Source organism: Taudactylus pleione, unplaced genomic scaffold (assembly GCF_031769625.1).
Source record: "Taudactylus pleione unplaced genomic scaffold, aTauple2 ptg000372l, whole genome shotgun sequence".
In the NCBI taxonomy this organism is placed as follows: domain Eukaryota; kingdom Metazoa; phylum Chordata; class Amphibia; order Anura; family Myobatrachidae; genus Taudactylus; species Taudactylus pleione.
The window spans coordinates 12,831,714-12,903,802 of record NW_028284773.1 but is presented as its reverse complement, the minus strand read 5'-3'; positions in this window follow the sequence as shown (position 1 = coordinate 12,903,802).

The following is a 72,089-nucleotide window of genomic DNA, read 5'->3' as shown; positions in this document are numbered from 1 at the left end:
AATAGGCTTTGTGTGATATAAACTGTAGAGTTACATGAATAAGGGTCACTACTGTGTGACATAATGTGATATCAATGATTAACCACTGATGGTCGATGATTTTGCATGGTAGGTGGTAAACCAATTTTTCACCACCATCAATGGCACAGAGCCAAATGATGTAGGGATGGTCATCGACCATCGATGATTTGAAAACATCGATGGTTGTTGGCCGATGTTAACTAGTTTTGCATGACCTGCTGCACACCCAGTATTAAAACAGGGATGATCATTGGTGGATAAAACCATCTATGGTTCCATGTAATTGATATTATCCACCAATGGTAGCATCGATCGATGGTCATCCCTAAGGGCCAATACTGTGTGACATAACGTGAATAAAAGGCACTACTATGTGAAAAAGGAGTATTATAGCGGTACAGAGCAGGACTACCGATGAGATCCCTGCCTGAGTACACAGCGCATCAGCACTAGGCTGATGCCCTGTGTCTCACCTACTAGCCAGCTCCACTGGGCATGCGCGGGATGTCGCAATCATCACAACAGTGGCGGGCTGGGTCGGGGGGCAGGGTGCCATGTGCCCCCCGGGCCGCAGCGCCATGCGGGCCGCGGGCAGTCTGTGTCACTGTGATCTTCCGGCTCCCGCAGTGGGTAATGGGAGAGACGACATGACGTCATGACGCCTCTCCCATAATGCAAAGCGGCCCGGGAGGACTGACAGAGGAGCTGATAGCAGCGGCGGGACCACGTGTCTCTCTACTGGGGGGGGGCTACTACTGGGGGCACTACAAGGGGGATTACTACTGGGGGCACTACAAGGGGGATTACTACTGGGGACATTACAAGGGGGAGGACTACTACTGGGCTCACAACAAGGGGGGATTACTACTGGGGGCATTACAAGGGGGAGGACTACTACTGGGGGCACAACAAGGGGGGGATTACTGCTGGGGGCATGACAAGGGGGGACTACTACTGGGGGCACAACAAGGGGGGGGATTACTGTTGGTGGCATTACAAGGGGGGACTACTACTGGGGTCACAACAAGGGGGGGATCACTGCTGGGGGCATTACAAGGGGGGACTACTACTGGGGATATTACAAGGGAGGGACTACTACAGGGGGCATTACAAGGGGGGACTACTACTGGGGGCACTACAAGGGGGGACTACTACTGGGGGCACTACAAGGGGGAGAGCACTACTGGGGGCACTGTAAGGGGGACTACTACTGGGGGCACAACAAGGGGGGCTACTACTGGGGGAGATTACTACTGGGGGCACTACAAGGGGGGGACTACTACTGGGGGCACTACAAGCTACAAGGGGGGGACTACTACTGGGGTCACTGCATAGGAGGTACCACTACTGGGGTCACTATATAAGGGGCTTACTACTGGGGGCACAAGGGGCACTGCACGGGGGGACCACTACTGGGGGCACTATATAAGAGGAACTGCATAGGAGGATCACTACTAGGGGCACTACTGGTGGCCTGCATAAGGGGGTCCTCTCCTGGGGCACAGGGGGCACTGCATATGGGCACCTCTACAGGGGCCTGCCCCATATCTTTATTTTTACTTTACATTAATTCCTGCTGGGAGCATTACAAGGGGGAGGACTACTACTGGGGGCACAACAAGGGAGGGACTACTACTGGGAGCATTACAAGGGGGGACTACTACTGGGGGCACTACAAGGGGGAGAGCACTACTGGGGGCACTACAAGGGGGGACTACTACTGGGGGCACTACAAGGGGGAGAGCACTACTGGGGGCACGGCAAGGGGGGGACTACTACTGGGGGCACTACAAGGGGGAGAGCACTACTGGGGGCACTGTAAGGGGGGGACTACTACTGGGGGCACAACAAGGGGGGCTACTACTGGGGGAACTACAAGGGAGATTACTACTGGGGGCACTACAAGGGGGGGACTACTACTAGGGACATTACAAGGGGGGGACTACTACTGGGGGCACTATAAGCTACAAGGGGGATTACTACTGGGGTCACTGCATAGGGGGTACCACTACTGGGGGCACTATATAAGGGGCTTACTACTGGGGGCACAAGGGGCACTGCACAGAGGGGACCACTACTGGGGGCACTACTGGTGGCCTGCATAAGGGGGTCCTCTCCTGGGGCACTGCATAAGGGCACCTCTACAGGGGTCTGCCCCATATCTTTATTTTTACTTTACATTAATTCCATATGGAGCCTCCTCCTCTCTGGAACACTTGAGGGGGGAGGGCGCCTAAGCGCGCATGTGCTCCGGGCACCCTGGCTACACGCTACTCCTCTGCCAGGGCCACCTGCATGCATTTGCCCCCCAGGCTAAAAGTTGCCAGCCAGCCCCTGCATCACAAGATGCCGTGTGCAGCCAGCAGTCGCCGCAGCAGGGACAGTGCTGTCCCTGTTGTGGTGATAGGGCAAAGACAGTTCTAGTTGTCAGAACCAGGGGCACTACTAATGGTGTAAAGATTTGTAGTACAGTAGGGGTTTATTTTTATTCAAATTGACTTCAGGCAAACGTTAGTATACATTGCACTGTTTTTTTTATACAGTACATCAGTGCCAGAGGAGACAGCAGCAGGCAGAGGAGGGGGAGGCAGCAGGGCCTGCACAGCCAAGTAAGTTCTGTACAGTACATTAAATTGTGTTTACAAGATGGGCCAATGTTTTGGATTTTAGTGCGAATTTTGATTTTTTTTTTCTATGTCTATGCCAATGTGTTTTTTTCCATGAGTTTTTTATTTTAAATTGTGTTGAGTCAAAATTACATTATAATAATTTGTTTAACAACATTACATCGACAGTGCATCTACCGTCTGAGGAGTCAGAGGACGAGCGGCGGGGCCCGACAACTCTCCCTAACCAAGTAAGTACTGGCTGTACTCTACCTCCTTTACTCTAAAGGCTCCACTGCTCCCTACATCTCCACCCTAATTTCCCTCCCGCCCTCCCTGGTTGGCGAATGACCAGTAGTCCAGAATTCCCCTCACTCATGGACGTTTGTCTCTCCCAGTGGCTCTACATCTGCTCCTTGTGCCATCACTATCGGAGTCAGGTCCACGCTTCTCTGATTACTTCCTCGCTTACTGCACTGTTCCTTGCTGTACCTTGCCCTGCCGTATTCTGTCCTGAGAATTATGGTACTAATTGATCATTCTTTTTCTGTTTTGGTAAAGCTGGGCATCCACTATACAATTTTCTGTCAGATATCTGTCCAATCTGGCTGGTTAATATGAAAACCTGGTAATGTATGGGAGCAAATGACAGTCGATCATATGGTGTAAACACTGAAAAAAGGACAAAAAAATTTGTTCAAATTGGTTACATTTGTGTGTTTTAACCAATTTGTCTGAACAACCATTTTTGTCTGTTTTCCAGTGTTTGTGAGCAAATGGACGATTGTCGTTTGTGAGCAAATGGACGATTGTCATTTGCTCCCATACATTACCAGGTTTTCATTCCAACCAGCCAGATTGGACAGATATCTGACAGAAAATTGTATAGAGAATGGCCAGCTTTACTGTTATGTACACTTGTGGTGTCTTATGTACATGTTTTAAATTGTTTTGAGACAAATTATATATTTTTTTGTTTTCACAGGCCCAGAAACCACGCCACCGCCATGAGGAGGAGGAGACGGAGGTTTAGGACGGGACAGACATCTCCAGCCAAGTAAGTACTGTACAGTATATACTTTTCTTCCTTTTAGGAATATCTCTGTTCCTCCTGCACTGTATCATTTAGACTTAGGTAGGTACTCATTTTATAAACCGTTAAATGTATGTCCCTGCCCCATGGGAAATCTGAATGCATATTCGCATTTAGAAAGAAAAATACACTTAGGTTCAGTTTATTTAGTTCTTGTGAAAGGGAAAAAGTTTATTTTTGTAGACCAGTCGAATGATCTGCAACTGATGCTGCGTCTATATACTCAGATGCTTGGATTTGCTATGCCACAGGTGGGCATTTGCATAGTTTCGCACAGCAGCTGAGTACGGGATAGCAGCTGTGATGACATTAGTGTACATATCTGAATCAGGCCCCAAGTCATACAACATGTTAATACAGCATGAATATCATCCCCAGTAATAAAAGATACTTGTACAGAAAGTGACGCTTCACAATTGAGGTATCCTCCAATGTTGATAGCTTTGGTTCAAACTTCGGTATTCATAGCTGTTAGGATCCCCTTGGCTATAATATCATAATAGCTTTTCAAAATGAGTGTGTAGCTTGTAATATCCTCGTAGTTAGGAGGAAACCAGGAACAATCAGCACAACAGCAAAATGTTTCAGCAGGGGTGTATCTATAATGGGTGCAGGGTGTGAGGGGCACACGGGCCCCTGGGTCCAGGGAGTCCCACACCGCAAACCCTGCACCAGTATTTTTAATACTTACCTTCCAAAGTCCCACATTGGCGCTATCAGCGCTGTAAAAATTGCCTGGAAAATGGCCACCGCTGCCATTTTCCCAGAGTTTTGCACATACGCAGTAAGGAAATGGCCGGGAAAATGGCTGCTGCGGCATGCGCAGTAGACTTTGGGCACAGACTAGTGCCCAGAGTGTACTGCTGCGGCACTGCGCTCAGTGCGCTGCCAGCCACCGGAGAGAGAGAGGAGGGGTCCCCAGACGGCGATTGCACACAGTCCCCCTAATGTCTTAATACGCCCCTGCTTTCCAGACTTGATTATAAATTAAACTGTCAACTTAATCTAAACTATTATAAATATAATATTGGACAAAGCTGATGCTTCCATCTTTAGTATCAGTGGCTGTCTTTTAAACCCTCTGGACACTTGCATGATATTTTCATTATGCCTGTGACAACTATTATACTGCTACAGTATGTGAGTATTTTATGTATACAATGGACAAATGGACTGGTCTCCTTTTGTGAACAGTTGTGCTATTTTGAACTGTTAAAGGATGGGCTAGAGTACAGCTTTAATATGTCTTGTTTATTTTAAGGTTATTGCATTGGGGTGATTATTATAATAATTTTTCTTTACCTGTATTCATAATGTAAAAAATGACCAGCGATGCGTGCTGATCGTTCAGTGTAGGCACAGCACAGTGTAGGCACAACACTGAACGACTGCACGATTACAATGTCGTAATCGTGCAGTCGTTTCACAGTATGCTAGTGGACGCCTTAATGGATGTGTTCCTTGCGCAACACAGATATGGTATGCCATCACACCCTGTGGTTAACTGCAGATGCAGCACTCTCACAGAGTGAAATTGCTGTCACTCACAAAATTAAGGAGCTGCTAATTCACAGAATTGTGTGCTCATTGGAATACACACATACAGGGATCCCCTTGTATTAACCAGAACTAAACTTTTTCTAGCGCGGGGGGTAATGCCACAGCCAGGGGAGCCCATTCACCAGGTCCCCCTGCCGAAGCATCACCCCTGACTGCTAGTCAGCCCAAGCCTGGACTGTATCCCCGGTGCCGGTGCGTGCCAGGTTGATAGTGTAGTTTGGTGCATATGACAGTTAAAATATTTTTATTTTGCACTAGGACTACAGGTCCCAGCAAACCTCCCCTGCATGCTGGTACTTGGAGAACCACAAGTACCAGCATTCGGGTGATTAAGGGTCCTCTGGTACCTATAGTACCCCTGTAAAAGAAATATTAAAATAAAACAAGAACACCAATTGTTTTAATAGTTTATTTTCCGGCACCTTCACCTGGAGGGCGGCAGCCGTTAAGCTCTTTTTCATGGCTACCGCCTCCCCCAGAACTTCACGTGTAGGGCACTGCCCATCCATTACTTCACAGACCGTCTTCTTTCTTCGGCAGCTCTTCTATGCTGCTTCCCCGCCAACGGACTGCCGTGCACTACTGTGTGTTGTACCATGAATAAGGGACACTACTATGTGGTGTAATGTGAATCAGGGTCACTATGGAGCTCATTCAGACCCACTCGCTAGATGCGTTCGCTCGCACCCAGCGACTGCAAATCCAGCGCATGCCCAGCAAGGCAGGCTATCACACGGCAAGGCATTAGCAAGCCCATTATGTCTTGGTGTGCAATCACTTTGTGTATGCAGACACCCACCAGCTATTCTTAAAACGCCGTCATCTCCAGGAACTGTATGCAACCATCGGGTACCATCGGAAGCGAACGCAGTGCTTGAGGTGTACTATGATGCTCCGTCTTAATTATGCACACCTCTGAAACGGCGTTAAGATGCTCAGGCACGCCTGCATTCGCACCTCCACTCGCCCGTTTCTAGTGACCTGCCCCTGTTACCATCCACAAACGGCCTCTCCTGTCACTCACTCTGCTGGGCTGTCTATGCGCAGCGAGTGAACGCTTCCTGAGCTTTTGCACTGGTTCGCGCACTGCGATGCATATGCATGCGCAGAATGCAAACATCGGCCAGCTATGAGCAAACGCATCCTAGTGAGCAGGTCTGAATTAGGGATGAGCGGGTTCGGTTCCCTGAGAACCGAACCCACCCGAACTTCGGGGATCCGGGGCGATCCGAGCCCAAGCTCGGATCTCCCTGTCTGCCCCGGATCCCTCTCCCGAGGCAAAACCTCGAGATCTGCTGTCGGATCTCGAGGTTTTGCCTCGAGCGCCCATTTAAAAAAAAATGCCTTTGCCTTTAATGGGCAAAGTGCTGAATGGCTGACAGAGCCGTCTGTCACGGCTCTCAGCCAATCAGCATTATGGTGCTCATTTGCATGTAGCACGGACTCGTGAGATCCGTGCTACATGCATCTGTGTGATTGACAGTGACACAGAGCACAGATGGGTCAGTGAGACCCGTCTGTGCTGCTGTGTATTTCAATGACAAAGATGCACGCACGGACCAGGAGATCCGTGCTACTTGCATCTGTGTCATTGACACAGAGCACTGACGGGTCCGTGAGACCCGTCTGTGCTGCTGTGGTAAAAAAAAAAAAAAAAACCTGTGTAAAAAAAGAAAAAAATGGCGTGCACCCCCCCAAAAAAGAGCAACCAGCCCCGGGCATTAGTAACCCAGTGCTGGGTGTGCTTAAATACAGGGGACAAACGACGTAGGGGTCCCCTGTACTTAAGCACAACCAGCACCGGGCTAGTCAGAACCAGCGCTGGTTGCCAAAATACGGGGGACAAACGACGTAGGGGTCCCCCGTATTCTGCGCAACCAGCTCTGGGCTCTGATCCGGTCCTGGTTGTGGAAATACAGGGGAATAAAATTAGTAGGGTTCCCCTGTATGTTCCAGAACCAGCACTGGACTTTTTCTAGCGGGGGGCTGATGCCACAGCCAGGGGAGCCCTTTCACTGGGCCCCCCAGCCGCAGCATCAGCCCTGACCGCTGGTCAGCCCAGGCCGGGGATCCCTGGAGAGCTGGACACCCCCAATAAAGGGGTCACACTGTCCAGGGCACCCCAGGCCCAGGCTGATAGCCCGGGGCTATCCCCGCCACCCCGGGGCTATCCCCGCCACCCCTGGTGGCGGTGGGTGGCGGGTTGATTGTGTGGTGTGGTGTAAATAAAGAATATCACACATTGTCTTTACAAGTAGAACTGCAAGTCCCAGCTAGCCTGCCCCGCATGCTGGTACTTGGAGAACCACAAGTACCAGCATGCAGGGCATTAAGGGCCCACTAGTACCTGTAGTTCACCTGTAAAAAAAATGTTTAAAAAAACACAGGACACACACACCGTGACAGTATAAGTTTATTAAACATACATACACACACACACACACATGTACACATACTCACCTATGTAACATCGTCCACTTGTCCGGTAAAGTATCCATAGGGGACCTGTCAAAAAAAACATACTCACCATCTCCTATGCGAGGTTCTGTCCTCTTCGTTCCAAAGTAGGCATCCCCGGACTTGGCAAAAAAACAAAACGAAAACACGATCCACGAACTTAGTACCGTTCTATAGAACGGTACTTCCCGAATGAGAGATTAGCGGCGGGGTATCACCATGGAAACCCCGCTGCTAAGCGTTCATTGGCTGAGAGAGGTCATCTCCCGTCTCTCAGCCAATGAACGGCTCCCTCCATTGTAGTCAATGGTGGGAACCGCAGGGTAAACTTTAATAACCTTGCGGCTCCCACCATTGACTACAATGGAGGGAGCCGTTCATTGGCTGAGAGACGGGAGATGACATCTCTCAGCCAATGAACGCTTAGCAGCGGGGTTTCCATGGTGATACCCCGCCGCTAAGCTCTCATTCGGGAAGTACCGTTCTATAGAACAGTACTAAGTTCGTGGATCGCGTTTTCGTTTTGTTTTTTTGCCAAGTCCGGGGATGCCTACTTTGGAACGAAGAGGACAGAACCTCGCATAGGAAATGGTGAGTATGTTTTTTTTCACAGGTCCCCTATGGATACTTTACCGGACAAGTGGACGATGTTACATAGGTGAGTATGTGTACATGTGTGTGTGTGTGTATGTATGTTTAATAAACTTATACTGTCACGGTGTGTGTGTCCTGTATTTTTTTAAACATTTTTTTTTACAGGTGAACTACAGGTACTAGTGGGCCCTTAATGCCCTGCATGCTGGTACTTGTGGTTCTCCAAGTACCAGCATGCGGGGCAGGCTAGCTGGGACTTGCAGTTCTACTTGTAAAGACAATGTGTGATATTCTTTATTTACACCACACCACACAATCAACCCGCCACCCACCGCCACCAGGGGTGGCGGGGATAGCCCCGGGCTATCAGCCTGGGCCTGGGGTGCCCTGGAGAGGGTGACCCCTTTATTGGGGGGGTCCCCAGCTCTCCAGGGATCCCCGGCCTGGGCTGACTAGCGGTCAGGGCTGATGCTGCGGCTGGGGGGCCCGGTGAAAGGGCTCCCCTGGCTGTGGCATCAGCCCCCCGCTAGAAAAAGTCCAGTGCTGGTTCTGGAACATACAGGGGAACCCTACAAATTTTTTCCCCTGTATTTCCAGAACCAGGACCGGATCAGAGCCCAGAGCTGGTTGCGCAGAATACGGGGGACCCCTACGTCGTTTGTCCCCCGTATTTTGGCAACCAGCGCTGGTTCTGACTAGCCCGGTGCTGGTTGTGCTTAAGTACAGGGGACCCCTACGTCGTTTGTCCCCTGTATTTAAGCACACCCAGCACTGGGTTACTAATGCCCGGGGCTGGTTGCTCTTTTTTGGGGGGGTGCACGCCATTTTTTTCTTTTTTTACACAGGTTTTTTTTTTTTTTTTTACCACAGCAGCACAGACGGGTCTCACGGACCAGTCATTGCTCTGTGCCAATCACACAGATGCATGTAGCACGGATCTCCCGGGTTCGTGCTACATGCAAATGGGCACCATAACGCTGATTGGCTTCCTGTCTGCCACTGCAGTGCCACTCCTAGATGGGCCACGTGTTTGTGCCGCCCACTTGTGTCGCTTAGCATAGTCATCCAGCTACCTCGGTGCAACCTTTTGGCCTAAAAACAATATTGTGAGGTGTAAGGTGTTCAGAATAGAGTGGAAATGAGTGGAAATTAATGTTATTGGGGTTATTAATAGCGTAGGAACAAAAAAAGGCCCATTTTATGTGATTTTAGCGTTTTTTTAAATTTTTTAAGAAAAAATCCAGATCCAAAACACAAAACCCAGAACCCAAAACACGGAAGGGTGGTTTTGGCAAAACCAATCCAGATCCAAAACACAAAGAAAGATCCAGATCCAAAACCAAAACACAAAACACGAAAAGTGGCCGGTGCACACCCCTAGTCTGAATCAGGTCCTATGTGCAGTGTAGTATGAATAAGATTGTGCTACTGTGTAGCATAATTTGAAATTGGGGTACTATTACGTGGCCACGGCCCTTCCTTGAGAGACCATGCCCCAAATGGGAGGGTACAGATTTATAGTTTGCAGGGGCATGCAGGACATCTGAGCACCTGCCCTGCTCAGATATAGGGCCTGATTCAGAGCCACTCGTAAGCGGCCGCTCGTTCGCTCCAAGCGATGTTTGCCCAACTGCGCATGCGCACGGATCGTTATACGCATGCGCGAACCAGTCAGTGCGGCCGAAAATCGTGTGCTCGCAAATTAGAAAATGCCTGCTATTTTGAGTGACAGAATGAGGCGTATGTGGGTGGTAACACGGGAAGGTGCTTGAAAACGGGGAGTGGGGATCCGATCGCAGGCGTGCTTAAAGGTCAACACGGGCATTTTATGGGTGTGCATAATTAAAACATCAGCGTCATTGACAACGTCACTGGGTTTTTTTTTAGCCAGAACTGCTCGCAAAATTGTGGTAGCAAAAACCAACCACAAGAATAGCGAGCAGCTCATACCCTGTTCGATGTACTCGATTAATCTAATAAATAGCGGACATGACGTAGGATGCGGGCGGCCAGGGGGCGTAGTTTCCCAAAAAACGACCGCAAGTTTTGTTCGCTCGTTCAGACCTAAAGGCGTGAACAGACCGCAAACAGCGAACGGTTAATTTGAATAGCCACCCCTATTTTCAGGACGAGCGAGCGCTAATTGCGTCCGGCTCTGAATCAGGCCCATAATTTGTAGGTAATTGTGGTGAGCATTGAGCACACTAGTGATGAGATGCTGGGGGTCACAGATACAGTTGTGTCCTCATACATCTAGCCTCCTTCAGCATTAAACAGCCCTTCTAGTCACAATCTAAAAGGATTCGAATCTAAAAACCGGATTTCATTTAAGTCCCTCACTCCTGATTTCCGGTGCTGTGAGGTGGTCAAAATTGACTGGAAATGTCTGGAAATTAATGTTATTGATATTAGGGGTGAGCGGGTTCGGATTTCTGAAATCCGAGCCCCCCCGATCCGAGTCAGGCTCGACTTTTCCCGCCTGACTCGGATCTGAAATCGAGGCAAAACGTCATCATCCCGCCTTCCGGGTCTCGCGGGTTTTGGATCCTATATAAGGTACCCGCGTCGGCACCATTTTCTCACTCGGCTGTGGACAGTGAAGAGGGAGGGTGGGAGTTAGGGCTGGCAGGGCTGTGTAGTGTAGTGTAGTGCAGTGTAGTATTGTGCTGCGCTGTGCTGCTGTTGTCCATAGGGGCTGTGTCCACTCCTTCAATGTCCATAGGGGCTGGCTGGACTGTGTTGTGCAGTCAGTTGTCCATAGGGGCTGTGTCCACTCCAAAGTCCTGTGCAGTGTCCCAGTTCTAAAGGGGTGCTGTAGTGTTGTCCAGGGGCTGCTCTGTCCATCAGGGGTGCTCCCCCCAAGTGCAAAAAAAATATATATTTTTTCTGTGTTTGTGAATTGTGCACTGTGGCTGCACGTGCATCAACAAAGGAGCAGCGCCAAGCGTGCGCCTGTGTCCCATAAGTAAAAGGCCGGCTGGCTTGTCCGTTAGAGGGTGCTGTAACCCCCAAAGGGCACTCCAAACAAAATAAAAATATATATTTTTTTGTGTTTGTGAATTGTGTGCGCAGTAGCCACACGTGCATCAACAAAGTAGTGCCAAGCGTGCGCCTGTGTCCCATAAATAAAGGGCCGGCTAAATTGACCGCTAAAGGGTGCTGTAACCTCCAAAGGGCACTCCAAACAATATAAAAAAATTTTTTCTGTGTTTGTGAATTGTGTGCACTGTGGCTGCACGTGCATCAACAAAGGAGCAGCGCCAAGTGTGCGCCTGTGTCCCATAAGTAAAAGGCCAGCTGGCTTGTCCATTAAAGGGTGCTGTAACCCCCAAAGGGGACTCCAAACAAAATAAAAAAAAATATTTTTTGTGTTTGTGAATTGTGTGCGCAGTAGCCGCACGTGCATCAACAAAGTAGTGCCAAGCGTGCGCCTGTGTCCCATAAATAAAGGGCCAGATGGATTGACTGCTAAAGGGTGCTGTAACCCCCAAAGGGCACTCCAAACAAAATAAAAAAAATTTTTCTGTGTTTGTGAATTGTGTGCACTGTGGCTGCACGTGCATCAACAAAGGAGTAGCGCCAAGTGTGCGCCTGTGTCCCATAAGTAAAAGGCCGGCTGGCTTGTCTGTTAAAGGGTGCTGTAACCCCCAAAGGGCACTCCAAACAAAATAAAAAAATATATTTTTTTGTGTTTGTGAATTGTGTGCGCAGTAGCCACACGTGCATCAACAAAGTAGTGCCAAGCGTGCGCCTGTGTCCCATAAATAAAGGGCCAGCTGGATTAACTGCTAAAGGGTGCTGTAACCCCCAAAGGGCACTCCAAACAAAATAAAACATTTTTTTCTGTGTTTGTGAATTGTGTGCACTGTGGCTGCACGTGCATCAACAAAGGAGCAGCGCCAAGCGTGCGCTTGTGTCCCATAAGTAAAAGGCCAGCTGGCTTGTCCCTTAGAGGGTGCTGTAACCCCCAAAGGGCACTCCAAACAAAATAAAAATATATCTTTTTTTGTGTTTGTGAATTGTGTGGGCTGTAGCTGCACGTGCATCAACAAAGGAGCAGCGCCAAGCGTGCGCCTGTGTCCCATAAGTAAAGAGCCAGCTGGCTCATTTCTTAAAGGGTGCTGTAACCCACAAAGTGCACTAGTCTCCAACAAAAATGAAAAATTATTTTCTGTGTTTGTGTGCGCCTTAGCCGCACGTATATATCAATATAACATAAATGGAGGACCAAACTTTCTCCGATAAAAATAAAATAGGGAAAGATCAAGAACCACTTCCTCCTAGTGCTGAAGCTGCTGCCACTAGTCATGACATAGACGATAACATGCCATCAACGTCGTCTGCCAAGGCCGATGCCCAATGTCATAGTAGAGGGCACATACAACCCAAGATGACAAAGTTCAGGAAAATTACTTTGAAGAAAACATTTAAATCATCTGAAGAGAAGTGTAAACTTGCCAATATGCCATTTACGACACGGAGTGGCAAGGAATAGCTAAGATCTTTCCCTATGTTCATGACTAGTGGTTCAGCTTCATATGACGATGGAAGTCCTCCTCCCACTAAAAAAATCAAACGAGTTAAGCTGGCAAAAGCACAGCGAAGAACTGTGCATTCTAAGAAGATATCACAAATCCCCAAGGAGAGTCCAAGTGTGGTGGTGGTTGCGATGCCTGACCTTCCCAGCACTGGACGGGAAGAGGTGGCTCTTTCCACCATTTGCACGCCCCCTGCAAGTGCTGAAAGGAGCACCCACAGTCCACTTGCTGATATGCAAATTGAAGATGTCACTGTTGAAGTACAACAGGATGAGGATACTGGTGTAGCTGGCGCTGAGGAGGAAGTTGGCGAGGAGGATTCTGATGGTGATGTGGTTTGTTTAAATCAGGCTCCGGGGGAGACAGTTGTTGTCCGTGGGATGAAAAAGCCCATCACGGTCATGCCTGGGCTGAAGACCAAACATTCCACCTCTTTGGTCTGGCAATATTTCTATCCAAATCCGGACAACAACTGTCTTGCCATATGTACCATATGTAAAGGTGAAATAAGTAGGGGTAGGGGCGTTAACCACCTAGGAACATCCTCCCTTATACGGCACCTGCAGCGCGTTCATAAAAAGTTACTGTCAAGTTCAGAAACTTTGGCTAAGACCATAAGCAGTCCAGGGACACCTAAATCCTGTTGTCCTGTTATATCCAAGCACCTGCAAACCACACCGTCAACTCCCTCCTCATCAATTTCCTCCTTAGTCAGGATCGGAAGTAGTCCTGCAGGTCATGTCACTGGCATGACTGACTCTCCTATCCGGGATTCCTCCGGAGGATCCTGCATTGCTACGCCTCCTGCTGCCGCTGCTGCTGTTGCTGCTGCTGGGAGTCGTTCATCATCCCAGAGAGGAAGTAGGAACACCACTACTTTTACTAAACAATTGACCCTCCAACAGTCCTTAGCGAGGAGGATGAAGTACGACAGCAGTCATCCTGAAGCAAAACGTATAACTGAGGCTTTGACTGCTATGTTGGTGTTAGACGTGCGTCCGGTATCCGCCATTAGTGCAGTGGGATTTAGACAATTGATGGAGGTAGTATGTCCCCGGTTCCAAATCCCGTCTAGATTCCACTTCACTAGGCAGGCGATACCGAGACTGTACAGAAACGTCAGAAAAAGTGTCCTCAGTGTCCTGAAAAATGCCTTTGTACCCAATGTCCACTTAACCACGGACATGTGGACAAGTGGAACAGGGCAGACTAAGGACTATATGACTGTGACAGCCCACTGGGTAGATGTATCACAGCAGCAGCGTCACCAGTAGCAGCATCTCTGAAACGCCAGCTCGTTCCAAGGCAGGCTACCCTGTGTATCACCGGTTTCAGTAAGAGGCACATCGCCGACAACCTCTTAGAGAAACTGAGGGAAATCATCGCCCAGTGTCTTACCCCACTTAGACTCTCCTGGGGATTTGTGATATCTGACAGTGCCACCAATATTGTGCGGGCATTACATCTGGGCAAATTCCAGCACGTCCCATGTTTTGCTCACACAATAAAGTTGGTGGTGCAGAATTTTCTGAAAAATGACAGGGGCGTTCAGGAGACGCTTTGGGTGGCCCGAAAATTTTCTGGCCACTTTCGCCATTCAGCGACTGCGTGCCGAAGACTGGAGCACCAGCAAACACTCTTGAACCTGCCCCGCCATCACCTGAAGCAAGAGGTTGTGACGCGGTGGAACTCAACCCTCTATATGCTTCAGAGGATGGAGGAGCAGCAAAAGGCCAATCAAGCCTATACATCCACCTATGACATAGGCAAAGGAGGGGGTATGCACCTGACTCAAGCACAGTGGAGAATGATTTCCGTGTTGTGCAAGGTTCTCCAGCCCTTCGAACTTGCCACACGTGAAGTCAGTTCAGACACTGCCAGCTTGAGTTAGGTCATTCCCCTCATCAGGCTTTTGCAGAAGCAGCTGGAGAAAGTGAAGGAGGAGCTAAGACGGAGCAATTCCGCTTGGCATGTGGGACTTGTGGATGAAGCCCTTCATTCGCTTTGCCAGGATTCCAGGGTGGTCAACCTGTTGAAATCAGACCACTACATTTTGGCCACCGTGCTTGATCCTAGGTTTAAAGCCTATGTGGTGTCTCTCTTTCTGGCTGATACAAGCCTGCAGAGGTGCAAAGACCTGCTGGTGAAAACACTGTCAGCTGAAGCGGAACATGACACGTCAACAGCTCCTTCTTCATTTTCTCCCGCAACTGGGGCTGCCAGGAAAAAGCTTAGGTATCCTAAGCAACCCGCTGGTGGTGATGCAGGGCAGGCAGGACCAAGTTTGGACATCTGGTCTGGACTGAAGGACCTGGCAACAATTTCTGACATGTCTACTGGCACTGCATATGATACTGTCACCAGTGACAGAATGGTGGAGGATTACATCGGTGACAGCATCCAAGTAGGCATGTCAGACAGTCCATACCTGTACTGGCAGGAAAAAGAGGCAATTTGGAGGCCCCTGTACAAACTGGCTCTATTTTACCTGAGTTGCCCCCCCTCCAGTGTGTACTCCGAAAGAGTGTTTAGTGCAGCCGGGAACCTTGTCAGCGAAAGGCGTAGGAGGTTGCTTCCACAAAATATGGAGAAGATGATGTTCATAAAAATTAATTATCAACTCTTCCAGGGAGACCAGCCTCCAGAACATACAGAGAGACCTGTGGTGATGGATTCCAGCGGGGACGAGTTAATACTCTGTGAGGATGAGGATGTACACAACACTGAAGAGGGTGAGGAATCGGTGGATGAGGACGACATCTTGCCTCCGTAGAGCCAGTTTGTGCAGGGACAGATTAATTGCCAGCTTGTTTTGTGGGGGCCCAAACGAACCAATAATTTCAGCCACAGTCATGTGGCAGACCCTGGCGCTGAAATGATTGGTTTGTTAAAGTGTGCATGTCCTGTTTATACAACATAAGGGTGGGTGGGAGGGCCCAAGGACAATTCCATCTTGCACCTCTTTTTCTTCTTTGCATTTGCATTATGTACAGTTTGGGAAAAAAACTATTTAGCAGTAAGGAACTGCAAAAATATTATATTATACTATTTTATTGAAAGATCCCACGATGGAGTTTAAAAAGAAATATGATAATTTATTGGATGAAGCTTTGGAAGAAATGCAATATCAGAAGACATCTATAAATTTTTAATTTGTTCACACCCTATTACACCAGTTTCTTATCATTTACCAAAAATTCACAAATCACTTACTTCACCTCCTGGGCATCCCATTATTTCAGGTATAGGTTCCCTCACTTCTAATTTATCACAGTTTGTAGATGCACATTTACAAAGTCACGTCATTAATTTACAGTCGTATGTGAAAGATACCAAACATATATTACAAAAAACTGCAGAAATATCTTGGGCGAAGGGGCTGGGATTCCTAACCCTAGATGTCCAAGCATTATATACGAACATCCCTCATTCATTCGGGATTGAAGCAACGAAATATTTTTTAGATATGGATATGAAACTATCTAAAGAACGTCGTGACTTTGTTCTTAATTCGATTTTTATTCATTCTCACTCACAATTATTTTTTGTTTGACAGCACTTATTATTTACAGGCACTTGGGATGGCCATGGGGACCAGATTTGCGCCCAGTTTCGCTAATCTCTATATGGGCCGCTTTGAAGAGCAATACATCTGGAGCAGCCCATATAGAGATAATCTGGTCCTCTATGGCCATTACATTGACGATTTATTTATTATTTGGGATGGGGGTTTAGATAAAGCACTGGCATTTGTTAATCACCTTAATACTAACACTTTTAATCTTAAATTCACGCACACATTTAGTTATGACACTATTCATTTTCTGGATGTTGCATTTTCATTCAGAGAGAGTCATATTGTTCATTCGAATTATGTAAAATCAGTAGGGACCAGCAACTACTTGCATTTTTCTAGTAGTCATTACCGACCATGGGTAAGAAATATCCCCAGAAATCAAGTACTAAGACTCAGACGCAATTGTCAATGCGATGAGGATTTTTTCAACCAAATGGAAGAAATGATCCTCCACTTTAAAAGAAGAGGTTACCCTCAAGATTTGCTTGATGGAACAAGGGAATATGCAAAAACTCTGAACTGAATAGATCAGATCTTCTCATAGATAAACCAGAGAGAAGTAGGGGCAAGAAAAAGGGGCTTAAAGAACTCAATGGTTTAGAAGAAGAAAGATTACTTTATATATCAAAATTTAACTGCAAATCAGGAAGTATTAAGAAAATTATTTTTAATAATTTTTCTATATTAAATGAGGATTGTGTTTTAAGAACTTGTTTAACTAATAAACCTAGAGTTATCTTTAAAAAGAACTCAAATTTGAAGAACTTATTGGCACCTAGTGAACTTAAACCACTCAAAAGTAATCAGAGGATAAACACATGGCTTGCATCTGGTTTATTGGGAAACTTTAGATGTAACAAAAGAGCGTGTCTTACATGTAAATATACACTAAATCGTGCGACTAGCATTACATCTAATGTGAATGGAGATATATTCCCGATTAAGCAGTTTATTAACTGTGAATCTACTTTTTGCGTATATGTCCTACAATGTTCTTGCTCCCTACAGTATGTAGGCAGGACGACGAGATCACTCAAATGTAGATTCAGAGAACATAGACGTAACATTATAAATAAACTATCTACACACAGTGTTTCACGTAATTTTTTGCATTTCCATAAAAGTGATCCATCATGTCTATCAGTTGTAGGAGTAGAACAAATAAAAGTCACCACAAGAGGGGGAAACAGGTTCCATCAGTTGTGCATGAAAGAGTCAGCCTGGATTTTTAAATTGGATACTCTGCATCCTTCAGGTTTAAATGAGGCTCTTGATCATGTCTCATTTGACCAGTAATATACAAGATTCTAGCAATCAAGTTAGTTTTTCTAGGTAGCTATTGATGCCATTCTTGGTATTGAGTCAGGAGGATGTGATAGGGCAAGGGACGTCTGTCGCCGCCTTTATCTACTATCGCTCCTGACACTACTAAGGGCCATTCTCCACAGTGAAGCGAACAAGTCAGGGCGGAGGACAGTGTGGATCCAGTCACCTACGGCACATTACCTGCTCTTGTCACTGTTCGCTGGATCACACGTACCGCCTCACAGATATTTGGTCTCCTATTGTACGGCAGCTGATAATTACTCACCCGCGGCCACATAACAAAGAGATAAGCCGGGACAGCCACTAGTGCGGACACGGCCATCCAGAGGTAGAGGTAATACCTTCTCCACCTTTCCACTGTTTATTCTTCCATTCCACTGCACTTCACTCTGGGACGCCAGTAGTGATTGCTACACAGTGGCGGAACTCAGCTGTTCTGACTATTTTGTACTACGATACACTTGTTACTTCCTAGCCACATTGTTACGATAGTGGCTTTCTCCAGAGTGGTATGCTGTGATACCTCAGTTAAATGATACTTTTTTGCATCCAGCAATTTTTTACAGCCCATTATTTATTGATTTATTTATTTGTTTTTATGTGTTTATAAGGATCCATTTTTCATGTGCACATGATTGGAATTTTGGTACATATGTGAACTATATTGTGTTGATTAAAAACATTTATCTTATTCACAAGGCCTCCTGTTTATTAACAGACAGCAAACCTATTATAGACATATGATTAATACTATTCAATATACCAGTGCATAGCGCAGTATTGTTTTGTTTTTCTTATGTACAGTTTGGGGCCTAGTTATTCAAACTGCCATCCTGTCTGCCACTGCAGTGCCACTCCTAGATGGGCCACGTGTTTGTGCCGCCCACTCGTATCGCTTAGCATAGTCATCCAGCTACCTCGGTGCAACCTTTTGGACATAAAAACAGTATTGTGAGGTGTTCAGAATAGACTGGAAATGAGTGGAAATTAAGGTTATTGAGGTTAATAATAGCATAGGAGCAGAAAAACCCACAAATTCTGTGATTTTAGCTGTTTTTATGCTTTTTAAAAAAAAAAATACAGATCCAAAACACAAAACCCAGAACCCAAAACACGGAAGGGTGGTTTTGTCAAAACCAATCCAGATCCAAAACACGAAGAAAGATCCAAAACCAAAACACAAAACACGAAAAGTGGCCGGTGCCCACCCCTAATTGATATTAATAATAATAAAAGTGACATAATTTTAGCTGTATAGGATAGACTGCAGGGGAGACAGATGGGTGACAGACTGGCTACAGATAATGACTACAGTTTACAGAAAATGTAATTGAATCAATTGAAAGGAACGCAACCTGTTTTATAGAGCCCTCACATCTTCTTTGATCTATTTAAATATAATGGTATAAAATAAATAATACCCCCACATTTTAACTAAATACATTGTATCACTGAATTAATTATTTATTTACTTATGGAATATATTTTAATATCTAGTTTATACCTGACATTCATCATCTCTGTATTATTCTCTTTTACTGAATATGTATTGATATAGCTTTTAAACCCGGACATGATTGTTTGTTGGTGTATAGTTCATGCAGCCATTTATTAGTAGCTACAAGATAAAAGCATGACAACATTTTCATTCTGAAGGTATTAGGGAATAAAACAACGCTTCTCCTTATAAAAGATGTTCTTTATCAAAACAAAAGATGTTTTTATAGCTGAAAATAATTACTGCAATTTTAACATAAGAAATTAAATGATAATGACAGACTGTACGAGTAGACATAAAATACTGTACAGAGCAGATGATGAAAGATCAAACAGTTCCCATTCAATTTAATTGCTCTAAATAAGGTCTGTCTTTCAATTCAAGCCGTGCCTGCATCAGTGCTGTATACAATACTCGGCCTACTGATGAATGATTATTTTTATTTGATAAAAACATTTAGTCTAAGATGATAAGCACCACATTGGTTTTACGTACTAAGTGTAGCTGAAATAATTATATTTAAATGATTTGTATAATCTTAGCCATCAAGTTTTGAATGTTATTTCATGGGACATATTGCAGCTGGGATGTTTCTCTTCGTTACACTAATCAAAAAATCTAACCTAACTGAAGGGGAATAGGGTGGTATAGAGACCACAATTTGTTAATTGTGCACTTTTTAAGAAAAACAAATTCTACATAAGATTCTATTTGTTTTGTTCTAATTCATCCCACCCACCTCCTATCAGTCATTTAGAATCTTTGTGTGTGAGGCATTTGTGCCTTGGTAGAATGTGAGCACAGCTTTGTTTGAATTGTGTATTTAAAGTAGGGGTGAGCGGGTTCGGATTTCTAAAATCCGAACCCCCCCGAGCCCCCCCGATCCGAGTCCGATCCGAGTCAGGCTCGACTTTTCCCGCCTGACTCGGATCTGAAATCGAGGCAAAACGTCATCATCCCGCCTTCCGAGTCTCGCGGGTTTTGGATCCTATATAAGGTACCCGCGTCGGCGCCATTTTCTCACTCGGCTGTGGACAGTGAAGAGGGAGGGTGGGAGTTAGGGCTGTGTAGTGTAGTGTAGTGTAGTGCTGCTGTTGTCCACTACTTCAAAGTCCATAGGGGCTGGCTGTGTTGTGCTGTGCTGCTGTTGTTAATAGGGGCTGTGTCCACTACTTCAAAGTCCATAGGGGCTGGCTGGACTGTGTTGTGCAGTCAGTTCTCCATAGGGGCTGTGTCCACTCCAAAGTCCTGTGCAGTGTCCCAGTCCTAAAGGAGAGCTGTAGTGTTGTCCAGGGGGTGCTCTGTCCATCAGGGGCGCTCCACCCAAGTGCTAAAAAAATAATATATTTTCTGTGTTTGTGAATTGTGTGCGCAGTAGCCGCACGTGCATCAACAAAGTAGTGCCAAGCGTGCGCCTGTGTCATAAGTAAAGGGCCGGCTGGCTTGACCGTTAAGGGTGCTGTAACCCCCGAAAGTACACTCCAGTCCAAACCAAAAAAAAAATTATTTTCTGTGTTTGTGAATTGTGTGCGCAGTAGCCGCACGTGCATCAACAAAGTAGTGCCAAGCGTGCGCCTGTGTCATAAGTAAAGGGCCGGCTGGCTTGACCGTTAAGGGTGCTGTAACCCCCGAAAGTACACTCCAGTCCAAACCAAAAAAAAAATTATTTTCTGTGTTTGTGAATTGTGTGCGCAGTAGCCGCACGTGCATCAACAAAGTAGTGCCAAGCGTGCGCCTGTGTCATAAGTAAAGGGCCGGCTGGCTTGACCGTTAAGGGTGCTGTAACCCCCGTAAGAACACTCCAGTCCAAACCAAAAAAAAATTTATTTTCTGTGTTTGTGAATTGTGTGCGCAGTAGCCGCACGTGCTTCAACAAAGTAGAGCCAAGCGTGCGCCTGTGTCATAAGTAAAGGGCCGGATGGCTTGACCGTTAAAGGGTGCTGTAACCCCCGAAAGTACACTCCAGTCCAAACCAAAAAAAAATTATTTTCTGTGTTTGTGAATTGTGTGCGCAGTAGCCGCACGTGCATCAACAAAGTAGTGCCAAGCGTGCGCCTGTGTCATAAGTAAAGGGCCGGCTGGCTTGACCGTTAAGGGTGCTGTAACCCCCAAAGTACACTCCAGTCCAAACCAAAAAAAAAATTATTTTCTGTGTTTGTGAATTGTGTGCGCAGTAGCCGCATGTGCATCAACAAAGTAGTGCCAAGCGTGCGCCTGTGTCATAAGTAAAGGGCCGGCTGGCTTGACCGTTAAAGGGTGCTGTAACCCCCAAAGTACACTCCAGTCCAAACCAAAAAAAAAATAATTTTCTGTGTTTGTGAATTGTGTGCGCAGTAGCCGCACGTGCATCAACAAAGTAGTGCCAAGCGTGCGCCTGTGTCATAAGTAAAGGGCCGGCTGGCTTGACCGTTAAAGGGTGCTGTAACCCCCGAAAGTACACTCCAGTCCAAACCAAAAAAAAATTATTTTCTGTGTTTGTGAATTGTGTGCGCAGTAGCTGCACGTGCATCAACAAAGTAGTGCCAAGCGTGCGCCTGTGTCATAAGTAAAGGGCCGGCTGGCTTGACCGTTAAAGGGTGCTGTAACCCCCAAAGTACACTCCAGTCCAAACCAAAAAAAATATTATTTTCTGTGTTTGTGAATTGTGTGCGCAGTAGCCGCACGTGCATCAACAAAGTAGTGCCAAGCGTGCGCCTGTGTCATAAGTAAAGGGCCGGCTGGCTTGACCGTTAAAGGGTGCTGTAACCCCCGAAAGTACACTCCAGTCCAAACCAAAAAAAAATTATTTTCTGTGTTTGTGAATTGTGTGCGCAGTAGCCGCACGTGCATCAACAAAGTAGTGCCAAGCGTGCGCCTGTGTCATAAGTAAAGGGCCGGATGGCTTGACCGTTAAAGGGTGCTGTAACCCCCGAAAGTACACTCCAGTCCAAACCAAAAAAAAATTATTTTCTGTGTTTGTGAATTGTGTGCGCAGTAGCCGCACGTGCATCAACAAAGTAGTGCCAAGCGTGCGCCTGTGTCATAAGTAAAGGGCTGGCTGGCTTAACCGTTAAGGGTGCTGTAACCCCCGAAAGTACACTCCAGTCCAAACCAAAAAAAAATTATTTTCTGTGTTTGTGAATTGTGTGCGCAGTAGCCGCACGTGCATCAACAAAGTAGTGCCAAGAGTGCGCCTGTGTCATAAGTAAAGGGCCGGCTGGCTTGACCGTTAAAGGGTGCTGTAACCCACAAAGTACACTCCAGTCCAAACCAAAAAAAAAATTATTTTCTGTGTTTAGCCGCACGTATATATCAAATCGATATAACATAAATGGAGGACCAAACTTTCTCCGATAAAAATAAAATAGAGAAAGATCAAGAACCACTTCCTCCTAGTGCTGAAGCTGCTGCCACTAGTCATGACATAGACGATAACATGCCATCAACGTCGTCTGCCAAGGCCGATGCCCAATGTCATAGTAGAGGGCACATACAATCCCAAATGGCAAAGTTCAGGAAAATGACCTTGAAAAAGACATTTAAATCAGCTGAAGAGAAACGTAAACTTGCCAATATGCCATTTACGACACGGAGTGGCAAGGAACGGCTAAGGTCGATCCCTAGTATGTTCATGACTAGTGGTTCAGCTTCACATGACGATGGAAGCCCTCCTCCCACTAAAAAAATCAAAAGAGTTAAGCTGGCAAAAGCACAGCGAAGAACTGTGCTTTCTAAGAAGATATCACAAATCCCCAAGGAGAGTCCAAGTGTGGTGGTGGTTGCGATGCCTGACCTTCCCAGCACTGGACGTGAAGAGGTGGCTCTTTCCACCATTTGCACGCCCCCTGCAAGTGCTGAAAGGAGCACCCACAGTCCACTTGCTGATATGCAAATTGAAGATGTCACTGTTGAAGTACAACAGGATGAGGATACTGGTGTAGCTGGCGCTGAGGAGGAAGTTGGCGAGGAGGATTCTGATGGTGATGTGGTTTGTTTAAATCAGGCTCCGGGGGAGACAGTTGTTGTCCGTGGGATGAAAAAGCCCATCACGGTCATGCCTGGGCAGAAGACCAAACATTCCACCTCTTTGGTCTGGCAATATTTCTATCCAAATCCGGACAACAACTGTCTTGCCATATGTACCATATGTAAATGTGAAATAAGTAGGGGTAGGGACGTCAACCACCTAGGAACATCCTCCCTTATACGGCACCTGCAGCGCGTTCATAAAAAGTTACTGTCAAGTTCAGAAACTTTGGCTAAGACCGTAAGCAGTCCAGGGACACCTAAATCCCGTTGTCCTGTTGTATCCAAGCGCCTGCAAACCACACCGTCAACTCCCTCCTCGTCAATTTCCTCCTTAGTCAGGATCGGAAGTAGTCCTGCAGGCCATGTCACTGGCATGACTGACTCTCCTATCCGGGATTCCTCTGGAGGATCCTGCATTGCTACGCCTACTGCTGCCGCTGCTGCTGTTGCTGCTGCTGGGAGTCGTTCATCATCCCAGAGAGGAAGTAGGAACACCACTACTTTTACTAAACAATTGACCCTCCAACAGTCCTTAGCGAGGAGGATGAAGTACGACAGCAGTCATCCTGAAGCAAAACGTATAACTGAGGCCTTGACTGCTATGTTGGTGTTAGACGTGCGTCCGGTATCCGCCATTAGTGCAGTGGGATTTAGACAATTGATGGAGGTAGTGTGTCCCCGGTTCCAAATCCCGTCTAGATTCCACTTCACTAGGCAGGCGATACCGAGACTGTACAGAAACGTCAGAAAAAGTGTCCTCAGTGTCCTGAAAAATGCCGTTGTACACAATGTCCACTTAACCACGGACATGTGGACAAGTGGAACAGGGCAGACTAAGGACTATATGACTGTGACAGCCCACTGGGTAGATGTATCACCTTACGCAGCAACAGCAGCAGCGTCACCAGTAGCAGCATCTCAGAAACGCCAGCTCATTACAAGGCAGGCTACGCTGTGTATCACCGGTTTCAGTAAGAGGCACACCGCCGACAACCTCTTAGAGAAACTGAGGGAAATCATCGCCCAGTGGCTTACCCCACTTAGACTCTCCTGGGGATTTGTGATATCTGACAACGCCACCAATATTGTGCGGGCATTACATCTGGGCAAATTCCAGCACATCCCATGTTTTGCTCACACAATAAACTTGGTGGTGCAGAATTTTCTGAAAAGCGACAGGGGCGTGCAGGAGACGCTTTGGGTGGCCCGAAAAATTTCTGGCCACTTTCGCCATTCAGCGACTGCGTGCCGAAGACTGGAGCACCAGCAAACACTCTTGAACCTGCCCCGCCATCACCTGAAGCAAGAGGTTGTGACGCGGTGGAACTCAACCCTCTATATGCTTCAGAGGATGGAGGAGCAGCAAAAGGCCATACAAGCCTATACATCCACCTATGACATAGGCAAAGGAGGGGGTATGCACCTGACTCAAGCGCAGTGGAGAATGATTTCCGTGTTGTGCAAGGTTCTCCAGCCCTTCGAACTTGCCACACGTGAAGTCAGTTCAGACACAGCCAGCTTGAGTCAGGTCATTCCCCTCATCAGGCTTTTGCAGAAGCAGCTGGAGAAAGTGAAGGAGGAGCTAAGACGGAGCGATTCCGCTCGGCATGTGGGACTTGTGGATGAAGCCCTTCATTCGCTTTGCCAGGATTCCAGGGTGGTCAATCTGTTGAAATCAGACCACTACATTTTGGCCACCGTGCTTGATCCTAGGTTTAAAGCCTATGTGGTGTCTCTCTTTCCGGCCGACACAAGCCTGCAGAGGTGCAAAGACCTGCTGGTGAACACACTGTCAGCTGAAGCGGAACGTGACACGTCAACGGCTCCTTCTTCATTTTCTCCCGCAACTGGGGCTGCCAGGAAAAAACTTAGGTATCCTAAGCAACCCGCTGGCGGTGATGCAGGGCAGGCAGGACCAAGTTTGGACATCTGGTCCGGACTGAAGGACCTGGCAACAATTTCTGACATGTCTACTGTCACTGCATATGATACTGTCACCATTGACAGAATGGTGGAGGATTACATCGGTGACAGCTTCCAAGTAGGCATGTCAGACAGTCCATACCTGTACTGGCAGGAAAAAGAGGCAATTTGGAGGCCCCTGTACAAGCTGGCTCTATTTTACCTGAGTTGCCCCCCCTCCAGTGTGTACTCCGAAAGAGTGTTTAGTGCAGCCGGGAACCTTGTCAGCGAAAGGCATAGGAGGTTGCTTCCACAGAATGTGGAGAAGATGATGTTCATCAAAATGAATTATCAGCTCTTCCAGGCAGACCAGCCTCCAGAAGGTACAGAGGGACCTGTGGTGGTGGATTCAAGTGGGGACGAGTTAATACTTTGTGAGGATGAGGATGTACACACTGAAGAGGGTGAGGAATCGGTGGATGAGGAGGATGAGGATGACATCTTGCCTCCGTAGAGCCAGTTTGTGCAGGGACACATTAATTGCCAGCTTGTTTTGTGGGGGCCCAAACGAACCAATCATTTCAGCCACAGTTGTGTGGCAGACCCTGGCGCTGAAATGATTGATTTGTTAAAGTGTGCATGTCCTGTTTATACAACATAAGGGTGGGTGGGAGGGCCCAAGGACAATTCCATCTTGCACTTCTTTTTTTTCTTTGCATTATGTACAGTTTGGGGCCTAGTTTTTCTAACTGCCATCCTGTCTGCCACTGCAGTGTCACTCCTAGATGGGTCACGTGTTTGTGCCGCCCACTCGTGTCGCTTAGCATAGTCATCCAGCTACCTCGGTGCAACCTTTTGGACATGAAAACACTATTGTGAGGTGTGAGGTGTTCAGAATAGACTGGAAATGAGTGGAAATTAAGGTTATTGAGGTTAATAATAGCATAGGAGCAGAGAAACCAACAAATTCTGTGATTTTAGCTGTTTTTATGCTTTTTAAAAAAAAAATACAGATCCAAAACACAAAACCCAGAACCCAAAACACGGAAGGGTGGTTTTGGCAAAACCAATCCAGATCCAAAACACGAAGAAAGATCCAGATCCAAAACCAAAACACAAAACACGAAAAGTGGCCGGTGCACACCCCTAATTTAAAGTAGGGGTGTGCACCGGCCACTTTTCGTGTTTTGTGTTTTGGTTTTGGATCTGGATCTTTCTTCGTGTTTTGGATCTGGATTGGTTTTGCCAAAACCACCCTTCCGTGTTTTGGGTTCTGGGTTTTGTGTTTTGGATCTGTATTTTTTTGAAAAAAAGCATAAAAACAGCTAAAATCACAGAATTTGTAGGTTTTTCTGCTCCTATGCTATTATTAACCTCAATAACCTTAATTTCCACTAATTTCCAGTCTATTCTGAACACCTCACACCTCACAATAATGTTTTTATGTCCAAAAGGTTGCACCGAGGTAGCTGGATGACTATGCTAAGCGACACGAGTGGGCGGCACAAACGCGTGACCCATCTAGGTGTGATACTGCAGTGGCAGACAGGATGGCAGATTGAAAAACTAGGCCCCAAACTGTACATAATGCAAAGAAAAAAAAGAGGTGCAAGATGGAATTGTCCTTGGGCCCTCCCACCCACCCTTATGTTGTATAAACAGGACATGCACACATTAACAAACTAATCATTTCAGCGCCAGGGTCTGCCACACAACTGTGGCTGAAATGATTGGTTCGTTTGGGCCCCCACAAAACAAGCTGGCAATTAATCTGTCCCTGCACAAACTGGCTCTACGGAGGCAAGATGTCATCCTCATCCTCCTCATCCACCGATTCCTCACCCTCTTCAGTGTGTACATCCTCATCCTCACAAAGTATTAACTCGTCCCCACTTGAATCCACCACCACAGGTCCCTCTGTACGTTCTGGAGGCTGGTCTCCCTGGAAGAGTTGACAATTCGTTTTGATGAATATCATCTTCTCCACATTCTGTGGAAGCAACCTCCTACGCCTTTCGCTGACAAGGCTCCCGGCTGCACTAAACACTCTTTCGGAGTACACACTGGAGGGGGGGCAACTCAGGTAAAATAGAGCCAGTTTGTACAGGGGCCTCCAAATTGCCTCTTTTTCCTGCCAGTACAGGTATGGACTGTCTGACATGCCTACTTGGATGCTGTCACCGATGTAATCCTCCACCATTCTGTCAATGGTGACAGTATCATATGCAGTGACAGTAGACATGTCAGAAATTGTTGCCAGGTCCTTCAGTCCGGACCAGATGTCCAAACTTGGTCCTGCCTGCCCTGCATCACCGCCAGCGGGTTGCTTAGGATAGCTAAGTTTTTTCCTGGTAGCCCCAGTTGGGGGAGAAAATGAAGAAGGAGCTGTTGACGTGTCACGTTCCGCTTCAGCTGACAGTGTGTTCACCAGCAGGTCTTTGCACCTCTGCAGGCTTGTGTCGGCCGGAAAGAGAGACACCACATAGGCTTTAAACCTAGGATCGAGCACGGTGGCCAAAATGTAGTGGTCTGATTTCAACAGATTGACCACCCTGGAATCCTGGCAAAGCGAATGAAGGGCTTCATCCACAAGTCCCACATGCCAAGCGGAATCGCTCCGTCTTAGCTCCTCCTTCACTTTCTCCAGCTGCTTCTGCAAAAGCCTGATGAGGGGAATGACCTGACTCAAGCTGGCAGTGTCTGAACTGACTTCACGTGTGGCAAGTTCGAAGGGCTGGAGAACCTTGCACAACACGGAAATCATTCTCCACTGTGCTTGAGTCAGGTGCATACCCCCTCCTTTGCCTATGTCATAGGTGGATGTATAGGCTTGAATGGCCTTTTGCTGCTCCTCCATCCTCTGAAGCATATAGAGGGTTGAGTTCCACCGCGTCACAACCTCTTGCTTCAGGTGATGGCGGGGCAGGTTCAAGAGTGTTAGCTGGCGCTCCAGTCTTTGGCACGCAGTCGCTGAATGGCGAAAGTGGCCAGAAAATTTTCGGGCCACCCAAAGCGTCTCCTGCACGCCCCTGTCGCTTTTCAGAAAATTCTGCACCACCAAGTTTATTGTGTGAGCAAAACATGGGACGTGCTGGAATTTGCCCAGATGTAATGCCCGCACAATATTGGTGGCGTTGCCAGATATCACAAATCCCCAGGAGAGTCTAAGTGGGGTAAGACACTGGGCGATGATTTCCCTCAGTTTCTCTAAGAGGTTGTCGGCGGTGTGCCTCTTACTGAAACCGGTGATACACAGCGTAGCCTGCCTTGGAACGAGCTGGTGTTTCTGAGATGCTGCGACTGGTGATGCTGCTGCTGTTGCTGCGTAAGGTGATACATCTACCCAGTGGGCTGTCACAGTCATATAGTCCTTAGTCTGCCCTGTTCCACTTGTCCACATGTCCGTGGTTAAGTGGACATTGGGTACAACGGCATTTTTCAGGACACTGAGGACACTTTTTCTGACGTTTCTGTACAGTCTCGGTATCGCCTGCCTAGTGAAGTGGAATCTAGATGGGATTTGGAACCGGGGACACACTACCTCCATCAATTGTCTAAATCCCACTGCACTAATGGCGGATACCAGATGCACGTCTAACACCAACATAGCAGTCAAGGCCTCAGTTATACGTTTTGCTTCAGGATGACTGCTGTCGTACTTCATCCTCCTCGCTAAGGACTGTTGGAGGGTCAATTGTTTAGTAAAAGTAGTGGTGTTCCTACTTCCTCTCTGGGATGATGAATGACTCCCAGCAGCAGCAACAGCAGCAGCGGCAGCAGGAGGCGTAGCAATGCAGGATCCTCCGGAGGAATCCGGGATAGGAGAGTCAGTCATGCCAGTGACATGGCCTGCAGGACTACTTCCAATCCTGACTAAGGAGGAAATTGACGAGGAGGGAGTTGACGGTGTGGTTTGCAGGCGCTTGGATACAACAGGACAACGGGATTTAGGTGTCCCTGGACTGCTTTCGGTCTTAGCCAAAGTTTCTGAACTTGACAGTAACTTATTATGAATGCGCTGCAGGTGCCGTATAAGGGAGGATGTTCCTAGGTGGTTAACGTCCCTACCCCAACTTATTCCACCTTTACATAAGGTACATATGGCAAGACAGTTGTTGTCCGGATTTGGATAGAAATATTGCCAGACCAAAGAGGTGGAATGTTTGGTCTTCTGCCCAGGCATGACCGTGATGGGCTTTTTCATCCCACGGACAACAACTGTCTCCCCCGGAGCCTGATTTAAACAAACCACATCACCATCAGAATCCTCCTCGCCAACTTCCTCCTCAGCGCCAGCTACACCAGTATCCTCATCCTGTTGTACTTCAACAGTGACATCTTCAATTTGCATATCAGCAAGTGGACTGTGGGTGCTCCTTTCAGCACTTGCAGGGGGCGTGCAAATGGTGGAAAGAGCCACCTCTTCCCGTCCAGTGCTGGGAAGGTCAGGCATCGCAACCACCACCACACTTGGACTCTCCTTGGGGATTTGTGATATCTTCTTAGAAAGCACAGTTCTTCGCTGTGCTTTTGCCAGCTTAACTCTTTTGATTTTTTTAGTGGGAGGAGGGCTTCCATCGTCATGTGAAGCTGAACCACTAGTCGTGAACATACTAGGGATCGACCTTAGCCGTTCCTTGCCACTCCGTGTTGTAAATGGCATATTGGCAAGTTTACGTTTCTCTTCAGCTGATTTAAATGTTTTTTTCAAGGTAATTTTCCTGAACTTTGTCATTTGGGATTGTATGTGCCCTCTATTATGACATTGGGCATCGGCCTTGGCAGACGACGTTGATGGCATGTTATCGTCTATGTCATGACTAGTGGCAGCAGCTTCAGCACTAGGAGGAAGTGGTTCTTGATCTTTCTCTATTTTATTTTTATCGGAGAATGTTTGGTCCTCCATTTATGTTATATCGATTTGATATATACGTGCGGCTAAACACAGAAAATATTTTTTTATTTTTGCTGGAGAGTAGTGCACTTTGTGGGTTAAACCAGCCTTTAAGAAATGAGCCAGCCGGCTCTTTACTTATGGGACACAGGCGCACGCTTGGCGCTGCTCCTTTGTTGATGCACGTGCGGCTACTGCGCACACAATTCACAAACACAGAAAATATATATTTTTTTGGTTTGGAGTGTACTTTGGGGGTTACAGCTCCCTTTAACGGTCAAGCCAGCCGGCCCTTTACTTATGACACAGGCGCACGCTTGGCACTACTTTGTTGATGCACGTGCGGCTACTGCGCACACAATTCACAAACACAGAAAATAATTTTTTTTTTGGTTTGGACTGGAGTGTACTTTCCGGGTTACAGCACCCTTTAACGGTCAAGCCAGCAGGCCCTTTACTTATGACTGACTGCACAACACAGTCCAGCCAGCCCCTATGGACTTTGAAGTAGTGGACACAGCCCCTATTAACAACAGCAGCACAGCACAACACAGCCAGCCCCTATGGACTTTGAAGTAGTGGACAACAGCAGCACAGCGCAGCACAGCACAGCACAGCACAACACTACTCTGCACTACACTACACTACACAGCCCAGCCAGCCCTAACTCCCACCCTCCCTCTTCACTCTCCACAGCCGAGTGAGAAAATGGCGCCGACGCGGGTACCTTATATAGGATCCAAAACCCGCGAGACTCGGAAGGCGGGATGATGACGTTTTGCCTCGATTTCAGATCCGAGTCAGGCGGGAAAAGTCGAGCCTGACTCGGATCTGCCTCGGATCGGAGGGGCTCGGGGGGGTTCGGATTTCAGAAATCCGAACCCGCTCACCCCTAACTTAAAGCATAATAAATTCTAAAGCTGTTATTTTTTTGCTAAGTGGTCATCGCATTACAAGCAATAGCATACTCCCACCCTGAGGAGTAAGGCTGTCAGGCTCACCATACACTTTAGACTGGGAGTCTGAGAAGGTGACAAGAACCTACTCTACTTCCAAAAGACCAATTTAGTAAGCAAGACGCCACCAGCTAAATGAAATGGTGCTCACTGGGCTTTGAAGCTACAGTCCTGAATTGCAGAGCTCTTTTTCTACATTACCCTCATTAGAGAGGTTGAGTTTGAGTAACCATTAACCTGAACCTAGCTGCCATTGTCAGTGGTAAGATTATGCTGATTTGGACTTATAAGGAATTTGTGCCAAAACACACGAGGCATGGTATCTCAGCACTCTCCTATCTCTCTGCATGCCGGATGAACAGAGTGCCAGGAGGCGGAGCTGCTCAGGCCAGGCATTGGGCTTAACCGGCCAATCAGGCCCTCGTTTGCTCATTTCACATTTGCCAGAAGTGCCAGATGGTCAGTCTGGCCCTACTTTCAAGGCTGTACCAGATTTACATTCAGGGTTGGGCTGGGGTGCAGGGGAAATCCCGGGGAGCCCCACTAACTAAGTGCCCATCCCCTACTCTGGGGGTCAGGTCCAGACTGTGCACTCTACTATTAGAGGGTCAGTTACTTGGTGGATCAGAGACACTGATGAACATGGGTGCTTCGTTTGCATCTATAGATACTACACCAAGATTAGTCCTCCTGCCAATCAAAGTGTGTGGTTTCTACACAACCATGTCCCCTCCACTTGGCTATGGGCTTTAATATAATGAACATAATGACAACAGTTCCTGCCAGTAATTGGAATTGCATTGCAGCTCTGACTTCATTCACTAACCTACATTATGTCAGTGGTAAGAGAGTTGATTTTTTTTTTTTTACAATGGCATGTATTTTGCCTTTGCTAGTCCTAATGCAGTTCTCATTGAGTTTTAGACACTGGCCTGTCAGTACTGGTGTTCGCTATTATAAGTGCATTAATGTAGTATATATAAGCAGGATCACAATCATGTGCTTAGTTATTAGAGGTTGAGTCTCCAATACCCAATTATTCCAAAACACAGAATATTTTTAGCATGACTGAGATAGTGAAACCTTTGCTTTCTGATGGTTTAACGTACACAAACTTTTTTTAAGGCACAAAATTATTAAAAATATAGTATAAAATAATCGTATGTATAAGGTGTATGTAAAACATAAATGAAATTAATGTATGTACACAAATTTTTTGATGCACAAAATTATTCAAAATATTGTATAAAATTACCTTCAGGCTGTGTGTATAGGTGTATATAAAACATAAAAGCTTTCTGTGTCTAGATTTGGGTCCCATTCCCAAGATATCTCATTATGGTATACACATATTCCAAACTACGGAATATTTTAATATCCAGAATACCCCTGGTCCCAAGCATTTTGGATATGGGAGACTCAACCTGTATAGATGTTACATTATATTACATGGACTATGATCTATTCACTACAGTGCATTGCTGCTATCGATTTAGTATATTATCATACATGCACTATACATTTACCATAGATATTTATAAATGTGCCCAGACCAAGCACTCTGTGGTGGCTGGCCACACCCCTTCTGGTGGCTAACCGCACCTCTTAAGTATGGTCACCTACCACTATATTCCCTCGGTTGGCCCTACTTCCCCAGCCCAACACTGTTTACATCAGCCATACATCAAATGCACTTTCACTCAGGTTTTAAAAAATTTGTTTTGATAGTTAAACACACATCGCTTTTAGTATGAATAAGATTTCGAAACCTCTTGGATAAATCAGGTACAGTTCACCTTCTTATGTATGAAACAAATATTGCTATAATACTTATACAAAATCATGCAAAAAATTCACAGAAGCAGTTACTGTAGTTAATGCTGGTATACATCATCATGTAATGATATAATGAAGCCTCTCTATGGGTCAAATGTAATAGGGTGAGAGTTTAGAAAATGTGAGAGAAAATACTCACATTCTTAAACTCTGCCAATGTAATAAAGTCACAGAACATGGAAAGTTGCATGTTTTTCAGACTCAAAAAAACTCTCAAGCTTTAAACTCTCATCCAGGTGTTTCCTGTATTGAAAATACAACTTGATCAATGTAATAGTGTGAACTCTCACATTTTCTAAACTCTCACCCTATTACATTTGACCCTATATCTTTCACAGGTGTATAGTTTGCATAATTTCTGCATATTTGTGCTATTGGGCAAATAGACCATTACTGTGCTCGGCCTAAGTTAAAACCTCCCAGTCCTGTCTCTCCAGTTGCAAGCTGGGGCAAGTATAAGATTTGTGCAAATCTGAATATGTAGCCTATTTTCTGCGCATGCACAGAATCAATCTGAATATATTACACTACGTAAAGTAACTTGCATAAAACTCTGCACCTACCTCATAATGTCCCCACTTTCTGGACCCTGAAAAAAGTCCAATAAACATTGTAGGTTATATGGCAGGGCCGATGCTAGGGTCTTCGGCGCCACCCTGCAAACTATAAATTTGAGCCCTCCTACAAATGTTACAGGCAGCAGATGAGGATGGTAAGAGACAGTGGGTGACAAGGGGGTGAATAAAATGGGTGACAGTCAATAAGTGAAAGGCAGTGGGTGACACTGTGCAGAGGCAGTGGGTGACAAAGAGGAAGATAGGGAGAGGGAGTGGGTGACACTGGGGAGAGGCAGTGGGTGACAGTCAATAGGTGACTAGCAGTAGATGACACTGGGGAGCGGCAGTGGGTGACAGTCAATAGGTGACTGGCAGTGGGTGATGCTGGGGAGAGGCAGTAGGTGACACTGGGGAGAGATTAGAAGGTGACAGAGGGAAACGGAGAGGGAGTGGGTCATACTTGCCGATATCCTGACTGCCCCTTCCGGGAGGCAGCAGCCAGGTCGGCTTAGCAGGGGGGCGGGGGCCGGCAAAACGGTGTGTGGCTGGGACAATATGTGCTGTTTAGGGGGTGGGGCTAGGGGCGGAGCCACACACTTGCATCATTTTGGCACCGCTACACAATGCCGATATTTACGGCATTGTGGAGCAGGGTCATGATGATGCGACAGCTAGAATCGCGTCATCAGCCCCCCCGCTGCAGGTGTTTGCATAGGTATTGCGGGGGGGACTGGAGGGGCCGGGAGACATGCCTACTTTTCCAGGGGGCCAGGAGCCGCACCCGATTTTCGGGAGGCTCCCGTCCAAATCGGGAGAGTAGGCATGTATGGAGTGGGTGCTGAGGAGAAGCAAAGGGTGAAGGGTAGAGGCAGAGGGTGACGGGGAGAGGGTGATATGGAGCAGCAGTGGGTGACTGGCAAAGAGACAGGAGGTTACAGGGAGAGGCAGTGGGTGACAGGAGAGAGAGGGTGACAGGGAACTCACTAGGCAAAGCTGTCAGCAGTCATACAATTCTCCATCTTTGTGTTGCAGGCTAGGCTTGTAGGTCTGAGGCCTCTTCTGGACATTTGCTATGCCAAAAATGAGAGTACAAAATGCAATAATAAACTTTAGCCAGATATTCCTTCAAAGATCTAGCAATAGATGTAGGATGGGCAGGGTAGAAGCTGTTGCTAGGTAGCAATTATTTTTCCCTTTGAACAAGCAGGTTTGCAGGGCATAGATTTCTGCAAATGTATTCAATCTATCGTACCCTGCTGTACTAATACTACTCAGGTTATCGAGGCAGGATAACCTCATTTGTTTTTCCCCACACACCACAGTGGTGCAAGCAAAATAATTAGCAAAGTTTACCTTCCTTAATTACCTGTGTGTAGCTGTACATTGCAGAACCTATTTAGGTGAGCAAGGTCGAACTGGGGCTTAAAAGTCCCCAGCATTCTTCCCGTGCATGCACCTGCACTGGAAAAGGGTGTGTGGCAATTTGTCACAGGTTGTAGCCAAGTATCATGGGGCGTACCGCAAGTAACAGGGCGTGGCATGCCGGCCATAATTTCATGTGGTTGACTGATGTATACATCACCTGATTTGGTTTTATATTCATACAAGTATTGTGATGCTGTAGGTCATTCATACCGCAGTGTAATACACAGGGGCGTTTCTAGAAAGGAGGGGGCCCATGTGCAGTCTCCGACACGGGCCCCTCTCCTCTCAGTCTGGCAGCCGGCAGTGCACCGAGCGCTGTGCGCGACCAGCGCCGAAGTTATAGACTCTGGGCACTAGAGTGCACCCAGAGTCTATAGAGTATGCGCTGGTAACCAGGAAAATGGCCGTGGTGGCTATTTCCCCTGTACTGCGCATGCGCAAATGACGGGAAAAAGGCTGCAGCGGCCATTTTCCAGTCGTTTTAACAGCGCCGGACCCCCGCAAAGAACGTGGGACTCTGGAGAGGTAAGTAATACTATGGACCCCCCAGGGGCCCGTGTGCCCAGCACACCCTGCAACCATTATAGATACGTCCCTGGTAATACACAAGTATTGTGACGCTGTCATTCGTACCACCATGTAATATTCAGACAAGTATTGTGATGCTGTAGGTTCATCATACCACAGTGTAATATTCATACAAGTATTGTGACGCTGTAGGTCGTACCACAGTGTAATATTCATATAAGTATTGTGAAGCTATAGGTTGTACCGCAGTGTAATATTCATACAAGTACTGTGACACTGCAGGCCATACCACAGTGTATCCATACAAGTACTGTGACGCTGCAGGCCGTAACCCAGTGTATCTATACAAAATGACAAATACTGTGATGCTGCAGGCCGTACCCTAGTGTATGCTTCCATATCTTAGTGTATTTGTATAAGCACTGTGACACTGCATGCCCTACCCCAGTGTATGCTTCTGCACACCTGTGTATCCGTATAAGCACTGGGATGCTGCAGGCCGTACCCCAGTGTATGCTTTCATATCCCAGTGTATGCATATAAGCACTGTGATGCTGCAGGCCGTACCCTACTGTATCCATATAAGCACTGTGGGGGAAAAAAAGCCCATTGTCATGCTTGGGCATAAGACACAAAAATTTGCCTCTATTGTGTGGAATTATATTTACCCAAATCCAGACAACAATTGTCAAGCCATCTGTAGCGTTTGCAAAGCCACAATAAGTAGAGGTAGGGACCTTAACCATCTAGGACCTCCTCCCTGTTACGTAATTTGCAGCGATTCATGGAAAGTTTTTGGGAAAATCAGAAACAGATGCTAAAAAAAAAGAATACAGTCCCGCATCAGTAGCTCCCTTCCCTCAGCTAGATCCCAGCACCTGCAATCTCCACCGCCAACACCTTCATCATCAATATTTTCACTAATGATTGGAGGTAGTCATGGATCCAGTATAAGGATAGGTGACTCCTCCCTTATCCAGGATCCCTCAGAAGAATCCTAGAGCGCTACGCTGGATGAAGACTTTTGGAGGATGGCCTGGTGTCAAGAAGGGCAGCAAAGAAGCCACTTCTCTCCAGGAAAAACATCAGGGACAGACTGATATTCTGCAAAAGGTACAGGGATTGGACTGCTGAGGACTGGGGTAAAGTTACTTTCTCTGATGAATCCCCTTTCAGATTGTTTGGTGCATCTGGAAAAATGCTTGTCCGGAGAAGGAAAGGTGAGCGCTACCATCAGTCCTGTGTCATGCCAACAGTAAAGCATCCTGACATCATTCATGTGTGGGGTTGCTTCTCAGACACGGGAGTGGGCTCACTCACAATTTTGCCTAAAACACAGCCATGAATAAAGAATGGTACCAAAACATCCTCCAAGAGCAACTTCTCCCAACCATCCAAGAACAGTTTGGTGATGAACAATGCCTTTTCCAGCATGATGGAGCACCTTGCCATAAGGCAAAAGTGATAACTGAGTGTCTCGGGGAACAAAACATTGAAAGTTTGGGTCCATGGCCAGGAAACTCCCCAGACCTTAATCCCATTGAGAACTTGTGGTTAATCCTCAAGAGGCGGGTGGACAAACAAAAAACCCCAAATTCTGACAAACTCCAAGCATTGATTAGGCAAGAATGGGCGGCCATCAGTCAGTATGTGGCCCAGAAGTTGATTGACAGCATGCCAGGGCGAACTGCAGAGGTGTTGAAAAAGAAGGGCCAACACTGTAAATATTAACTCTTTGCATAAACTTAATGTAATTGTCAATAAAAGCCTTTGACACTTATGAAATGCTTGTAATTTTACTTCAGTATACCATAGTAACATCTGACAAAAAGGTCTAAAAACAATGAAGCAGCAAACTTTGTGAAAACCAAAACTTGTGTCATTCTCATTGCCCATGACTGTATAGTGTACTTGCAAACAAATATATTAAAATAAACACATACCATGAAAAAACACTGAAGAGACCGCAGCTACTACTGTTGCATCACTGGAGCAGGTAAGCAGAGAGAAGTTAAGGGGAAGCTGCATTCAACAGGCACTACGGGGCAACACAGTGGCTGGGAGGTGAAATAATGAAAGGGTAGTGCAGTAGGGGAATACTGGCAGAAGAGGGGTACAGATAGAGGCACAGAGGCAATAGGAGGTAAAGTTAGAAGCTGAAGCAGTATAGGATATGTTGTAGTGCGCCAGGTGGTATGAGCAGATATACCCTGTAGCATACTTACCGACTTTTAGACTGCCCCCACCGGGAGGAGGCAGCAAGGTCGGCTCTCTCACAGCAGGTGGGAGGTGCTGTGGGGCATGGCGGCTCTATCGCATCATTGGTGGCCCCGCCCCTGCTCTACAGAGCCGAAATTACATGCACTGTAAAGCGGGGGCGGGGCTATGATGACACAATTCACCGCAAATCACGTCATTGGCCTTCCCGGACTGCCCACTTTTGCTCAGTAAGTGGGTGGCCACGGGGGTGCGGGCGGCCAAGGTGGTGGTACGTGCCGGTGGTAGCTGGTTCCGTGAGACTTGCCTAGTCTTCCGGTATTTCCGGGTAGTCTGGATTTGCTTTGTCTTGACATGTAATACTACTACTAGCCGGGGGGTGTTTCAAGAGAGGAGGGAGCTCGTGTGCAGTCTCAGTCACAGGACCCCTCCTCTCAGTCAGGCGGCCGACAGTGCCCAGAGTCTATAGCACATGCGCAGGTCACCAGGAAAATGTCCACGATGGCCATTTTCCCTGCACTGCGCATGCGCAAAATGAGAGGAAAATGGCCACGTGGCGATTTTTCAGGCGTTTTTACAGCACTGACACTGGCGACGACGTGGGACTATGTAGTTGTCACAAACGCCCGGCCACCTACTAGTACATGGTTTCTGTTAGGTAGTTGGAACTGAAAGCCTAGTAAGGAGTTGCCTGTTTGGATAAAAATATGGACAAATATATCTATCAGTTGGCGGATAATTACCAGATGCATAAAATGATACATTTGGCTGAAGACATTATTGAAATTCAAAAAGCCCCAAGGAAAAATAAAACCCAGACAAGCAGCTTCTCACCCGAAAGACAACACGACAGTCCCAATGAACTCAATGACCAAGGTAAGCATTGGCGAATCTAACTAAATACATACAGAGAAGGTAATGGGAAGATGCAAAGTGTGGGGAGTCTCTCTCTCTCTCTAATCACCCTCAGTTTCTTTACTATTACTTATTTTCAATTGGACAATAACACTATGAGGGATATTGTATTTTTGCATGAGTACATGAAGATCATTCTGCTTCACACACAGAGGGGCCTGATTCGGGGTTGATAATTAATAGAGTAAGAAATAGAAAGTAACTGTGAACCTGGACAACTCATGTTGCAAATCAAGTGGGGCAAATACATACATTTCTTCTTCAAGTGGGGTAAATACTGGCTGCTTTTGCATGAAGCCTACAAATCAGTGGCGTAACTAGGGCAGGGCGAGCAGGGTGCGTGCCCTGGGCGCTGTTGGGGCGCTGCCGGCCACGGTACTGGCCCGCCCGCCCTAGTTAGCCAGTGTAGCGCCGACCGCAATGAGTGCGGTCAGCGCTACACATTTACACAGGACCGGCTAGGCTTCCAGCGCCGGTCCTGTACTGCACAGCTGAACCCTCCCCCTGAGCGCTTGCCCAATAGCGCTAGGAGGCGGGCTCAGGCTATGCATAACACATGCGTCGCCGCCAGCGCTGGCGGCGATGCCTGTGTTAAACAGCAGCCAATGAGAGTCAGATAGACTCTCATTGACTGCTGCAGCACCCACTGCAAGAGCCGGACTTCCGTCCAGCTCCTGCAGTGGGTAATGGGACAGACGTCATGACATCATGACGTCTCTCCCATAAAGCTGAACGCGCCAGCCCGGGAGGACTGGCGGGTGGTGGTGGCGGCGGGAGCGGCGTCGCGGACCGGAGCAGCAGCAGCAGCGTGGATTCCGGTAAGTATATTTTTATATATATATTTTTTTTAACCTATCTGCACTACTGGGGGCACAACGGGGGAGGGGGGTGGCCACTACTGGTGGGACCTCTACTGGGGGTGGGGGGACAATGGGGGAGGGGTGGCTACTACTGGGGGCACCATTATTGGGAGGACCTCTACTGGGGGGGGCTCCTACTGGAGGCACTTAATCGGGAGGGGGAACCTCTACTGGGGACTACTACTTGGGGGGGGAACTACCACTGGGGCCATTATAAAAGGGGCCTACTACTAGAGGCACTGCACCACTACTAGGGGGAATAATAGGAAGGACCACTACAGGGGGCACTGGATAGGGGGGATCACTACTGGGTGCCTGCATAAGGGTACCACTACTGGGAAAACTGCATGGGGGGGACTACTGCTGGGGGCACTATATAAAGGGCACTGCATGGGGGGGACTACTACTGGGGGCACCATATAAAGGGCACTGCATAAGGGGATACCGCTACTGGGTGCACTGCATTGTGGGGACTGCTACTGGGGGCACTGCATAAGGGGAAACACTACATGGGGCACTGCATTTGGGGGGGCTACTACTGGGGTATACTGAGTAAGGGGAAGTAATTGGGGGCTGTATAAGGGGGACCACTACTAGGGATACTGTATAAGGGGCACTACTATGGGCCTGCATAAGAGGGACCACAACTGCTGGGGTTAAGGTGCATATGGATAGGAATGTTCAGTGTGAAAATAAAGGGGTGTGTCATGTTGACATGTCCCATTTTTTTAGTGACCATGCCCATTTTTTTTACGCGCACGGGGCTCCCTTTTCAAATTTGCCCTGGGCTCCAAATACCCTAGTTACGCCACTGCTACAAATGCTGGACAGCTTTATCTCTACACTGCTATTTAGATGTCAGTTTGGACACACCCCTCCCAAATCTAAATCTCTGAACATTTTACATCTGCCCCATCTGCAGTGCAACATGGTTTTACCCAGTTACACACAGTTACTTTATATATCTATATATTCCCAACTCTACATCAGGCCCACAGACCATAGATGTGGTCTCCTCATTCGAATCTAGGGCCTGATTCAGAGCCGGACGCAATTAGCGCTCGCTCGTCCAGAAAATAGGGGTGGCTATTCAAATCAACCGTTCGCTCTTTGCGGTCTGTTCACGCCTCTAGGTCTGAACGAGCGAACAAAACTTGTGGTTGTTTTTTGAAAAAATACGCCCCCTGGCCGCTCGCATCCTACGTCATGTCCGCTATTTATTAGATTAATCGAGTACATCGATCAGGGTATGAACTGTTCGCTATTCTTGGGGTTGGTTTTTGCTACCACAATTTTGCGAGCAGTTCTGGCTATAAAATAACCCAGTGACGTGGTCAATTACGCTGCTGTTTTAATTATGCACACCCATAAAACGCCCGTTTTGACCTTTAAGCACGCCTGCGTTCGGATCTCCACTCCCCGTTTTCAAGCACCTTCCCCCGTTACCACCCACATACACCTACTCCTGTCACTCAAATTATCAGGCATTCGCTATTTTGTGAGCACATGAATTTTGACCGCACTGACTGGTTCGCGCATGCGTATAACGATCCGTATGCATGCGCAGTTGGGCAAATATCGCTCGGAGCGAACGAGCGGCCGCTTACGAGCGGCTCTGAATCAGGCCCCTTATCCCATATTATTATCTTCTGTTTTCCCTGATGGACATATCTTAATTTCCTTATTTCATCCTGATATCATGCCAGCTGCTACCACTCTCTACTTTACTCTCTTCTACCCGTCACTGTACCTCACTTTGGGGTATATTTACTAAAGTACGGGTTTTTAGAAATGGAGATGTTGCCCATAGCAACCAGTCATTCTACTTAACATTTATGTAGCAGCTTCTAGAAGATAATAGCTTGAATCTGATTGGTTGCTATGGGCAACATCTCCAATTCTAAAAACCCGCACTTTAGTAACTATACCCCTTTATGTCTCATCATCCTCTCTATAGTTCTCCTGTGTTCTGCCTTCCATGGCCATAACCTATATTACTCTTTTACCCTGGATTTATTCCTGTCAGCATATATACAATATACTGGCAATAAGCTTTCATTTGAATTGAAGTGTTATAACATGTTTGTGAGCAATGAATAGTAACCAGAGTGATTCCACTGAGAAATGATGGGTGGATGGACGGAGGGTGTATGACTCTTTAGTAAATGTAATCTTTTATCACTGACAGATGTAAAGCGTCTTCAACAATGCAAAGAACTTATTGGAGAGATGGCTTTTCAATTGGACCGTAGGATCCTATTTGCTGTTTTCATGGAGAAGACTGGACGATATAATGTGTCTGACATAGAAAGTAAAATTGTACAGGTAAAGATTGATTTTAAAATTGGGGCAAAAGAATAAAAAGGGAGCGTCAGGGAAGAAGTCTGCAATAAGATACAAAGGGGAAGATGTATCAAAGCTTGGAGAGAGATAAAGTACCCCCCAATTAGCTCCTAACTGTCATTTTTCAAGCACAGGGGGTCATTCAGACCCGCTCGCCAGCAGCAGTACGCTCGCAAGTGGGTCGATGTTCCCCACTGCGCATGCGCACGACGGAGGGAGCTCCGTCGTGCGCATGCCCGAGACCAGGGGAGCGACGGGCTTTCCACCGCTCCGGGTCTCGCACCAAAGGGGGCGTGCTGTCGATGTTGATTGACAGCAAGCCCCCTTTGGTGGGCGTGCCGGGGGCATGCCTACCGTCTGAAGCCGGCCCCACTGACATCACTAGTGATGTCAGTGGGAGTGATTTTGGCTCTGATAGAGCCAAAATCACTCCAGGGCTTGTGGCAGGGAGACCCTACCGCAAGGTCTCCATCGCAAGTCCGATGGTCACGATGGTCAAGACCATCGCGACCATCTTTTTGGCCGCTCGCATATGCTGTGGGTGGTCACCCACAGCTATACGAGCGGCCAGGAGGCCGCTCCATTTTCATGGAGGAGGGCCCTGATTCAGAGCGAGCGGTCTGGTCAGAGCGTCCAGCTCTGAATCAGGCCCACAGTCAGTAACATGACAGTTAGTAGCTGATTGGTTGGCACTTTATCTCTCTCCAAGGCTTAGTACATCTCCCCCACATCCTCAGTGGGTGCTCCTATTTTTCTTCTTGGAAGGTTATAAACTGTAGCACAATGAATACGAAAGTGGTCACTAATGTGTTTCCAAGGAGCAAAAAAGGTTACTCATGGAAACATAAAACTAAACATTTAAAATGTAATAAAATAGCTTAAAATGACACTTTCAGACCCCACTGTGTATCATATAGTATTGTCCAACCCCCAGCTATCACTTCTCTTTTTGAAGAGAAGCTGTTCTAATAATAAATAGGTATGGGGTGTCTTCATAAGATATAGCTATAAAATCTAACCTTCAATGTTTGAGTGAGACAATTGTTGCCAGGTTGTCAATAATGTATGACCCCCCCACACCCCCCCAATAAAAACCACCACTTCTATTAGCACAGCAACAAGATGTGACATACAATATTTGTATTGTGACCACTTGTTATGTACTGTACTTTGGAATATACAGATATATTACTATGAATTGTAATTCTGTCATTGCTTTCATTACCCCTCCCCGCAGGTGACTACCGGCATATTCACAAAAAACGTTGATGAGAAAGAAAGAGCTGAGACCACTGAGCGCTACATTCAGATTATGAGTTGCCTGGAAAATGTAGGGTACAATAAGCACTTCCACCCCATCTTATCAGAGCACCTGCTGTTCATGTACAGAGTGATGGATAAAGACATCAAGGAACTTAGGCCCTCATTCAGACCCACTCGCGAGCGGCTGTCCGCTCGTAAGTGGGTCAATGGTCCCCACTGCGCATGCGCACAATGGAGGGAGCTCCGTCGTGCGCATGCGCGAGACCCGACGAGGAGGACTTTCCATATTAATGGAGGTGGGCCCTGATTCAGAGCGAGCGCTCTGGTCAGAGCATCCGGTTCTGAATCAGGGCCTTAGTCCAACAAGATGGTCGCGATGGTCTTGACCATCGCGACCATCGGACTTGCGAGTGAAACCCTGTGGTCGGGTTTCTCAACCACAAGCCCAGGAGTGATTTTGGCTCTATCAGAGCCAAAATCACTCCCACTGACATCACTAGTGATGTCAGTGGGGCCAGCTTCAGACGGTAGGCGTTCCCATGGGAACGCCTCCGTCTGGCAAGCACGCCCCCGGCACGCCCACCAAAGGGGGCGTGCTGTCAATCAACATCGACAGCACGCCCCCTTTGGTGCGAGACCCGGAGCGATGGAAAGTCCTTCGCTCGCCGGGTCTCGAGCATGCGCACGACGGAGCTCCCTCCGTCGTGCGCATGCGCAGTGGGGACCATCGACCCACTTGCGAGCGTACTGCCGCTCGCGAGTGGGTCTGAATGACCCCCTTACATCCAACAGTAACAAAGAGACATTGCTCCAAATAGTGAGAGAGTCTGCTCCAAACAATATGGGGGAAGGTGTAGAAGTTCTCTTCAGCTGTCTCCGCTATATGTCAGCAGAGGATGGGAAGCCATTCTTCATTTAGTCAGCGAGCACGGCATTGCCCCCACCACTGACAGACATAATGCCAATCATCGCCTTCTGTCATTACATTTCTGCATTGCAAAATTAAAATATATATATATATAAAAAAAAATAAATTCAAATGTTATTGATTTGTCATTATTGCACAATAATGATGTAGTAACATTAAATACTGGACCTATATAAACACACAATGGAATATCTGCGATTCAGACTCCAACAAAACACACAATCAGTAATACCAGCTGCATTGTACTTTCACAATTATTTAGTAACTATCCAATAGAAATAAGGCGTCAACTATCAGAAAAAAAACTATTATCTAATAACCAAAAGGAGGCACTTTGCAACAGTCACATCAGGGTATAATAAATGCAGGGTGTGATCAGATATAAATACATTAAGTGACAGTATAAAAAAAATCAAATCAAGCAAAATGTAATGTTAATGGCAGGTGCAAAACAGAGATATCACAGTGATCTTACTTATCTTAAATATATCAGAGCTGGGAAACCACTGTTTGGATAAACTAATGTGAAACTGACCACAGTAAGGAAAGGTACAATTATCGGGATGGGTACGGGATGCAGGCACTCAGGATCCTGACTATCAGAATCCTGACAGGGTTAAAATAAAGACAATGGCCGGTAAATACCCTAACCTAACCCCTACCTCTAACCCTCCCTCCCAGCATCACCGAAACCTAACCTCCCCCCTTAATGCCTAAACCTCCCTCCTAGTGCCTAACCCTAACCACCCTCCCTAGTGCCTAACCCCTTACTACAGGTAGAGGGAGGGATTGTATTTCTAGACAGGTGAGGGAGGGGAATGTTGAATGTGTTACAACACAGGCGAGGGAGGGAAATGTGTTACTACAGAGGAGAGGGAGTAGAATGTGTTAGTACACAGGTGAGGGAGGATGATGACTATAGCAGTGAGGGAGGGGGTGCATTACTATAGAGGTGAAGGATTTATGTGTTATTGGAATGGTGAGATGGAAATGGAAACAGTAAATATCTAAGGTCTACATCAGCTAGTTCAATATAATTAGGGGTGTGCACCGGCCACTTTTCGTGTTTTGTGTTTTGGTTTTGGATCTGGATCTTTCTTCGTGTTTTGGATCTGGATTGGTTTTGCCAAAACCACCCTTCCGTGTATTGGGTTCTGGGTTTTGTGTTTTGGATCTGTATTTTTTTTAAAACAAGCATAAAAACAACTAATATCACAGAATTTGCGGGTTTTTCTGCTCCTATGCTATTATTAACCTCAATAACCTAAATTTCCACTCATTTCCAGTCTATTCTGAACACCACACACCTCACAATACTGTTTTTATGTCCAAAATCTTGCACCGAGGTAGCTGGATGACTATGCTAAGCGATACGAGTGGGCGGCACAAACACGTGGCCCATCTAGGAGTGACACTGCAGTGGCAGACAGGATGGCAGTTTGAAAAACTAGGCCCCAAACAGTACATAATGCAAAGAAAAAAAAAGAGGCGCAAGATGGAATTGTCATTGGGCCCTCCCACCCACCCTTATGTTGTATAAACAGGACATGCACACTTTAACAAACCAATCATTTCAGCGCCAGGGTCTGCCACATGACTGTGGCTGAAATGGTTCGTTTGGGCCCCCACAAAACAAGCTGGCAATTAATCTGTCCCTGCACAAACTGGCTCTACGGAGGCAAGATGTCGTCCTCATCTTCCTCATCCACCGATTCCTCACCCTCTTCAGTGTTGTGTACATCCGCATCCTCACAGACTATTATCTCGTCCTCGCTGGAATCCACCACCATAGGTCCCTCTGTACATTCGGGAGGCTGGTCTCCCTGGAAGAGTTGATAATTGATAAGAGTTGAATCCTGGCAAAGCGAATGAAGGGCTTCATCCACAAGTCCCACATGCCGAGCGGAATCGCTCCATCTTAGCTCCTCCTTCACTTTCTCCAGCTGCTTCTGCAAAAGCCTGATGAGGGGAATGACCTGACTCAAGCTGGCAGTGTCTGAACTGACTTCACGTGTGGCAAGTTCGAAGGGCTGGAGAACCTTGCACAACACGGAAATCATTCTCCAATGCACTTGAGTCAGGTGCATACCCCCTCCTTTGCCTATGTCATAGGTGGATGTATAGGCTTGAATGGCCTTTTGCTGCTCCTCCATCCTCTGAAGCATATAGAGGGTTGAGTTCCACCGCGTCACAACCTCTTGCTTCAGGTGATGGCGGGGCAGGTTCAAGAGTGTTTGCTGGTGCTCCAGTCTTTGGCACGCAGTCGCTGAATGGCAAAAGTGGCCAGAAATTTTTCGGGCCACCCAAAGCGTCTCCTGCACGCCCCTGTCACTTTTCAGAAAATTCTGCACCACCAAGTTTATTGTGTGAGCAAAACATGGGACATGCTGGAATTTGCCCAGATGTAATGCCCGCACAATATTGGTGGTGTTGTCAGATATCACAAATCCCCAGGAGAGTCTAAGTGGGGTAAGCCACTGGGCGATGATTTCCCTCAGTTTCTCTAAGAGGTTGTCGGCGGTGTGCCTCTTACTGAAACCGGTGATACACAGCGTAGCCTGCCTTGGAACGAGCTGGCGTTTCTGAGATGCTGCTACTGGTGATGCTGCTGTTGTTGCTGCGTAAGGTGATACATCTACCCAGTGGGCTGTCACAGTCATATAGTACTTAGTCTGACCTGTTCTACTTGTCCACATGTCCGTGGTTAAGTGGACATTGGGTACAACCACATTTTTCAGGACACTGAGGACACTTTTTCTGACGTTTCTGTACAGTCTCGGTATCGCCTGCCTAGTGAAGTGGAATCTAGATGGGATTTGGAACCGGGGACACACTACCTCCATCAATTGTCTAAATCCCACTGCACTAATGGCGGATACTGGACGCACATCTAACACCAACATAGCAGTCAAGGCCTCAGTTATACGTTTTGCTTCAGGATGACTGCTGTCGTACTTCATCCTCCTTGCTAAGGACTGTTGGAGGGACAATTGTTTAGTAAAAGTAGTGGTGTTCCTACTTCCTCTCTGGGATGATGAATGACTCCCAGCAGCAGCAACAGCAGCAGCGGCAGCAGGAGGCATAGCAATGCAGGATCCTCCGGAGGTATCCCGGATAGGAGAGTCAGTCATGCCAGTGACATGGCCTGCAGGACTACTTCTGATCCTGACTAAGGAGGAAATTGATGAGGAGGGAGTTGACGGTGTGGTTTGCAGGCGCTTGGATACAACAGGACAACGGGATTTAGGTGTCCCTGGACTGCTTACGGTCTTAGCCAAAGTTTCTGAACTTGACAGTAACTTTTTATGAACGCGCTGCAGGTGACGTATAAGGGAGGATGTTCCTAGGTGGTTAACGTCCCTACCCCTACTTATTTCACCTTTACATATGGTACATATGGCAAGACAGTTGTTGTCCGGATTTAGATAGAAATATTGCCAGACCAAAGAGGTGGAATGTTTGGTCTTCTGCCCAGTCATGACCGTGATGGGCTTTTTCATCCCACGGACAACAACTGTCTCCCCCAGAGCCTGATTTAAACAAACCACATCACCATCAGAATCCTCCTCGCCAACTTCCTCCACAGCGCCAGCTACACCAGTTTCCTCATCCTGTTGTACTTCAACAGCGACATCTTCAATTTGCATATCAGCAAGTGGACTGTGGGTGCTCCTTTCAGCACTTGCAGGGGGCGTGCAAATGGTGGAAAGAGCCACCTCTTCCCGTCCAGTGCTGGGAAGGTCAGGCATCGCAACCGCCACCACACTTGGACTCTCCTTGGGGATTTGTGATATCTTCTTAGAATGCAAAGTTCATCGCTGTGCTTTTGCCAGCTTAACTTGTTTGATTTTTTTAGCGGGAGCAGCTTCAGCACTAGGAGGAAGTGGTTCTTGATCTTTCCCTTTTTTATTTTTATCAGAGAAAGTTTGGTCCTCCATTTATGTTATATTGATATATACGTGCGGCTAAGGCGCACACAAACACAGAAAATATTTTTTTATTTTTGTTGGAGACTAGTGCACTTTGTGGGTTACACCACCCTTTAAGAAATGAACCAGCCGGCTCTTTACTTATGGGACACAGGCGCACGCTTGGCGCAGCTCCTTTGTTGATGCACGTGCAGCTACAGCCCACACAATTCACAAAGACAGAAAAAAAAAGAAGAATTTTTTATTCTTTGTGGAGCGCACTTTGGGGGTTACACCACCCTTTAACAGACAGACGCACGCTTGGCGCTGTTGCTTTGAGGATGCACATACAGTGCAGACAATTCACAAACACAGAGGAAATTTTTTTATTTTTGTTGGAGTGCACTTTGGGGGTTACACCACCCTTTAACAGACAGACGCACGCTTGGCGCTGCTCCTTTGTTGATGCATGTGCAGCCACAGTGCACACAATTCACAAACATAAAGAATATTTTTTTATTTTGTTTGGAGTGCACTTTGGGGGTAACACCACCCTTTAACAGACAGACGCACACTTGACGCTGCTCCTTTGTTGATGCACGTGCAGCCATAGTGCACACAATTCCCAAAAACAGAAAATATTTTTTAATTTTGTTTGGAGTGCACTTTGGGGGTTACAGCACCCTTTAACGGTCAAGCCAGCTGGCCCTTTACCTATGACACAGGCGCACGCTTGGCGCTACTTTGTTGATGCACGTGCGGCTACTGCGCACACAATTCACAAACACAAAAAAATATATTTTTTTATTTTGTTTGGAGTGCCCTTTGGGGGTTACAGCACCCTTTAACGGACAAGCCAGCTGGCCCTTTACTTATGGTACACAGGCGCACGCTTGGCACTACTTTGTTGATGCATGTGCGGATACTCCGCACACAATTCACAAACACAGAAAAACATATTTATTTTTTTGCACTTAGGGGGAGCACCCCTGACGGACAGAGCACCCCCTGGACAACACTACAGCACCCCTTTAGGACTGGGACACTGCACAGGACTTTGGAGTGGACACAGCCCCTATGGGCAACTGACTGCACAACACAGTCCAGCCAGCCCCTATGGACGTTGGAGGAGTGGACACAGCCCCTATGGACAACAGCAGCACAGCACAACACAGCCAGCCCCTATGGACTTTCGAAGAGTGGACACAGCCCCTATGGACAACAGCAGCACAGCACAACACTACACTACACTACACAGCCCAGCCAGCCCTAACTCCCACCCTCCCTCTTCACTGTCCACAGCCGAGTGAGAAAATGGCGCCAACGCGGGTACCTTATATAGAATCCAAAACCCACAAAACCCGGAAGGCGGGATGATGACGTTTTGCCTCGATTTCAGATCCGAGTCAGGCGGGAAAAGTCGAGCCTGACTCGGATCGGCCTCGGATCGGGGGGGGCTCGGGGGAGTTCGGATTTCAGAAATCCGAACCCGCGCACCCCTAAATATAATCAGACAGTACGGGAAGGTTGGGGGGGGGTTGGGAAGCAACCAGGGTGATATCTGTACTGCTCAATGACAGTAACAGTAGCAGTCAGTGACCCAGTGACCTGTGAGAGCAGACAAAGAGGATCAGAGCAGTGGATAGAGCAGGCGCACTCTAGAGACATGGATAGTACAGAGTATGAATGAAGAGCTGCCTGTGAGAGCTGAAAGTGAGAGGTGAAATGGGAACTATTGGAGAAAAACACTATCTACATGCCTTAACATCAGTCCTATACCTGGCGCAAGAGATCCATCCAAAACCTGACAGATTTCTGAGTATTTTCACCTCAGCATAGTCTGCAATTCCCCCTACACACCCGCAGAACACTTTAGCCTTTGTGAGAAGGCCCTGCTGCATCTATACTCTGATTCAGCCGTAACTGGAGATGTTACTGAGAAGCACATGACTCTGAATCATCCAAACAAAAGAAAAAACGTATGGGCGCTAACCTATATAAAGGGTACTGGCATTTGACAGTCAATCTGTGATATAACCATCCAATTGACAGCAGCCTTATTAAAAATGGGAAAATTGCTGGATTCCCATAGACTATATCATGTACAACAAGGAAAAAAATATGCGCTAGTCAAAAAAGATATCAAAATTTATTACAGAGACTAAAACAAACAAAACAATAAAAGAAAAAAATTAATCCTAAATAGATAAATTAAAAAACATTTTAAAGTCTATAAAAATTAGGAATGTACTGTATGTGGGATGACAATTAAATTCTGGATAATTGGTGCAGCATAATAAAACTGATAAATCAGGAATCTGCTGAAAACACAGATGGATGAATAGCAAACCAATTTAAATTCAACGTAGCAAAAATGCTTACCAATATAGATTGGAACAAAACTAGATATAATATCTTTGCAAGGAGATTCCCACCACAGATATTCTATGTGGTATGAGAATTGATAAAGAGCATAAAATACATATGATAAATATGATAAAAAAGTCAAAATCAAAAGATCCTGCTGTAACTTGTATAAACCACGTGGTTAGTATATCATTTGTTTAGAAGAAATACTAATTATTTCCTCCTAGTGTGGAATTTCAGCGATTGCTTTGAATAATTGTAATGTCCAAAAACAAGCAAATGTATGGTTATATTCTCATACAGATAATGGTAATACAAGCATTTATCTTGGTGAGAGTTGTGATTCCAAAACACACGGACAGATTATACCCCATAGTTTATGGGGATATCAGTATGGTGGAGGGTATTCAGTTATCAACAGGAGATGTAGAAAACAATGAGCATGCATGCAAAAAAAGGTTATATAACCTGTATTTTGTAGTTATTAACTTTGATGGCTTAGGTGATCACGAGAGTGTCCACTGTAAATGCGTGTGTTTTATATTCTTATTCCCGGCTCAAATGCTGCTCTTAACTGGCTGCTTCGGGAACACACGGATTGCAGTGTATATAGGTGTAAATAAAATAGACACCTCACTCCACAGATGGTAATTGCTGGCTAAGAATCAGCCTCCTTCCGCGTTCCTCCTCCTGGGCCGCAATGTTGAACATAAAATTGTGCAGTAGAAAACAGATAGACCACGCAGTGTTTCTCCTTCTCCCGGATTGTAAGCTTTCCACCCCAATACTTGTTAACGCGTTTCTCCACCTCCTCAGATTGCACGGCGGCTTCCTCAGAACAATGTGTGTACTTGCTCTCTCAGTAACTCTTTATAAGTCCTGCTGTGCTAATTTAGCACAGCGGCAGCTGTTCCATTAACCCATCAAATGCCTCCACATGCATTCATGCTGGGTTGTCATTAGCGGCTTATAATCAGCTGTTAAGTAGAGATGTAGTGGTATTTATAACCTTTAAACAGATATATATATATATGTATTAATTTAGTTTTGTTAATAAAAACTGTAAAACATCCTTCAACATAGCTATGTTAAAAACAAAAATATATTAATTTCCATTGTCTACTTTTGAACATCGATACTCCCTGTCAATCTTGGTGGGTTTTCTTTATAATACGCAGGCTTCTACATCTGACTCTAATAAAAGACCCACTTCTATTTGAGTGACACCTTTCCAACCAATCGTCAGCCTACCTATCAAAGAAGACCCACCATTTAATCTTATATCGTCTTAACACATCAGATATCATACTGTTTGATGAAAAACACCTGATCTTCTATATAATATACTGAATCAGTTATACCTTAAGGATGGAATCAGAATGAAAAAAATATATATATATATAGAGATAAACTCCTAAAGCCATCATAATCGTACATGTATAGTGGTCTTAATATTCCCACCATACAAACCAACATCCATATCAATACACCCAATTTAGAAAAAAAGGAAAAAGTGATAAAATATATATCTGTTTATAATTGAGAAAGCAAAAGAAAAAGAGACCTAATCGGTGCTTCATTAATCCATCATTGGGACAAATATACAATTCATGGGCCACAGAAGGGAATAAAACTATGTAGCTGGAACCTATTAAGTCACCCATCCAGTAGCTGGCCACCTAAGTACCTGCTTAGCTTTATGTCATTACTCTTTAACTGTACACATATGCTACTACCTAATGGTACTTACCGCACTCTAAATTCTCTGGAGGGAATCTGTAAACCAGGCTACGTAAGCAGATATCTCAGAACACTCACAAATGACTTGAGGATGATATGTAAAGATAATTTAGTACATATAAATGTAGATTATACAAGGATTAATATCGACCGACAGATATGCATCTCTGGGAACAGACAATTGACATCGACTAGGGGACTAGGTGGATAACTCATCTATTTAACCAGCCATCTTATTATATGCTTAGCTTATAGTCCTATACCTATACATAAGTATAGGTTAGTACATGTTAATACACTCACACTTTATAACAAAATATGTAGACTGGGCTTTAAGAGTATGGATCTCAGAATTCGTCAAAATTTATATGTCGAATAGAACATATAATAATATAAGCAAAAAATTGTAACGCTTGAACGATCAGTCTACTAATGTGTATTTCAATGTGACTGTATAATGCATACTCCAAAGATGGTTGTTCTTAATACCCATGTAAGAGGGAAAAAATAAGATATGAAAGATAGATATTATGTTTCAGAATAATGGTGATGAGAGGGGACGGAGGAAAAGAGGCACATAGGTAAAATGGGTGGGGATATCTCTAATGAATGTATACCTATATAGGACCAATTATTGAATCCCACTCCATATACGGTACAGTGACCCATACCCGAGAATCAGTAGCATCCCTGAGTGACTCGATATTAGGATACCATAAGGAGAGTGTCTAATACAGCTACCCAATATTGTTTAATTCCACAGTATCATTCAAACCTTGTGGTATAAGAGTCCTGAGTCTAAAAATCCAATACGCTTCTCTTTTACAGAGATTCCTATATCTAGCCCCACCTCTGATGGTTGGTTTCACATGGTCAATAGCTTGGATTGTTACACCATCGATCTTATCTCCTTGACACCCTACCACATGTTTAGATAATGAGTGCATGTTAAATTTCCTCAGGATATTCCTCCTATGCTCCATAAACCTGACATGTAAAGGTCTGGTGGTACGCCTGACATATTGAATGCCACAGCCACATTCCACTAGATAAATCACAAATGATGACCTGCAGTTTAAAAAGTCTTCAATAGGGAATATCTCTTGTGACGCAAAGGAAACAAAATTCCCACATTTTATTTTCTTCCTAAAATTCACAAAACTTTAATTTCTCCACTGGGTAGGCCTATTATTTCGGGTGTTGGGTCCTTAACAAACAATCTTTAATTTTTTGCTGATACGCACTTACAAGGTTATGTTCAGAAACTCAGGGCCTGATTCAGAGCCGGACGCTCTGAACAGACCTACCTAAACTTGGAGCGGCCTCTTGGACGCTCGCATAGCTGTGGGTTACCACCCACAGCTTATGCGAGCGTCCATGATGATGGTCACGATGGTCAAGGCCATCACGACCATGGGGCTTGCGACGAGACCCTGCGGTAGGGTCTCGGTGACCGCAAGCCCTGGAGTGATTTTGGCTCTATCAGAGCCAAAATCACTCCCACTGACATCACTAGTGATGTCAGTGGGGCCGGACCCAGACGGTAGGCGTTCCCATGGGAACACCTCCGTCTGGCAGCCACACCCCCGGCACACCCACCAAAGGGGGCATGCTGTCAATCAACATCGACAGCACGCCCCCTTTGGTGCGAGACCTGGAGCGACGGCTTCCCCATTGCTCCCTGGGTCTTGCGCATGCGCACGACAGAGCTCCCTCCGTCGTGCGCATGTGCACTAGGGCACCATTGACCCGCTTGCGAGCGCTCAGTGCTCGCGCGCGGGTCTGAATCAGGCCCTCAGTTCTTACATAAAAGATATATCTCATTTTTTAAATCTCATCAAGGGTATAGAATGGAAAAGGAGTTATTTGTTTGCAACATGTGATGTTGAGTCATTGTACTCAAACATCCCACATGAAGGAGGAATAAAAGCAGTTGAATATTACCTAAGAAATTATGCCAATATTTCCAATGCACTGTGTGATTTTGTTTTGGCGTCTTTTTTGTTTATTCTTAAACATAATTATTTCACTTTTGATTCACGGTTTTATTTACAGACACTGGGTACTGCCATGGGAACCAGGTTTGCTCTGAGCTTTGCTAACCTCTACATGGGTAGGTTTGAGGAGGAACACGTGTGGGGTGGTGGGCTTGGGGCGAACCTGGTTCTTTATGGCAGGTATATAGATGACCTTTTCTTTCTTTGGGATGGTGATGGGAATGCATTACAGTCATTTTTGGAGAGTTTGAATACTTATAATTATGGGTTAAAACTTACTAATACCATTAGCGCACAATCTATTAATTATTTAGACATCACATTGACAGTTGAAGTGGACAATTGTATTACCACTAGCACATATATTAAGGAGGTAGATCAGAGTAGGTATCTTCATTACAGAAGTAACCATATCAAGACCTGGAAAGACAATATTCCAAAGGGACAGTTCCTTCGTCTCAGAAGGAACTGCTTGAAACTTGAGACCTTTGAGAAACAAACTAATATAGTCTATGACACCTTTATCGAACAGGGTTATCCAGCACAATTATTGGATCAAGCTTATAGAGATGTCCATCCCACAGACAGAGCTTTGACTTTGATAAGGAATTGAGATGTGAGTGAAACCACGGATTGAACATTATCCTTTGCTACCACCTGTAATGCATATACCAGAGACATCAGAAGGATTGTTAGGAAGAATATTTCCATACTGAAATCGGATCAATATTTAGGACCTTCTATATCTGAAAATAGAGCAGTGATATTCAGAAAGTCTGAAAACCTTAAATCCAAGCTAGCCCCCAGTCATTACAAGAGGCCAACACCTAAGATTACCAGTCATATTGACTGGCTCCCTCCGAAGCCTATGGGTTTTTTCAGATGTAGTAAAAGCAATTGCACTACGTGCAAACATATTAAAGGAAATAAGTGTACGAATTTTGTTTCCTTTGCATCACAAGAGATATTCCCTATTGAAGACTTTTTAAACTGCAGGTCATCATTTGTAATTTATCTAGTGGAATGTGGCTGTGGCATCCAATATGTCAGGCGTACCACCAGACCTTTACATGTCAGGTTTATGGAGCATAGGAGGAATATCCTGAGGAAATTTAACATGCACTCATTATCTAAACATGTGGTAGGGTGTCAAGGAGATAAGATCGATGGTGTAACAATCCAAGCTATTGACCATGTGAAACCAACCATCAGAGGTGGGGCTAGATATAGGAATCTCTGTAAAAGAGAAGCGCATTGGATTTTTAGACTCAGGACTCTTATACCACAAGGTTTGAATGATACTGTGGAAGTAAACAATATTGGGTAGCTGTTTTAGACACTCTCCTTATGGTATCGTAATATTGAGTCACTCAGGGATGCTACTGATTCTCGGGTATGGGTCACTGTACCGTATATGGAGTGGGATTCAATAATTGGTCCTATATAGGTATACATTCATTAGAGATATCCCCACCCATTTTACCTATGTGCCTCTTTTCCTCCGTCCCCTCTCATCACCATTATTCTGAAACATAATATCTATTTTTCATATCTTATTTTTTCCCTCTTACATGGGTATTAAGAACAACCATCTTTGGAGTATGCATTATACAGTCACATTGAAATACACATTAGTAGACTGATCGTTGAAGCGTTACAATTTTTCGGTTATATTATTATATGTTCTCTTCGACATATAAATTTTGACGAATTCTGAGATCCGTACTCTTAAAGCCCAGTCTACATATTTTGTTATATAGTGTGAGTGTATAAACATGTACTAACCTATACTTATGTATAGGTATAGGACTATAAGCTAAGCATATAATAAGATGGCTGGTTAAATAGATGAGTTATCCACCTAGTCCCCTAGTCGATGTCAATTGTCTGTTCCCAGAGATGCATATCTGTTGGTCGATATTAATTCTTGTATAATCTACGTTTATATGTACTTAATTATCTTTACATATCATCCTCAAATCATTCGTGAGTGTTCTGAGATCTCTGCTTACGTAGCCTGTAACGATACTGGATCAGAACCTCTATATACCCCTGCCTGTACCTTCTAAAACCCTTCCTATAAACCTCTAAGGATGATGCTAATTTGCGTACGCAGTCGCACTATAAATAAAGACTTAGACGTGGAATCTGTGGTTCCAAAGCACAAGTGTTATTCAGGTAAAAGTTCAGACAGTTACACGCAATTGATCAAGACACAATTTAGGTGCAAAAGGAAAATTATACAGACCCAAGTACAGTATACATAAACAGGCGCTTCCGGACCCGGAGACAGGCATCAGCAAGAGACCCCTAGTCATACAGCGTTCAGCATGAAGACTGTGAACCAGCGTTCGTGCACACATATTTATACCCCCCAGAATAAACAAGAAGATTGTTGCTGGTGTCATTAGTTCCCAGGGGAGAAGCATCTGTTACAGCACATTTAACAGGCTAGTTCAAATAGACTCTCCCTGCCTCTAACAGCTGGGGATCTTCCTCTTCACGCCCCCTGCAACATCCTAACAGTTGTTCCTAAAATATACATTTTGTTGCTTGTAGGCTCTGCGATCCATAACTCGAGAATGCATGATGCGATCTCCACACGATAACACCGGAATACTGTAAAAAGAGTACGCATCAGTACAACTCCAAACACGACTTGTTTAGCATGTATAATACCTTAGTTATCAAATATCTTTATTTCTCAGCATTTAAACTAACTGAACCAACTTAAATCATACACTTTAAGCGTATTGAACCTTATGTGTGAATATGTAATGTGTGGGTATTCAGGGTTTGATATAAGGTCACTAGTTAACTTGGGGCAGATGCGTGCGCATAAAGCTAATAAAACAGCGGTTTCATACAAAGTCCTATGCATTCGCTAATATGCGACTAGTTAACAGCGCAATTGTGTTATTAATGTGTGTATGAGAAATGGTGAAAGATGCAAACGCATGGTGCTATTAGTATTATCGCCACATGTACTAAAATGTGAGTTTATCTAAAATGGCGCTTAGGCGGCCATTCGCAAAATGGCGTCTTGCAATCTCATTTTCAAGATGGCGTCTTGCGATTCAATTTTAAACTGAACTTGTCTCAGCCAATTATTCAGCTTCGACACCTGGTTTATAGATTCCCTCCAGAGAATTTAGAGTGTGGCAAGCAGCATATGTGTACAGTTAAAGGGTAATGACATAAAGCTAAGCAGGTACTTAGGTAGCCAGCTACTGGATGGGTGACCTAATAGGTTCCAGCTTTTTGTTTTATTCCCTTCTGTGGCCCATGAACTGTATATTTGTCCCAATGATGGGTTAATGAGGCACCGATTAGATCTCTTTTTCTTTTGCTTTCTCAATTATAAATAGATATATATTTTATCACGTTTTCCTTTTTTTCTAAATTGGGTGTATTGATATGGATGTTGGTTTGTATGGTGGGAATATTAAGACCACTATACATGTACGATTATGACGGCTTTAGGAGTTTATCTCTCTCTCTCTCTCTCTCTCTCTCTCTCTCTCTCTATATATATATATATATACATATATATATTTTTTTCATTCTGATTCCATCCTTAAGGTATAACTGATTCAGTATATTATATAGAAGATCAGGTGTTTTTCATCAAACAGTATGATATCTGGATGTGTTAAGATGATATAAGATTAAATGGTGGGTCTTCTTTGATAGGTAGGCTGACGATTGGTTGGAAAGGTGTCACTCAAATAGAAGTGGGTCTTTTATTAGAGTCAGATGTAGAAGCCTGCGTATTATAAAGAAAACCCACCAGGTTTGACAGGGAGTATCGATGTTCAAAAGTAGACAATGGAAATGAATATATTTTTGTTTTTAACATAGCTATGTTGAAGGATGTTTTACCGTTTGTATTAACAAAACTAAATTAATACATATATATATATATCTGTTTAAAGGTTATAAATACCACTACATCTCTACTTAACAGCTGATTATAAGCCGCTAATGACAACCCAGCATGAATGCATGTGGAGGCATTTGATGGGTTAATGGAACAGCTGCCGCTGTGCTAAATTAGCACAGCAGGACTTATAAAGAGTTACTGAGAGAGCAAGTACACACATTGTTCTGAGGAAGCCGCCGAGCGATCTGAGGAGGCGGAGAAACGCGATAACAAGTATTGGGGTGAAAAGCTTACAATTCGAGAGAAGGAGAAACACTGCGTGGTCTATCTGTTTTCTACTGCACAATTTTATATTCAACATTGCGGCCCAGGAGGAGGAACACGGAAGGAGGCTGATTCTTAGCCAGCAATTACCATCTGTGGAGTGAGGTGTCTATTTTATTTACACCTATATACACCGCAATCCGTGTGTTCCCGAAGCGGCCAGTTAAGAGCAGCATTTGAGCCGGGAATAAGAATATAAAACACACGCATTTACAGTGGACACTCTCGGGATCACGTAAGCCATCAAAGTTAATAACTACAAAATACAGGTTATATAACCATTTTTTGCATGCATGCTCATTGTTTTCTACATCTCCTGTTGATAACTTAATACCCTCCACCATACTGATATCCCCATAAACTATGGGGTATAATCTGTCCGTGTGTTTTGGAATTATAACTCTTACCAAGATAAATGCTTGTATTACCATTATCTGTATGAGAATATAACCATACATTTGCTTGTTTTTGGACATTACAATTATTCAAAGCAATCGCTGAAAATCCACACTAGGAGGAAATAATTAGTATTTCTTCTAAACAAATTATATACTAACCATGTGGTTTATACAAGTTACAGCTGGATATTTTGACTTTTTTATCATATTTATCATATGTATTTTATGCTCTTTATCAATTCTCATACCACATAGAATATCTGTGGTGGGAATCTCCTTGCAAAGCTATTATATCTAGTTTTGTTCCAATCTATATTGGTAAGCATTTTTGCTACATTTAATTTAAATTGGTTTGCTATTCATCCATCTGTGTTTTCAGCAGATTCCTGATTTATCAGTTTTATTATGCTGCACCAACTATCCAGAATTTAATTGTCATCCCACATACAGTACATTCCTAATTTTTATAGACTTTAAAATGTTTTTTAATTTATTTAAGATTAATTTTTTTTCATTTATTGTTTTGTTTGTTTTAATCTCTGTAATAAATTGTTATATCTTTTTTGACTAGCGCCTATTTTTCTCCTTGTTGTATATTATAGACTCTGAATCATGGTGACTTTTATGTTACAAATAACTAGGATCTGATTAATCAATATGGGCAACACCTTTACTAGGAAGCATACCAATTTTATTAATGTCATTGTGACCCCAGCCTGTGCAGTACCACAAATTGCATCTTTGGGGATGGGGTCGTGATGTTATAAACAGTGATTTGCATAATCCAGCTCCGCCCAGCTTCCTAGGCGTATGTGAGATGTGGGAGGGTGGCGTTACTGTTCTGGTAAACTAGGAGACTTGCGGGAGTCTTCAGGACATCCTGGGAGAGTAAGTATGCTCAGATCCATTCTCATCAATAAGAACCATGTATAAAATATGTGTGTCTTTTTGCATGGTTTTACCTGCAGTTTTTATATCACTTTAAAAAACAAACAAAAAAAACATTTATTTGAAGCATCAGAACAAAAGTACATAAGCAATGCACATAGGAAAGAGAATAATAGTACAAGTATCGTACCATGATATCATACATGTACATCAAGACAGAACTTCAGATAAAAAAAATAAATGCCATCACTGTGGCAATAACCAAGTGCAATTAGCACAATAAAGAAAATCTATATATATAAAAGGCTAACGCTGCTCCTCACCTCTATGGGGGGGAAATCAAGTGTGTTGTGCATTGGTGGCCACTAGATGGTGCCTGATGGAGCAATTCAATTGTTGCTTTGTTCGGGTGCACACAGCCGCCAGCGCTGACATTTCTATTCTCAGCCACTTGGTGGGATATGACTAAAAAGTTACCTGTTTGAGCGCTCAAACTGGACTTTTTGCGGATGCGACAATGTGCCGTCTTTTTGATGGGCTGCTAACTAGTATATAAATAAGTCAATTGTGCAAAATAAAAAACAAATTATGAAAATGTTATTGCAAATATAGGAAAAGTCAGGCAGGTGTGTGCGGAAGACCCCAAGTAAATAAGAGGACCAACATTATTAGGAGGAGGACAGGGGAATAAATAGGTAACTGAAGGCCCTATAGCAAAAGTCTGTTAGGGCCCCTAAGTACCACCTAATTGTGAAAAATGTATATGACACATGTAACTTTGACAAGGAAGATGGGCCCCCCTCAGCTCTGGGCCCCATAGTAGCTGCACCCCTTGCACCTATGGTAATTATGCCCATGCTATATACTGAGTGGTGGTGATACAGGGTAATGGGGTCTCTGCAGGGACCTTGTATATTTGTATACAGGAGTAGCTCAGGTGCACATCCACACCATAGGACGCGGTGAAGCCGCACATGCACAGTAGTGCATGTCAGAGGTCAGAGCTCAGGGCTGTGAACAGAGGCTGCGCAGAGTGCTCCTCTCTAACGGTGCCCACACACATACCGATGTGCTCACGATCCGATTTCTTGTCCAATTTCCTCATGAACTTTCACGGGAGCTCCCTTGCCGTCGTGATCACGATTTTGGAAAAAAGACACCCAATCTGTCTTACAATCTCATGATCTATCGGATCGCGTGCATCGTGAGATTGGCCATAACAAATCGTGAGTTTTAAAAAATAAAGAAGAGGCTCATAACTATTGGTGGGAAATTTAAATAGCCATAACAATGGGAGGGGCTATCTAGGGAGTATAAAAAACAGGCACCCTTTAAAATCTGTGTACATTCTGCTCTGCTACTAGATGAGGCTAGGTGTATTCCTGCTGAATCCTGTACATTGCTACTGTGCTCTTTGTATTTGGCTTGCTTTTTACAAAGTTTATTCTACCTGCAAGTATGTGCTACCTACCTGCATTCTATCTTGTTCCTGAATTCTGTACTGATGCGTCCCTATCAGTATAAAGTGTTGGTCGCTGAAGCTGGGGTCCGGGAGATTAGGAAGAGGGCCCAGCGAAGAAGGACGAGAGCATGCTGGACCAAGAAATGGCTTCTACAAAGGGATACCCACTCTCACATGTCCCTGCTGATGGAGATCAAGGAGAACAACCCGGATGACTATCGGAACTACCTGCGCATGGATGATGCCACCTTCCAGGAAGTGCTGCATTTGGTGACCCCCCACATCCAGAGACAGGACACAGGGTGGCGGAGGGCAATCCCTGCTGAAGACAGACTGGTGGCTACCCTGAGGTACCTGGCTACAGGAAGGTCATTTGAAGACCTGAAGTTTGGGACACTCATCTCACCTCAGTCCTTTGCCGTCGTCACTCCGGAGACCTCCAAAGCCATTGTTAAAGTGCTACAGTACCACTATTGCAAGGTAAGTAAAAAAAAAAACACCACACATTGGAGACTTGTGTAAAGAAATTTTTATTTTTTACTCAATATAAAGCAAAAAATAGCCTTCATTTAGTACAATGTGCACTGACCTGCAGGCAACTGAAAGTGTGCATTAAACTGTGTGCAATATACTTTTTTTGTAACAGTTTCACAAAAGAACATTATCACCAAATTTTATGAATCCCAATAGGTAGCTGGCTGTATGTGATAGGGTGGGTCAGATGCCAGTTTGAACAGGCCAATACACACATGGCACAAGTATACATTGTGGCCCCGGCTGTACTTGTGCCATGTGCGTAATGACCTTGTCCAAATGGCATCATCACCACCCTATCCCATGCAGCAAGCACCTATTAGAATTCATACAATTTGGTGACATTAAAACCAAGACAAAAAAACAACCAAATTAAATATCACCAAATTTTATGAATGAAAATAGGTAGCTGGCTGTATGTGATAGGGTGGGTCAGACGCCAGTTTGAAAAGGCCAATGTACACATGGCACAAGTACACATTGTGGCCCCGGCTTCCAGCAATGTGTACTTGTGCCATGTGCGTAGTGACCTTGTCCAAATGGCCTCATCACCACCCTATCCCATGCAGCAAGCACCTATTAGAATTCATAAAATTTGGTGATATTAAAAACAAGAAAAAATTTACATCTCTGTATATTGGGGCGACTCATCCGCTGCATCCAGCAGAGCATTATACAAGGGCGTGCTGGTGCTTGGTGGGGGAATAATATCTAACTGTACAGGGGACGGACGGACATACCTATTTGGGGCAGGGGAAAATAGCATTGGATCTGCAATGTATGTAGAATTGGAGATATTTTTGCCGTCTTTTTGATGGGCTGCTAACTAGTATATAAATAAGTCAATTGTGCAAAATAAAAATCAAATTATGAAAATGTTATTGCAAATATAGGAAAAGTCAGGCAGGTGTGTGCGGAAGACCCCAAGTAAATAAGAGGACCAACATTATTAGGAGGAGGACAGGGGAATAAATAGGTAACTGAAGGCCCTATAGCAAAAGTCTGTTAGGGCCCCTAAGTACCACCTAATTGTGAAAAATGTATATGACACATGTAACTTTGACAAGGAAGATGGGCCCCCCTCAGCTCTGGGCCCCATAGTAGCTGCACCCCTTGCACCTATGGTAATTATGCCCATGCTATATACTGAGTGGTGGTGATACAGGGTAATGGGGTCTCTGCAGGGACCTTGTATATTTGTATACAGGAGTAGCTCAGGTGCACATCCACACCATAGGACGCGGTGAAGCCGCACATGCACAGTAGTGCATGTCAGAGGTCAGAGCTCAGGGCTGTGAACAGAGGCTGCGCAGAGTGCTCCTCTCTAACGGTGCCCACACACATACCGATGTGCTCACGATCCGATTTCTTGTCCAATTTCCTCATGAACTTTCACGGGAGCTCCCTTGCCGTCGTGATCACGATTTTGGAAAAAAGACACCCAATCTGTCTTACAATCTCATGATCTATCGGATCGCGTGCATCGTGAGATTGGCCATAACAAATCGTGAGTTTTAAAAAATAAAGAAGAGGCTCATAACTATTGGTGGGAAATTTAAATAGCCATAACAATGGGAGGGGCTATCTAGGGAGTATAAAAAACAGGCACCCTTTAAAATCTGTGTACATTCTGCTCTGCTACTAGATGAGGCTAGGTGTATTCCTGCTGAATCCTGTACATTGCTACTGTGCTCTTTGTATTTGGCTTGCTTTTTACAAAGTTTATTCTACCTGCAAGTATGTGCTACCTACCTGCATTCTATCTTGTTCCTGAATTCTGTACTGATGCGTCCCTATCAGTATAAAGTGTTGGTCGCTGAAGCTGGGGTCCGGGAGATTAGGAAGAGGGCCCAGCGAAGAAGGACGAGAGCATGCTGGACCAAGAAATGGCTTCTACAAAGGGATACCCACTCTCACATGTCCCTGCTGATGGAGATCAAGGAGAACAACCCGGATGACTATCGGAACTACCTGCGCATGGATGATGCCACCTTCCAGGAAGTGCTGCATTTGGTGACCCCCCACATCCAGAGACAGGACACAAGGTGGCGGAGGGCAATCCCTGCTGAAGACAGACTGGTGGCTACCCTGAGGTACCTGGCTACAGGAAGGTCATTTGAAGACCTGAAGTTTGGGACACTCATCTCACCTCAGTCCTTTGCCGTCATCACTCCGGAGACCTCCAAAGCCATTGTTAAAGTGCTACAGTACCACTATTGCAAGGTAAGTAAAAAAAAAACACCACACATTGGAGACTTGTGTAAAGAAATTTTTATTTTTTACTCAATATAAAGCAAAAAATAGCCTTCATTTAGTACAATGTGCACTGACCTGCAGGCAACTGAAAGTGTGCATTAAACTGTGTGCAATATACTTTTTTTGTAACAGTTTCACAAAAGAACATTATCACCAAATTTTATGAATCCCAATAGGTAGCTGGCTGTATGTGATAGGGTGGGTCAGATGCCAGTTTGAACAGGCCAATACACACATGGCACAAGTATACATTGTGGCCCCGGCTGTACTTGTGCCATGTGCGTAATGACCTTGTCCAAATGGCATCATCACCACCCTATCCCATGCAGCAAGCACCTATTAGAATTCATACAATTTGGTGACATTAAAACCAAGATAAAAAAACAACCAAATTAAATATCACCAAATTTTATGAATGAAAATAGGTAGCTGGCTGTATGTGATAGGGTGGGTCAGACGCCAGTTTGAAAAGGCCAATGTACACATGGCACAAGTACACATTGTGGCCCCGGCTTCCAGCAATGTGTACTTGTGCCATGTGCGTAGTGACCTTGTCCAAATGGCCTCATCACCACCCTATCCCATGCAGCAAGCACCTATTAGAATTCATAAAATTTGGTGATATTAAAAACAAGAAAAAATTTACATCTCTGTATATTGGGGCGACTCATCCGCTGCATCCAGCAGAGCATTATACAAGGGCGTGCTGGTGCTTGGTGGGGGAATAATATCTAACTGTACAGGGGACGGACGGACATACCTATTTGGGGCAGGGGAAAATAGCATTGGATCTGCAATGTATGTAGAATTGGAGATATTTTTGCTCATACAGCGACTCAACAGGTCGTAGTTTAACCTTTGAAAATTTCTTTGGATATCTGTATCTATATTTCTCAATGTGCTGTTCACATGAGCTGTGAAATCATCTATTGCATCTGGGGGTTTCTGCAGCAGCCGTTTTGCGTTTTGGAAAAAATTGTCCTCACGTTCAGTAAGATTCTCCATTCTCCCTTGTTTTTTTTCTTTTTTTGGGGTTGTCGAGAAGATGAGGGTCCAGGTAGAAGTGGAGTTTCCACTTGTGTGGTATTCTACGGCTCACTGTCACCACCGAGCAGACTGAGGTCCAGTGTGGATGCTAAATCAGAGTCTTGGGTGGGAGTCTATATAGGGAAAAAAGGTATAAAAAATATTATAGTCATGTTTTAACCCCTTTTTTACTATTTTTACAGTTTCCTAACACCGTGGAGGAGTGGACCAGCATCGCGGAAGATTTTGAACAACGTTGGAATTTCCCTAACTGTGGAGGAGCCATTGATGGGAAACACATCCGCATCAACCCACCTGCCAACACCGGATCATATTACTACAACTACAAAGGATTCTTCAGCATCGTTCACATGGCAGTGGTGAATGCCAACTACGAATTTCTGTTTGTGGATGTCGGCAATAATGGCCATGCTTCAGAGGGTGGGTCCTTCAAAAAGACGGCTCTCTACCAGAGACTCGCCAACAAAACCCTCAACTTGTCCTCACTGGATCAGACAAAGCACGGCCTAAATTACGTTTTCATCGCAGACAAGGCTTTTGCATTACATGAACATGAGATGAAGCCATTTGCACAGAGGGGCCTGACCAGAGAGAAAAGGATCTACAACTACCGTCTATCCCGGGCACGGCGCATTGTGGAAAATGTTTCTGGAATAATGAGCAACCGCTTCCGCATTTTCCACACCACCATCAATCTACGTGTGGAGAAGATAGACTGGGTCGTGATGGCGTGCTGTGTGCTGCATAACTTTCTGCAAAGAAAATCTACTCAAGGACCAGTCCCAGCTAGACCAGAAGATGTAGGACCTCTGGAGGACATTGAACATCTGACATCTGTGTCTGCACCACCAACTACAACAATATCCACCGCATGTGCCAAAGAAGTGAGGGAGGAGTACATGACCTATTTTAATGGACCAGGTGCTGTACCATGGCAGGAGGACTGTCTGTGAACTACTGACTAAATTGGACATTTGGGATTTAACAACATAAACATTAAGGATTTTGGTTTAAACTGTGTCACTACTTACCAAGACTTTTGCAACCCCCTCTTCTCCCTCACGCTCAGCCATCAAGACGATAGATTCCCTTTGAGGCTCTTGTTCACTGATGAATGACATCATATGGTAGTACCACAGCGCAGGACTATATATTTCATCTGTGCCCGCTCCTGATTTTTTGGAGTCATCCACCTTCTTTTTTTCTTTGATGTACACTGTCCTGAGATTTTGAATCTTTTGCCGTACAGTTTTCAGGTCTGCATCAGATGTGTATTTTTTCGTATACACCAAAAGTTCCTCTAGTGCGGCCAACTTGTGCGACTTGTTGTGGTACTTCCGAGAACTGATCTTCCACAGGCACTCTTTCGAGTGCAGGATTTCAATGAATCCTGTAACGAATTCATGTTCAGAATCCATGGACATTATCTATGGACAATTAAATATTTGTGTATATAGTTTTGTTAAATGTAATGTTGTTATAGTTCACATTTTTAATATTTTAATATTTTCTTTTTTACAGGTTTTTAAAGGTTTGTTATGGTATTCTAATCATGTTTTCTTTTACAGGAATGTCATGTGTTCATTGGTTGGTAGTATAATGTTTTTCTTTGTTTGACAGCATGGGTCTTCCACCTTTGGGCCTGTAGCTGTTGTAGAACTACAGATCCCAGGATGCCCTAAAAATAGTTTTAACATGCTGTTATTTCCCAAAGGTGGGTGGCAGGTCATCCTGGGATCTGTAGTTCCACAACAGCTGGAGACCGAAAGCCCAGCTTTAAATAATGTGTGTTTTTAAATGTAATGTATGGTGATTATTTTGTAAAATACGTGTTTATTTATTTATTTTTTGTTATATTACTTAAAATGTATTTTTATTTTATCTGTATTGAATTGATTTTTAAACATTATTAATATAATATGTTATTTCAATATGAATAATCTTCCTGGAATGTATTTGTTTATCTTGATTAAATATTTTTGTCTATTAATTAAAAAAAAATTGATTTGTTTTCTAATTATTTATTAGGTGGCCCCATGACGTGGTTAGGTAAGGGGGCACACATTGGTGGGCAGTGGGAGCTTAATGCATGACCCAGCCACTGCCCGCCTCATTCCAGCGGGCGGTAGCTGGGTCATGCATTTATTACCTGGGGGCACACATTGGTGGGCAGTGGGAGCTTAAATGCATGACCCAGCCACCGCCTGCCTCATTCCAGCGGGCGGTGGCTGGGTCATGCATTTATTACCTGGGGGCACACATTGGTGGTCAGTGTGGTTGTATTTAAACTGTACCAATACGCACCAAAAATTGTCCAAAACAAGAATCCAATGTGCAGGCTCCTCAATGTGTGACTCTCTTGCTCCATACACGATGCTGCACAAGATGGCGATGGGGCGTGTCCAGGCTCCTGTCAGTCAAATTCCGCATTGTGCGATTAATCGTACGATTCGTCGTGAGGGGAAAAACCCCTCACGATCGGCTTCCATCATGTTCATGGTTGGCTAAGCTGCCCTACAGCACGGCAGATCAGAGGATGCGATGTACGACGAGCGGGGACGTACATCGGCATCGTGCTCGTGAGTATAAACTCATGATTTGTACTTTTTTTACCCGATTCGTCGTCACGATTCATCGAAATCGGCCTAATTGGATGAAAAGTCGGTATGTGTGTGGGCACCTTAACAGATTCTGCCTCCAATATGTAAATATTATTATTTAATGTAATTCATTTGTTTTTAGCATGTAAAACACTTGGGAAAGTGCTAATCTTTGGTAAACTTCATTTTGTTGAGAATGTATTACCTTTGTACTGTATGCCACTCTTGTTACTACTTTGAAACACATAAAAATATATAACTAATCAAAAGAGCTTTGTAGCCTTTTTTGTTTAAGGCACGTCATAGGGCATTTCTACATTCACAAATGTGCTTTTTACAATTCCCGTCCCCATACGGTACCTATGTTTTTGCTGAAATCAGTATTCAGATCTCAACAAAGAAGGATCCAAAGCGCAGTGCTGGCTGAAAGCATGTCACATTGGGGTAAAGTCTGCACAGTCTGTCCCCCTTTGTGCTACTACGATTTGAGAACCCTTTGATTTTTCAACTATACACTATACGAGCCAGCTTTATTTTTCCCATAACTAGCAGAAGCTGCGCAGGAACAACAGTGATTTACTGTTACAAGGTCTCATTCATTCCCTGCCAGATGCAGATACCTGACAGTAGCGGTCATTTACAAGCACAGTGTAAATGGGCAATAATTCATAGCAACCAATCAAAATTACTTTTGAGTGATTTAGTGAAACTTAGATATTACAGCCATTGTCTTCCACATGTTCTAGGTGTAATTGCAGTTTCATTACAGTATATGGAAGACATGTTATACAGCATGTGTACACATTCTCTATATAAGACACCGTTATGGCCATATGAGTACAAATATTTTTAGTTTAGTTTTGTGGGGACACACAGCATATTGATTGAAGTATTGTCATTAAATAATTAAAATTAAATGTAATAGCATAGATACTATACATTTTACCAGCACGTAAGCTATGGAGGTGAATCTTAACTACGTTTCACTATATAAATAGAATATAAGTGTACAAGTTGCATATACTGTTGAGAGTATTATTAAGATATACTAACCAGCCTCTCTCTTCTTTTGTAGACAGCAGTTGTTCTTTTTGGGTTGAAATAGTATAATTAAGTTTTCACAAAATGCTAAGATTGTTCCGAGCAGTTGCTATAACTGCTTTACTTTATAAGTAGTGATCAGTTTAGTCTTAATTATAACTTGCTACCAACACCAAATTACTGGCTGATATAGATGAGTTTATGCTGAATAGAAATTCAGAGACCGATCTGTATACAGCATTTACAAAGTCATGGTGAGTTATTTTTTCTCACATTTTCCTAATTTAGCAAACTGTTATCTCATATAGGGTAGAGGTAGTTTGAAAAAATAATAAGCCATGTCAAGGATTGTGCCCATCTTCCTGCTGTTGGAAATTATGTGTGTTTTGGTGTTGATATTGCAGAGTTACATGGGAACACACCAGCGGATGACTAAAATTATGACCAGCCCAATTACTTAACCAGTGGTGTTGGTTTATTGAGAGATAGCAGGTACAGCTGTACTCACTGTTACATTTACACTGGTAATGTAGCAGAGCTTGAGTGGAGCAGGGTTCTGTACAGCTCACCAGCCAGTGAGTGTATGCTGCTTGCCGGTAGTGGTACAGGGAGCAGGGACAGCTTTAAATGCAGGTATTAATCAGGTCCCTCATATGAGCTAAACAGGAGACTTCTGTCTCCCACCATGTCACTCTTACACAGTAAAGACAAGATGGCCCCTGAAGATGCTCAGTAGTGAGCCTGGCAGCCATCTTGGAACAGGGAATGAAGCCTCAATGGAGACATGAAGACTGGAGTCTGCACAGTAGCGCACTCCTCTTTTAACATCTGCAAGTTTTAGGGTTTATTAACACTTCATTAATTTTACAAGCTGTGTGGTCAGGACAAATCTGTAGCCTACATAGCCTACATGTAAAGGGCACTAAAGGTTCATTGATTCCTATGGTTATAGTGTAAAATTATCTTTGTAACATCTTTTTTAAAAAAAAAAATATATAGTTTAAATACTTTTTTTTAAAGATTAAGAAATAATAAAGCAGTTTTTAAATCATATTCAGGAATTTAGTTATTCTAATCTTCTGTAGTGTTCACAGGGACTCTCCCTCAGTACTCCACAATTCAGCCCCTTTGGTGTCATCCCACTGCAGATGAAGATGATTACATTACCACATAAGCAGCGAGGTAATGGTATATACAGTAAGCAGGCATGAGGAAGGCAGTCATGGACACAGCCATCCTCAGTAATGCCAGGTCCAGCACAGCTCTCATACCATTACTTCGGGTCCTGTACAGATCTCCCAGCAATTTTAAAGGAATCGGTATCGATTCCCGGCAGCGCCTGGCCGACAACAGCAGAGTTCCCGGCAGTGGAAGCCCGATAGCGCTGGAAATCCCGTTCGTGGATAGGTAAGTTCTAACTAACCTAACCTAACCCCCTAACCCTAACCCTCCTTAGGTGTGCCTAACCCTAACCTCCCCCCCAAGTTACTAACCCTAATCCCCCCTCTAAGTGCCTAACCCTAACCCCCCCTTCCCTGCTGCCTAATCCTAAATCCCCCCCGGGGTGCCTAACCCTAAGTCCCCCCCAGGGGTGCCTAACCCTAACCCTCCCTCCCCCTAGCCTAACCCTAACCCTCCTTGGGTGTGCCTAACCCTAAGTCTCCCCCGGGTGCCGTAAACCTAACCCTCCCCCCCAGCGGCTGTCCGCTCGCGGCGCCCGGCATCCCTTCGATCGGGATGCTGGGGGCCGGTCTCCCGGCGTCGGGGAAATGTCAGGCGTCTACATCTAGACAACCGGCATTTCATCCCTCGCCGGGATATGACAGTCAGGGTATACCATTGTAAAAATGGGGCCCCACTAAGAATGAGTGAGGACCTCAGTATAATAGGAAAAAGAAATTAGGACCTGGTGATTGGGATAACAGATTTCTACTGTAGCCAAAATGGATTTTAAAGGGGTTTCCAAATACTGTAGTTGATTTTGTACCTTGTTTTTAAGCACACAACGATTCATTGTAGCACACCTTTCTATTCCTTTTAAAAAATGTGGCTGGGTTTAATTGTTTGAAATAAAGTTTTATTTTTATAAATATATATGGTACACTAAGGGCCTGATTCACTACCGATCACAACTGTGATTACAATAGCGATTACGCACACAGTCTCACTGCAATAGTATGCTAATCATTGCGATCGCTATGCCGTCACAGCATAACACAATGACACCCACTTTACCTTACACACATCCGTAATGTTTAGCAAGACTGTGAATCCATCAGTACCATAGAGTACCATCGCAGCCTCACGCACACTTGCACAAGCTCTGACCATACTCAGAAATTGCTAACCTCGTCGCACGCAGTGAGTACTCAAGCTGCGTATGGAATAGCAGTGGATAATTTATGCACGCCCCTGCAGCGGCGTTCAAACACACTGGCACGTCTGCATTTCGCCAACCGCCCCCCCTGTGACCTCCCAGAAACTGCACTACCTGTCAATCACTCTGCGATGAGTCTGCATAGTCACTGCGATCTCAGTCCTGATCGCAGTGGCTGGTTTGCGCACGCACACTGCGATGCATGAGCAGAATGCAACAATCAGCCAATTGTGTTTGTAATTGCAGTTGCGATCTGTAATTAATCAGGCCCGCAATGCACTAATTGTAGTCTTCCCCTTTCCTTTTGGCTGTTGTACTAAAGAGCACTATACCATATCCACAAATTTAAATGTAATTTTTGTTTATCTAGTCACGCAGCACAGCAGACAGCTGCCCCGGTCTTACCTGCCACAGCCAAAGCCATGAGCAGTGAGTCACTCACTGAGCTCCGCAATAGCCGATGAGAGGAGCTGCTGCAGCTGGGAAACAGCTCCCCTTCTGCCATCTTTGTGAACACTGTAAGAGGCAGGGCCTTTCCAGTAGGAGCCGCGCCCTGTGCAGAATGGGACTGAGGCACCCCGTTAACTCTGCGCATGACCGAAAAGGGGGGCGTGGTGTAATTACCATAGGCCACACATCCTGAATTACATTATTTGACGGCGTGTCCGTATGGCATGCCTCCCTTTTAACGTCAGGCTGGGGGTGAGCCTTCTCCCTGCACTGAATGGATGCCACGCGCATGCGCGCAGCATGCATTCAGCTTCTCCGGGTCTGGCACCGCGCGGTGGGGGTGCCCAACCTCCCGACCACCCGCAGGACACTTCGTCACGTGGGTGGTAAAACGGGACAGTGCCCCAAAAGTGGGACTGTCCTGCTGAAATTGGGTTGATTTGGAGGGGTGTGCCTTCTATGGGGTGGCACCCCTGTTCGACAGCACTGGATGAATATGCCTTGAGCTGGCCCTGGTAAGAGGAGTTGCCTGAATGTAGCCTGATTGGAGCACAGATTGCGGCTATGTAGAGAAGGAGACAAGTATCAATGTCACCCCCCGAAAAAATATATTGTCCGGCGCAGGATGGGTTTCTGGTACCCTTCCCCCTCCCTCTTAATTCACCATTAGCAATGTTTCAATTGTTCACTACTTCTCAATGTTTAACCAGGAACAGGATGTTTTTACAGAGGTATCTTCAATGATCATAAAGTAGGTGCACACCTAGAACACTTGCACATATAAAGAAACCTTGTTGTTTTTTGTGGAACATAAATTATTCTTACTGAGTGCAGTTAAAGTGATGCAGAGGTTGCCTACAGTGCTGGTTCTGTACACATTCATGTGATTTAGCAGAACAGCCTAGAACATCATGA